This window comes from Sander lucioperca, chromosome 11 (genome assembly GCF_008315115.2).
Source record: "Sander lucioperca isolate FBNREF2018 chromosome 11, SLUC_FBN_1.2, whole genome shotgun sequence".
Classification (NCBI taxonomy): Eukaryota; Metazoa; Chordata; class Actinopteri; order Perciformes; family Percidae; genus Sander; species Sander lucioperca.
The window spans coordinates 16,515,497-16,587,585 of NC_050183.1; the positions used below are offsets into that span (position 1 = coordinate 16,515,497).

Genomic DNA, 72,089 nt, shown 5'->3' on the forward strand with positions numbered 1-72,089 from the left:
CTTTTTGGGTGGACTAACTTTTCAGTTTTACCTCCAGATAAAGTGGTACCATCAAACTTCCTTTTAGTGATATCACAGTGTTCTGACATCTCTGTAGTCATTACATATAACATATATCACATATCATTGTAAAAAAATTGGACAAAAACTCGAAACTCAATGTTAACTTAGTGGCTTTTTTTTCTTGAGTTTACAGCCTCATGTCACCGTGTTCATCAGCACATGGAGTTTACTAAGCTGTCATCTTAGGTCTCGCTTAGACCATATGATGACAACTAAGCCATCTCCATGACAACAGAGGCAAGTCTGTCCATTGATGAAGACCGTAAGATGTGGCTTAAAGCTCTGGAAAGTGCTAGAAGACCTTTTTTGGTTCAAAGATAGTAATGATGGCCAAAACTACAAAAACACGATCAAAGTTGAATTACTATTCAACTGTTTAGTCTAGCACACGTAAGAAAAGAGAAGAAATTAATTGATTAACAAAAACAAAACCATTTTATGTCAGTTGACTCGTCGATTGACCAACTAAGAATTTCAACCGTCCAACTGTTACACTGAGGGTGAAAAACACCAAAAGAAGATCCACTTTAAAACACACTGTAGACCAACTGTAGCTCACTGTGGTAAACTTGAAAGTCGTCCAACTGACAAAACACTAAATAACATGGCTGTCAAGTCAACGTGATGCATGGTGCGTAGCATGTAAAATGCCATTTTTTTGTATGAAGGGATATATGCAGGTCAAAACGTGGTCAGCGAGCGAGGCGCGTGCTGAAGGCATAGCTCACATATGAATACAGCATCGGCTGACAGCAAGTCAAATTTGCTGCTCGAATCACTTGTGGAGGAAGGAAACAAATAAATCTGTCCAGATCCTTTCGATCCCACAAAACCTCAAATTATAAAGTGCATTGTGCCAGTGTTACTGAGGACCGTCATCGACTTTGGGTTTCCAATTAATGATTTACGGCCTGAAATGTGCTGCATTGTGGGAATGCAACGCAAAGGAATGTTCACTGGGAGAGAGACGCTGTAATGAAGCAGAGATTAATAACTAGAGAATATCAGTTTCTTTGACGGGGTGGGTGAAAGATAAAAAGTACATACGCAAAAGTGCATACGCAAGATGAAGACAAGATCGTTGAGTATGACAAATAGTATCTCTTATTGCAGTTCGCTGAGACTGACGGGTTGAACATGTGCCAGCAGTTGTCTGCTTTCATTTTATGTTTTTATTATACCTAAACTGTCCTGAGGCAAATTACAACACACTCAGGAGAAGGTGAATGTTATGTTATGTTATTGGTTGGCTTTTACCACATGATATCTCTTCTGCATTGCATGTTATCTGATCAAGCAAAAATATCATAAAACTTGAGAATGTCATATCTATTTAGGCTGTTTATATATTGTCTGGAGACCGGTTTAGCAGCTATCTTCAGCCAGGGAAACAATAACAGCACATCAGGATGAACCCTGAAACCTTAACGGTATGACACAATAAACTCTGATCGCACTGGTTTTACACAAAGGGGGCACAGTTTCCCAAAAAGTGTCTTTTTGCTGAATTAGTTTAAACGGTAAGGGCGCTTTAGGTAAATCAAACCCTGGACGGACGGGCAGACAATAAACAAGCCAAAGGTCAGAAGCGGAATATTTCAGACATGAAAAAATGCAGAAAGAGTAAAAAAAAAAGTCAAGTAATAAGAAAACTAATCTTAGCTGGAGACGTTTTCTTGCTATTCCGGGGGTGTTTCCTTACCCTGTGCTTGTTTTTCATAATGCAGTCTCAACACTTTTTCTGCTTCTGTGGTGGAAATCACACAATGGCCGATACTGATTGCTTTATTTTCTCAGTGTGTACCCCCCTCTCGCGTTTGTTATTGCAGAACAGGAGGATATACCGGACAGGGGGGCGATGCTGAGCCTGCAGAATCTGAACATTTTCTGTCTAATAATTTGAAATCCTGTGAGGTCGAGGGGTTGCATACAGGAGGGAAGGTGCAGGGGGTCTGGATGCTTGCCTATGGGACTTGTATCAGGTGTGTGTGTGTGTCTGTGTGTGGGGGGGGGGGGATCTGATGCAAAGTGCCAGATCACCAGGTCTGCTCAGGGTATGTGAAAGGTAAGCACCGCTCCTGAACCTACTTGGGCAAAGGGTCTGGTATGCAGTCTGGCCTGCACGTGCTCGGTAGCTGTGGCTGGTGTTCTGACTGACATGTGCATCGGAACAATGCAGCTTCCACAACACAGAACAGTAAAAGAAAACCTCATCGACTGCAACCACCACTGAGCATGTGGTCACGCACACGAGTTATATGCAAAGAAATTATTGTTTTAGCGGGTTAATATGGAGGCCACCTACACACTTGCCCAGAGGAATGTTTTATCAGTATTGCATGTGGGGGGTACCACCAATGGCATTCACTCACATACCTTTGATGCCAGCAGGGGATGTGGCCAGTGGTGTGGTAACCTCCGCAGGTTTGGGAACAGTCAACACAGAAGAAATCCTCCATGGTGCAGCATATTTCTCTTCTGGTGGAAATCGTATCTGTAGCATAAAAAAATATGAATACTTTTGAAAGTGAAGAGAAATGTTAACCAACACATTCATGCCACATGCCATCCGCAGCTCACTTCACTTGCCTGTCTTTTGACAAGAGGCCACATTTCCAGATGGAACAAAAACACCTTTGCTTTTTTTTTTTTTTTTTGTCAGAACAGGCTGAGCACGAAAGATGAACAATCAGGAGTAAATTATTGTAAGGGATTAAAAGGGTTGAACGTTTGAGCAGCTCTCTCTTCAGACTGGATGTAGCGGTCCCTCATATCGGGGCTCTCCGTTTACATTATTCATACGGAGGAGGGTGTGACTTGTTGGCTCTTTATAAAACGAGAACTTCGCGTAAAAGAAAATACAGATGGAGAAGGCTAGCCGGCTCGCTGTGTCACAGAGAGTCCCCTTAAGCCTACGTGACAACTCACATACTGTCCCTTTGTGACCAGCTTAATCGGCAGAATGCCCGGTCTCTGCGTGCTTTGTCTCGCCGCCGCGCTGGCTGCGTTCACCCGGCTCGCCGGCACCGTTGGGCCGGTGGTCCGATGCGAGCCGTGCGATGCTGGGGCGCTCCTGCAGTGTAAGCCCCTGCCGATGGACTGCGCGGAGCGAGTGAGGGAGCCCGGCTGCGGCTGCTGCATGACGTGCGCCCTCGGTGAGGGACTGGCGTGTGGAGTGTACACGGCGCGCTGTGGCTCCGGCTTGACCTGCCAACATCGGCCGGGGGAGAGCCGACCCCTGCAAGCTCTGCTGGAGGGACGGGGAGTGTGCTCCAGCGCCGCGGCCAAAAAACTCAACAGCATTCTCATACCGGCGCAAAAACAAGGTAAGATGCGGTGTTTTTATTTGCGCTTATAATGGCTTGTAGATGATCGTGTTGCTTTTTTTGTGCGTGTGTTGTTATATAGGGGCTTACAGGCGCTCTCCCCGTGAGGTGTTGCGCTGTGCTGACCAGGTCCGGGGAGTTCTCTGCTCATTGGGGAAAAAACGATTAAGTGCGTAGTCTATCTATAATGGATGCGATAAATATGCTTAGACTGATCAACTGGAGATATAAGGCACAAACGAACACACGCATGTAATGTATTCTGTGGGATGTTTTGCAACCTGTCACAATGTAAAACACCATTTTAGTCGTGAGGTTTTGGAAGGCAGGCTTGACATTGCACAGTGATGTGTTATGCCCAAATCCAATAGTAGAAAGTTTGAGTGGATAACAACAGCTATGGGTTGGAGTTTTACGCAGCAATTAATCGTTGCTTTCCCACCAGACTGCCACTTGTTTTTTTTTGTTTTTTTTTCACGTGCGCACTTATAGCTTTGGACCATCATGCGTAAAATGCAAAATGAAATTTACGGAATTAAAAGATTGTCGTTTGGGGGTTGCAGATCGTTTCTTTTAAGAAGATGACAACACTGCTCCTTCTCTCCTTCTCCTTAACGCACGCACACGCGCACACACACACACACACACACACACACACACACACACACACACACAGCCTGGCTCCCTCAAACCAATAGTTAAGGAATGCCACATACATACTGTAAGTATACAGTATTTAGCTGAGGCTGAGCGCAGACCATGTCCTTGTCATCTGTAATGTCCTTATTTTCCTTCAAGTAAAGCTCATGGATTTTTGTACACAGCATGAAAATATGTGCTGGTGCTTTCCTGGTCCAGGATATGGGACAAAACATCTCGGGTGTGTGGCAAAGGAGGGGGGGGGCATTTCTCTGCATTTCTCTGAGTTCCCTATAAGCAACCAACACACAGTCAAACACACCCTCACACATCATTATCAATGAGCCCAAACTGCATATTTCCTCATTGCATGCTAGTGTCTCTGCTAATATTGAGATACCTTATATCTGCATGGTGTTTTGTGTGAATGGATGCATGCTGCTCACACTGGTGACACGGCACACATGTCACCTACATGTGAATACACACTGTTGTGTGTTTAGGCACTGCTGACGTCAGGCCTCCAGGAGCCTCTGTGTGTGTTTTCATCTTCCTGGTTATTTGGTTTGGCCACAGTAATGTGTGGTGTGCAAGCACTTTGTCACACACACACACACACACACACACACACACACACACACACACACACACACACACACACACACACACACACACACACCCACCAGCGTGCACACACATGCCTGTATATTTCTCTCTTTACTTCTCATTCTCTCATCCTGTATCATTTTGCATGTGCTTGTCACTAATTGCTGCTTTTGATTTAGGACAAAACTAACAATATTTCCAATGTTGGAGCAAAAAGATCCATCTTATCGCACTTCACTGCAGGCTTGTAAAGCAGAACCCAATAAGCAGCATTAGTGTGATAGGTATCAATGCATGTTTTTTTCCCCAACAACTCCACTACTGGATATGGGAAAGAAAATGTGGGAAATGATCCCAAGCGCCCCTGTTGGACAGAGTGTGTAAATGCAGCCCAGTGGTTTCCACCACCACCCTCAGTCCCCAGCTCCAGAGCAGCCTCTCCTCCCAGACATTAACAAGCTCTCCTCACCGCAGTTTGTGCTGTTTACCCCTGTGCCATTATACAAACAAATTGCGTAATGTGTTTATCTAAAACGCCCCAGACTTCCTAGAAAGGCTATATAAAAGTTTATATTTACAATAAGAATTAATGCTTGCAGGAATCTTAAAAAGGACTCCATTTTTCTGTCCATGGTTATGGACATTAATGGACGTTCTTTTGCAGAGTTCCGAAAAACCGTGTGGAGGCTGTATCAGGTTAAAGATCGATCAAGATCTGTCGGTTTGTGACGCTGTCGTGTTCCGGTTGATGCTGTTGTTGACATCCATGTTGTTGTTCCAAGTTCTGGAGAGCCTGGGAGACTGTGGAGCCCCACCACGTCACTAATTGATCAGGTGGTCACGGAGAAAGGGTGGGCTGCCAGCCTGCCTGCCCACATGAGCTACACCCCTACATGCCCGTCCGCCGCCCTCACCGCAGCTCTCGAACACAAAATCTGCTTTGAGTTAACGGTTTAAAACTGTGTTTGGGTGTGTGTGAGGCTACTGCATGTGTGTTCCCATCGTCCCTCTGCCTCTTCGGGACGTCTCCAAGCTCAGTTAGCTCCTCGTAGTAGTTTGGTCTCTCTCCTATATTAGGGAGGAGTGTTTGGAGCCCCCTCCTCTTTTCCTCTCGGTCAGATGGTCCCCACTCTGTCTTTAAAGATTTGACAGGAATCTTTGCCAGCACCACAGACTATTAATATATCTGCTCCCTCATCTCCTACTTCACCTCGTACTGCCCTAACCTCCTCCTCTTTTAGCCCCAATCCCCTATTCCCCCACCCTACACATACACAACATTTTCTTCTTTACCGCGTCCTTAAAAAGTCTTGTTTACACTCCGTTCCTCTTTGTGACTATCTCTTGGTCTGCATGCTGTGGAAATTTGTGGATTTGAAATCGTCATGTTTCTGTTAATTACTTGGCTTCAGCTCTGGCTCCAAACAGCCCACAAGGCAATGAGCTAACTTTATTTTGTCTCTTTTAAGAAGGCCTCTCTGAGGCAAGAGTTCTCAGTTGGATTAAGAAAAGCAGGCACTGCTGGCATCAAAATGTTCAAAATAGTAAACTAAAACAACTCTACAACGTTGAAGTCGGCTTCTGATTCATAGCTTCCGATTCTGAGGTTAAGAAGTAAGTTACAGGAAAATAAATGATATTTTTTTTATTTTATTTTTTTTTATTTAACCTTTATTTAACCAGGTAGGCTGTTGAGAACAGGTTCTCATTTGCAACGGCGACCTGGCCAAGACAAGCGTAGGCGTGCAAGACAACAAATAGTTTCACATTCAATACAGTACAAGAACACAGAATACAATATGCTACATAAAGTGCAGAATAAGTGGGCAATTACAATTATAATATTTAGGAGCTGATTCCCAGTGTTTGCACCACATGCAGTTGTGAAAAAGTATTATCTTAAGATATCGTAAAAAAAATCCATAAGGCTGTTTAAAACCTATTTTAGGATTTGTGAAACCTTCATTTTGTTTAAAAAAGATGGCGGTTTTACAGTTTCTTCTGCATCAATAAAGATCATGTCTAACTTAAAAACCACTAGGCTATACTTAGGGCTGGGCGATATGATGATAAATATCGTAAAAATTATATAAAAATGTCTATGAGGTATATGTTTTCTATATCGTTTCTATCCTGTTATCGAATAACCAGCGGCCGAACTACGTTACTGCAATATTTAACATCATTTGTACGACGCTTTACGTTGTGATTCTTTAACAATTTCTTCATTGTTTTTTTTGCACTCACAGGTAGATACTGAGTATGTTTCATTTGTCAAGTATTTAATTCACAGAGTGTACAAAAATAGGCTTTATCATGTGGTTATTTCATATAGACTATTTATTTATCTATTTATAGTATTACCAGAAAAACATGTTACACCGTGATCGTTATCGAGATATCAAATGACCTATATCGGGATAGAAGATTTTAGCCATGTCGCCCAGCCCTTCTTACACTTGTCAAACCTGGACTAGATTAGACATTTTTTGTGAAAAAAGGGGGATCCCACTGCTTTTCCTGTATCCAGATGATGTAAAACAGAACCAAAAAGGAGTTTATTGCCACAGTAGGTAGCCAACGTGGAATTTGTCTTGGTGATTGGTGCATACAAACAAACATATTAAACATGAATAAGAATATACAGTAAATACAAAAACATAGACAAATATATACAAAATATCTGTTTAAGTAGTTTAAGCACTGTGTGCAATGGGCAGATGTATAGTCCAGATAAAAACAAACATATAATATAGTATATAAGCAGTCTCTGGACTCTAATCTAGTCCAGATTTGACAAGTTAAGTGGTTTTTGATCTAGACCTGGTCTTATTTTATCTTGTCAATGCAGAAAAAGTGACAAAACTGCCCTTTTTGCCTTGAGGCTTTTAGTAAGATATAAAGCACGTTTTCCACTGCTAAAACAGAGAATCAGCCACCAAATGTCCACATTTATCTTAATCTATGAATATATACTAACTTCGACTTCGTTAAATAAGTATGGAGCATTTTAAAACGGATGACTTACCTTTACATCTTCAGATAACGCTGGAAATCTTATAGAAGAAGACTGTGCCAACGTTACCGCGACGATGACAGTGTTGCCTGGACTGGCGACCGTGAACGGTGGGCACAGTCGGGGGTCGATGGACACCAGACCTCCGCTGCACAACAAGTTGATCCAGAAAGATCAGAACAGGAAGACTCAGGGCTACAAGGTGGAACCGGTGTCAGGAGGAGCCAATATGGACATGCACAACTTCTCCCTGGAGACCAAGAGGGAGACCGAGTATGTAAGTCACACCCTGAGGCATTGATATTTCTGTTAAACAGTGAAAAACAGTAACTGGCAGAGGTGCATAAAGACAGATGTTGACTGTGAAAGAAAAAAAAGGACCTGATTTCTATTAAAAAAAAATGTGTGTGTGCTGCCAACCACGTCTTATGAATGTCACTCATAAACAAAACAAACGGAACAAGATTTGGGACAGCTTGCTAGTTTTTTTGTTAGCTAGTAGCTATACTTCCGGTTACTTCTCAAGCTATTTGCATTTTGTTCACAATATTTATCATTGGACAAATTTATATTTAAGATTGATAATGCTGGCCTTTTGAAAACATAAATAATTAGCATTATAAATGTTACACACAAAAGAGAAAATAAGAGTCATTGAGCAGTTAATTATCGTTAGCTTGCTAGGTTGTTTTCTAGCTGAAAGCAGACTTTTTTTTTGCTAGCTAGTTAGCTCTTTAGCTAACAATACCAGGTATTTTGGACGCAATAATTATCTTTTGACAAATTCGCAACCAATAGTGTTTCGAAAATGTAGCTAGCTATATTATGAACCAAACATAACCGGTGAAAAAAAGTTTCACAATGAGTGACTGAAAACTGCAGGGCAGCTAATAAGCTGCTTGCCCAGTTGCTAGCTAGCTAGTTTGCTCACTTGTATACTACAATGAGCGTATTTACCTTTTTTTTCATATCTTTATTTAAACAACATTTTTACAACTGTTACCTGTTCGGAGTGACGTGTACCCAGTGCAGCCTCATGTGTTTGTGTCCTGTCAGGCTACTTTAACAGAGACACCACTTAATTGACAACAAAAATAATAATAACCCATGCACTGCACTGTGTGACAGTAATTTGTTAACCAGTTAAGTCTTTATGAACCTCTGCTATTGAAGTTAAAAATGTTATTATATTCAAACACCTACTTAAAGGTACCTTAATTGTAAAGACACTTTAATACATTCAGCACCACAGCCTCGTGTTTCAAGGCTGTGCTAGAACAAATGTCAGGCACCCATATGAAATAAAACAAGCATATTGAGTACATTTTCTATCTCATAACACATTTCCAAAGCTTGTTCGCCATCGGCTCGGTCAATGTTTTTATTACTGCCTACTTTGTTATGTCGTTTTTTTCTTTTCTTGAATTACCATCCAACCTCTGTCGATAGGCAACATCAGCTTATGCCATGGAGAGACAGCAGTCTGCAACTTTTACATTCAATGCCCGTGGTAGAAAGCTGATACAAGAGAAATGACAAGAAGTCAGGGAATAGCGAGATAGGGAATGACATGCAGCAAAGATCCCTGGCTGTTGTTTTTTATTTCAACCAAAGACTCCACCCACTGATCAGCAGGACTGGCTAAAGGGGGATACCTCATCACTTAAATCAACTGCTGAGGCAATTTATTGGAATCAAACCCTACACATTGCTGGCTCTTCATGACATATGGCTGCAGTTAGCAAGAATATCACTGTCAACCTGTGGTAGGTGGTGTGCGTGCAGCCTCGTGCATGTGCAGAAAAAAACACAAGATACAAACAGTATAGGAAATCTCTCAACAAAACACTGCTCTGCAGAGCATTTTGTGGTCAAACACTCCACAGGGTACCATTAAGTTATCTGCTGTACTATCATTTAAACAACATCATTTTGGTTGTTTGCTATCAAACATTTTGTAAAAGAAGGTACTACTTTTTCCAGAAAGTTTACGTCTCATTTTTGGACATAACCTCTTCAACCTGGACCTACTGCAACAGTGGGATCATCACTTCAACTCAATGCTGTTCAGACAAGCAGTGTTCGCACTTACAGAAAAACCTTTACATTTTCCAAAAATTCTGGAGACTTTTACATAGAAAATGTTTAAGACGTTAACATTTTACATTTTTAATTTTGATGTGATGATGCAGCCATGAAAATGATGGCCATTTTTAGTTGTAGTATATATTTGAATATAAGCATCATATAGCTCAAAGCATGTGTTGAACAAGGAGATACCAAAAATATGTTATCATACAGTGTGGGGAAATTATTTTTCTTCTTAACTTTAACTAAAGGGGAAAGTTAACAGGACATTCAGGGTTCAGGAAGTTAACTTGAACTCAGATTTTCACCATGAACTTCTATAATTGCATGAACGCTCCTCATGTTCTCCATGTTTGTGATTGTGTAAGGATGAGTGTGTAACACTGGCGTCGCCCGGGTGTGTTTGCCGTGTTGCTAGGGGCCGTGTCGGCGGGAGATGGAGAGCATCCTGAGCAGTCTTAAAATCAGCAACGTGCTCAACCCAAGAGGCTTCCGCATACCCAACTGTGACAGAAAGGGCTTCTACAAGAAAAAACAGGTGAATGGCTCTCCCTGCTGTTTCATCTCTCTGTTTCTCTCACACCCTGTCTTACACACTTAAACACACACACACACACACACACACACCTGCGGACATGCAAATAGACCCACTGCATACCTGAACACCGATTCATCCCACCCACCCACACATGCACAATGCCCCCTTTTTTTTGCTGCTCGGGTTGCCTTGACAGCCACATCAACACCATATTATCAGAATGGCTAATAACCATGTTTTACTCCAGTAAATGCACTGCAGCCGTCTGACTCATGCCTCACAGGAAATGAAGTCGGTCAGGTGTGTTTGTGGTGTGGGAGAGTGTGGGGGGTATGGATGTAAGAATGTGGTCTGGGAGTGTGTGTGGCACGGTAGATGTGGCGGCAGGGGAGTGTATGTATGGAGCTTGTTTGATGGCGGTAGTTTTGGTGAGGGTGTGTAGGTGTGGGGTGCTGTTGGTGAGGTAAAAAAAACAAACAGGCTGTCACTGGTTTAGTTTTTCTTGTCCGTGGTGCAGCAGGCTCGGGCCACCCATGACCTGCTCATTTGTAAGACGGGGAAGAAACGAGGAAGCTAAAATTAATTTGAAGTTGTTTGGTGGATGATGTGCTGAACTTGAAAGCCTGGGAGAGGAGTCCGTGAAGGATGGATGGGGGGTGTGGTGGGGCATTGCTGAGACATACAGCATGTCAAATAAATACCACCATCCCATTTCCTAAGGTTGGGAACCTTATCGGAGGGATTTCACTGAGCTAGAGACTGTTCTGAGAAACACATGAGTCACCAAACCCCCCCCCCCCACAAGCACCATGAGTCAGAGACCAACTCGAGCCATAACAGACACACACACACACACACACAGAATAAAATCATCCTCTCAGATTCTTACCTCACTCTTTCTCCAAAGTCTCCAAAGTGCGGTTTCGTTACTTTTATTAAAATCAGACTCTTCTTTGTTCTTTTCCTGGATTTTATCAACAAATACCTACCAGGAAAGTGTGTGTGTGTGTGTGTGTGTGTGTGTGTGTGTGTGTGTGTGTGTAGCAGTGTGCCAGCCCTTGTCACCCTTTTCTCAGAGGTGGGGGGTGTTGTGTTAAATCCATCTGAAGGGATGTGCCTTCACGGTGTGTTGCAGAGATTTATGACCGGAAACACAGCGAAGAGGAGACCGTGTGAACCGTCTAGGGTGACAATACTGTGAAAAGAAGGGAGCAAGGGGGGGAGGAGGGGTGAGGGGTTGGATGGGTGAAGGACTGAGCAGAGGGAAAAAGGGGGCATAACCATAAACGTGATACACAAGCTGTGTTAATATCTTAAAGTGATCCTTCACCTGCAATCTTTTAATAACAAATACTCACGGACTGTTGATATGTAGTGTCATCTTTCATATGAACCTTTTGCACCAAATAGTAATTAGGAATTAAACTGGAAACTAACACGGCTTTTCAACCAAGTAGTTCCAGGAAGGAAGGAGGAAGTAAAATGAGAACTATACGTAAGTCCCTTTTGTGCATTCCTGATAACAGATTAGATAACGGTAACGGTTTTCACACACAAAGAAACAATAACATTGAGTCATTGTGTAAGAAATCTTTTGCTTGTTTTTAGGCTATACCATGAATATATCAGGAATTCAGCTACATTACTTCCGTTTTAATCCCATCCCTACTCCACATGGTGATATTAGCAACAGCCACTTCTTGCTTTTACTTTGGATAAATACAGATATTGAAGCAGTTTTGAGGCTTGTGTTTGATCAGGGAGACCAGAACGTGATCATACGGCAGTACTGCAGACTCTGCACAGATAGTTGTAAAGCCACCAGAAGGACTAACTCAAGAGAGGAGTTAACACTGGAAACAGGTTCATCTGGTGGAAATACAGAAGAAGTTCCAGAGTTCCTAAAAGATTGCTGGGTTCCTGGAAAAGAAAAGCAACTGTGGTGAGATTACACTCATGTCGGTTACAATGGATTCCAGTGGTGATAGGTTTTCACAGCAGAAAGAAAGAAAGGGATCAAAATGATTATAGAAACTTGTGAAACCACTCCGGCAGCACAATTTGCATACTATGCTGCTCAGTATGTTGCAAACATATTGTGTTGTGCCAAAATATGGCTGTACACACACTGCTGTTATTTGTAGCTCTTCACATTTGGCACTTGAGACTATGTTGGCTTAGTGAGTCGTAAAGCTGCTAACCGTGCTCGCTTTTATTCTGCCATGTTTTGGGAGACAATGGCGGTTTGAATATACTGAGCAAACTGATAAATTGTGGAGGAGTAGGTGAAGGCTAGTGCTGGGTAGGTTAAAATCACTTAACTGGAAGTCGCTTTGGATAAAAGCGTCAGCTGAATGACATGTAATGTAGTGTAATGATTGAAAGCATCTCGGCCTGCTTAACTGCTATCTCCGTCAAATACTCCACGCTCAAGCTTCACCACATCACAGACTGTATGGGTTGTAGCTGCTGCAGTAGTGCGTCGATCCAACACATTCTCACTCCCAGCGCGTCAAGAAGCGATGCTTGGTCAGGGGCCTTTGGCGTTTGGTACTGATGCAAAAAGTCTCTTTTAACGTCTCAGTCAGATGCAGTGGGGCTTCCTTTTTGGCGTCATTTTACGGCGTGCTTGGTCGGGACTCTTGGCGTCACTTTTTGATGCTCTGGGTCAGGACCGATTTGGCGTCATTTAAAAAATGTACGTTTCAGTGACACACGGGACAAGAACGGGACACGGACCCCCGTCTCCTTGGTGAAAGTCCTGTGTTGTTTGAACCATCCACCACCCCAACCAACCTCCTTAAGCGGATTTTCGGTCTTTCATACTACTCGTTACCGTTGTCACTCTTAATACTACGTCATCTTACAGCGGTCAAGCTACTGCTATGCCTGGTGCATATCATACGCTAAACACACACACACACACACCCACCTGCAGACATGCAAATAGACCCACTACATAGCTGAACACCGACTCATCCCACCCATCCACACATGCACAATGCCCCCATTTTTTGCAGCTTGGGTTGCCTTGAAAGCGACATCAACACTATATTATCAGAATGGCTAATAACCACGACGTTAAAGGGTGATTTTTGCGTCGCTATCTGACACTGAGAGACACTGACTAAGTGTCAGTAATTGAGGAGTTGGGAATGAGAACCGGTTGGTCCGTCGCATCAAATCAAAGAGGCTTGCGGTGATTGGCTGCAAGCGAAAACCATACAAATAGTCTTTTTTTTCACGTAGGTACGTGGAGACATGGACCTACACGCAGCCTGACATGCACCTCCCGAAAAAGTTAACTACACGTCGCTCGGCCGTGGCTTGGTAGCGTTGCATTTCCCCCGACTCATTTCCTGGTTCTCCAAAAAATTTAATTTTACATAATTTTGACCATTATTATTACCTCATTACTTTACGACTTGATTACCATATCTGTGTCTAAAAGGTTGGAAGAGCTAGAGGAGATAATAAATAAATAACACTCAAAAAGCTTAAAGACGAAAAACGTCCACAAGAAGCCCACTGGGGACAAACTACAATCATCTGAGAAGTCTTTTATGGCGCTTTTCCATTACATGGTACCAGCTCGACTCGCCTCGACTCTACTCGCCTTTTTACCTACCTGGTACCTGCTAACAGGTACTTTTTTTAGTACCACCTCAGTCGAGGTTCCAAGCGAGCTGAGGTGAGCCGAAAAGGTGACGTGAAAGCGACAGACGGGGGTGTCCTGAACAAACCCGCTATTTTAAAACAGTTTAGCCAGCTGGTTTTTTTTGCTGCCTCCAGCTTAATTTGAAACAAAATGTGTCTTCTGGCAACACACACCTTCGACGTTCTGTGTGTGTGTCGCGTTAGGTCACAGTAGTTTACTGCGGCGCCGCTTGTTTACAGTTCTGCGGAGGCTCCAGCAGAGCTTTCGCCGTAGCCTAACTACACACACACATGGCCGGCTCCACGCACACACCAGCGCGCAAGTATAAACATCAGGCCACTTTTACATAGGCTACACAGGCTACGGAGAAAGCTCTGCGTGGAGCCTCCACAGAACTGTAAAACAAACTCAAGTAGCCTGATGTTTATACTTGTGCGCTGGTGTGTGCATCGATACGGCATAACGACCAGCCACGCTGAGGCGGTACTAAAATCTGCAATGGAAAACGGACGCACAGTGTGTCGAGTCGAGGCGAGTCGAGCATGTACCATGTAATGGAAAAACGCCATTAGTTAGTTTTGATGCTCACATTGAGTTTACATTCATTCGACTTATGCCTACTATACACTAGAAGACTCTGAAAAGACTCAAGTCTGACACCATCTCACATCTAAAGACAACCATCTTACATCTTAAGACAATCTGTCATAATGTCACTGAGTTTTTAGTTACAGACTATAAGATTTTGCTACCAAGACTTAAAACTTACGATAATATCAAACACGTTTGATTTTGTCGGAACGAGAATGAGACCGCTCGGATTGAGTTGTATGACCACCTTACACCATACGATTGAGACAGCGTGAGTGCGCCCCAACTCTAGCAAGACTCTCAGGATTTCATGCCGATTTTGGAAATTTGTCTGCAACAGCGGAATCGCCTGAAAAGTGTGTGAAATTTGAACAACCACTTTTTCAAGTCTACAGTGATTTGTGATGTTGTTTTAAGGGTCAACTATCACAGGGGAAAAGTCACAAGCATGTATGTGTGTGGTTTCCAGTGTATATGTTGTTGGTAATATGAATGCCCCAGCACTGTAGGAGAAGGTCGGGCAGCGTTAGCCCTAACTCGGCTACAGAGAAACCTATTTTTAGCAGCAGTTATATGAATTGGCCCAGTATCCCAGTTCAGGCCATGCATGCCTAACACTGACCCACTCATTACACCCCTCAAAGTCTCACACTCACTCTCACTTTTCCTTTCTCTCACTGTCACTCCTCGGCTCTCTCTCTTATTAATCGTTTCGCCCACCCATCATTACCCCCATTGTGCCCTGCCTACAGTCATCCACCCGTCTTTTGTTCTGCCTGCCCGCTCCATCATTCTGTTCATCCTGCCCTTCCGCCCACCTGGCTTTTCCTTCCTTGTTTGGCCAGGAATCACCCCGCAGAGGGTTGTGAATGGGACGACAGTGTCTGCGTCTCTCTGTGTACTCTTTCAGAGTTTAGTGTGTGTGTTGAGAGGAAGAGGAGGAGGAGGAGGGGGAAGAGGCATTGGGTTAAGGATGTGAGCCAGGTGCCCGCGTACCCTTATCCCTCCTCCCTCACTGGGTCCTGACAGTGCCAGGCCCATAAGGACTGACTTATTGAGCGTGACTCAGAAGGATCTGTGGAAATGTACACACCGACCACAATGGCTTTATAATAACTGGCCAACCTTCGGGGACCCAGACAGCTATTTTCACTCTGTCTCTCTCCCTCGTTCTGTTCCCTCCCTGGATTTCTAATCCACCTCACCTTCCTTCTCACTTGTAGCCTGGTCCTACCAGACTCTCGTACATTTCATTTGTACAGAGAGTCTGGCCACTCTCCATTGACAAGTGTTAACTTCCTTGAAGGGTACTCTGTTGAATTTTAAAACTATTGGATCTGCCCAGAGCCACTCTGGATCTGCCAAAACCAATCGCTAACGTTTGGTTGTGACATCGGCTTAGCATCGCTAGCGTTCGCCTTAGCCAACTCCTTCACCGCTAACGGAACGAGCTGGAAAATCTAACTGTTCCCGAACCCCGTGGGGAGGAGGGCCACAACATCATGGCCACCAACACAACTCAGCAAAGATTGTTCTTGCTCGGGGTTTAACATCTGGATATTCGGCAGCGTTGCCACAACGGACCGAATGGCTTCACTCGCATCTTTCTCCGCCGCCATTACAGAAGTCACCGAAGGTTACCGAACCTCAACGTCATCGTTCTCAGCCACTCCCTCTGTTCACTGATTGGACTGCCAAAGATTTGGCCGGAGAAAACCCAAGAATATACCGCAAACCCAGACGGAATACTGAAGGAAAATGAAAATTGAGCGGAAGTACGTAGGAGGGCGGAGCCAGGCTGTCTCACTTAGGGATATAAACTTTTTTTTTTTTTTTTTGGCCATGGTTGTTGCATAATATGTAGAGTTTTGGTACTGATAACAAAATGATCCTTTGTCAATACCTCAGTTTGAGAATATAAACATGTTTTCTACAAAACCCGTTTTTCTTTCAGCAAATTTCAGTGCATCAGTGTATAATGTGTTAACACAGGCATAAAAGTTATGATTTTAAGATCAGGAAATATCTTATCAAAGAATAAGTTATGGCCATGCATTTAGTTTCAACTTCGAATACTGTTTGATGCATTAGTATTGAGGTTTGCTACCCCCATCATGATACGTTTTAGGTTTGAGCTAATAATCACTTTATTGTCATTTAACATAAATGTCGTAATCTGACAGTGTCCACAGGGTTTCGCACTATACTAGCCAACCGTGTGAACATGTTTGTGTATGCAGGCACCCTGTGTAGTCGAAACAATATATATTTGAGGCCATATAGTCTCATAAGTAATGTCCATCACATATTAGCAGATCCCAAATTAACAACTTCAAAATCTTATTTGTCCTCAGTTGAAAAACCCTAATTCATCTAATTTAACATAATATGAAATTGAGCAAAGTAGAGAAGTTTTCATATGCAAATAAATGGAAGTTTGTAGTTTTAGTTGTTTATGAATTAGGTGGTAATCAGATATTTCCATTGATGAATTTTCTATAAAAAGATAATTGACCAAATATGTCCCAATTAAAAAGTGTCCTCTTCTTCGCCTAATGTCGTACAATCTTTCTTTTCAAAGAATGTCCCCACGTCCACTCGTTACTTATATTGATTCTTTAGGCTCCTATTTTAAAAGTTTGTGTGGCTCCATTCTTCTAAAACAAACACAAATTATCCCGATGTTGAATTCACTGGGACGCTCATTAAACTATTTCTTTTTTTTTCTTTTCTTTTTTTTTAGAAAAAGCAATTTCCTGCAGCTACTCCCAATGCACTTACAAACACACACACACACACACACACACACACACAGATGCACCCTCTTTTACACAAATACATCAAATACATATATGTGCGCCCCTACGCACGCACACACACACACACACACACACACACACACACACACACACACACACACTGCATTTTATGAGCTTGTGTTTATCCTGTGGTCAGACCAGGCTCTTTTTAATGTCCGTGAAGCCCAGCGGCGCTGCTATTAGCTATAAAGACCGGCATCACAAGAGTACGCATTCATACGCACAACACACATGCATACACACCCCATAAAGGTAGCATTATGAATGTGCGGGTGGATGAAATGTGCTTTTTTAGTGACAGCCATGTGGACCACGCAGGGCTGAGAATATGGGGCACAAGGTCTTAGCTGACCCCTGAGCTGAGCTTCAGACTCTGTGGTTCAGGGTGTTGGGATTAGTGTGCTAATTCCAGTGAGCAATTCCTTAAAGGAATACCCCTCCATGAAACTATGATGATAAACTATGTTTTGAGTATCAACTACTCACTGTGTTTGAAAGGTGTACAGTAAAGCTTGCTTCTTCATGGAGGACACCAACTGTAGTCAGCTTGGATTCAAGATGGATGCAGCAGATTCCAAAATCAAATGTAAAAAATAAAATAAATCTCAAACTCTCATTTTCAAACTCTTCAATGGGTCGGACTTCCAAACATTTAAATTCTCACCAAAATAAGCCTGACACAGCTTCTATTTGTTGCTAACACAATTAGCTGTTTATATCGTCATTTGTGACTATGTTTGCTTAAACTGGTCATGAATAACAAACATGAACAGCTAACCATGCTAGCAACAAATTCAGTTGTGTATTTTACCCATATATTAGAATGTTCACCAAAATATGCTAAAGTATGGTTAAATACACAGCTTCTGTAACTAGCACTGTTAGCTGGTTAGTGTAGTTTCAAGAGCTAGCTGCTAGCAACAATGGACGCTGGATATTTAGCCATGTTTTGGCAAAAATATGATTGTTTGGGACACAGCGAATAACCAAATAGATAAAGGAGAAGTGGAGTATGCGGCATGAATGGTTTGACATGCAAAAAAACGTCTTTTATGCCGTTTTTTTACTGTGAAATTGGATCACTGTTGGAATCCAACGTAGCTGTCATAAATCAAAACAAGCTACAAACTTATCAGAGCCACCTTCCGAGCCCACATGTGGTGAGTGCAGATAGATTGTTGCCTGATTATTCCTTTAAGGTGCCAGGATTAGTTTGCATTTTAAAAGGAAGTCAATGCAAAAAGGAAGTTTGCAACAAAACACTGAAAACCTTCAATCTGTGTTAAGTAGTCGTTAAGTGACATCCAGTCCTCAGCGGACGCTTGGCTGTCTTTGGCATTCTCCTACAGTGAGAGTGTGTGTGTGTGTGTGTGTGTGTGTGTGTGTGTGTGTGTGTGTGTGTGTGTGTGCGTGTGCGTGTTTAGATTGAAGCAGTAAAGAGAGGATTGCTTGAGATGACTGCTAATAGTTCACAGATGAAAGAGACTGAGTGGAAATTCAAAGGTAGCCAAGCAACAGGGGAATGCACACATGCACATTTTGCTCTTCCTCTCCCTTCCGCCTCCTCCTTTGCGCGCACACACACACACACACACACCAGGCACATACAGGACTCCATCATCATTAATCAGAGCAGAGGAACACAATGTCAAGCTCCTCTTCGAAGTCTCGTCCACTGGGTCAGGGCTAAAATAGAAGCTGGCCGCAGACTCAGACGATCGCAACGTGAGAGGGAATCGAGGGAGGAGAGGAGAGAGAGTGAGAGAGAGAGAGAGAGAGAGAACAGAGTAAGACAGAGGAGGAGGAGGAAAGAGAGGTAGGAGGAAAACGGAAAAGAATTCCTCGATGTTAGTTTGTGAGAATAGGGTTGGGCTGCGTACCACCCCCCAGACTACTGCAGTAGTTGTTGGTGAGGTATTTTAATAGGCCTCTGTCTCTATAAAGCTGCCTTTGATCATGCACTCAGGCTGCACGTGGATGTTGACTACGCCGGAAACAGACACCTGGTCACACTCTAAAGCCTGTCTGTCTATCTGCCTCTGAGTCGCTGCACAGCCGCCTGCAATGCAGTCCGTAAGTATTAGGAGAGTTTTGTTTTGGCTCTGCACTCCTGGGTGTTGGAATTTAGATGAAAAAAAATGACTGAGATTAAAGTGCTGATTTTCAGATTCAATTTTAGGGGGTTTACATCCACATCTGATAAGCTGTGTAGAAAGTATATGCCCTTTTATGCATCTTAGGTACACTGATTACCTAAGATGTACAGGCCCTTATTCCTCAACAGTATCATATATTTGATGCCACATGCCTGTTCCCATCATATTGCTTGGTTAACGTTTGGGAAATTGTGGTCATGGTTAAACAATACTACGGTACATTTTGGGAAATATATCCCTAGGGAGTTTGAGGGACTAGCATAGTGAATGATTTCTTAACATACAACACTGCCCAGCACTTCTGTGCAGTGGATAAACTGCACAGAAGTGCAGTCACTCTGGCGACAACACTCTAAAAAGTCACTGCTCTGTTGTTCGCCACGGAACTAGCGAGCAGCACGTAACTCCCCGTAAAACCACAAATTGTTCTTTTTACATTTAAGCAAACAAGTTTATTGAGCTTAAGAGTTGTAGTTAAGCCGCCTACACATGATCCGCGGTAAAACTGTGAGGGAGGGCGCAGAGCAGAGAGGCAAAGCGCAGCGCAGGTATACGTCATCATTGCTTCTGGAATTGATGGCGCCTTGAGAGGTCAGCGGCAACGAGGGCAAAGTTGAAATAATTTTAAGTTTTGAACTTGGTGGCAATTCCGAGCGGTGCGTGAGACACCAATGGTAGGGAAATCAATGGAACTGCCAGCACAGAGCGGTTTTACCGTGGCTCATGTGCTGGCAGCTTTAAGAGTGTTTTTAAACTTTGGAAATAGTCAGGGTAGCTGTTTCCCCTTGCCTCCAGTCTTTATGCTAAGCTGGGAAAGTAGTCTCCAGGCTACAGCTCCACACATTCTGGGGGACATGAGGGTGGTATCGATCTTGTGTAACTCTTGGAAAGAATGTGAAAAAACTATAGAAACTGATGTTAACTGTTGGTAGAAGAGATGACACATTGCAGTCTCAGGGGTTGAAGTCATCAATGTTATCAATGTAAGCCAACACATACATACACAAGTCTTGACACATCACCGCAAGTTGCCGCATGTCAGTATAAACCACTGTCCTACTTCCCAGCTCTTCAGAAAAGCAGCTATTTCGTCACATTTCTCCTCAGCTCATCATATCTTGGCTATCGAGTGTGTGCTTTGTATGTCACATCACGCAACGCTGCCTGTTTTGCACTTACTGCAAATATTGTCGTGCTACTTCCAATCTGGTTGGTGGTTTAGTTCCCAGCTCCTCCTGCCCACAGGGGGGAGTTTCCTTGAGCATGACACTGAACCACATTGCTCCCCAATGTGCGTAAATGAGAGAGAAATACATAGTCACTGTTGGAAAAAAGCATCTTCCAAATCAATGTAATGTAATGAGTGTCATTATTCGCACAACCACAAGGGGCTGCCTGTCAGGAAAATGTGAATATAAGTTGTTTTAAGCTTTTAACAAAGGTTTGTTAACAATATGGATATGGATGTAAACTCCCCCAAATACTCTTAAATGTGACCATACATACCAGTGTGTTTACAGGCTTTAGAACTTTACTTTGCTTATTTTTCCTACCCTCCCTGGCAACCAGTGGTTTCTTTTCATTTCTGTAGGATATGAAATGAAGGGGGCTCGTGAAACTTGCTTGAACTGATCCATCACGTTGAACATCAAGTCCGCATGAGTTCTTGTCAGTTTTAGATTGTCATTGCGTGGTAATGTTGAAAAGTCTGCACTGCATTAACTCACAACAGTAATGTAGCCTAGACAAACATGAATGTAGATGGTGAATGTTCAGTTTTGTGGATTGTAGAAGTCAAGCAAGCTTTAAGAGTCCGCTGCTAATTCATTTCCATATTGTACAGGAATGAATGATGACCAATGGCTGCCTGGTATTGCTCAAAGTTACAGTAAACCTCAGAGCAATTGTTTCATTGAAAGTGTGCTGGTGTACAGAGCCATATATATATATATATATATATATATATATATATATATATATATATATATATATATATACACACTGTGTATATACTTATGGACTGCATATAGTGTATACTGTCCACTACTTTTGGACTGCACCGCTAAAGACAGGCAGCGAGACAGACAGGCGTGTCTCGTTCCTGGCTGGTCACCTCACAGCTCTGTCACCACTCCCCCCGGGGGAAGACGATGGGTAAGAGGAGAAGTATTCTGAGCCAGAGTTTAGCCTGGCCCGACTCATTGGGTTGTTTCATGTGCACCCCGAATGGAACTCATAAAGTTGCCACTCTACAAAGCTCGGCCCCCTGTGGGACATGTGATAGTACTGCATGTGTGTGTGTGTGTGTGTGTGTGTGTGTGTGTGTGTGTGTGTGTGTGTGTGTGTGTGTGTGTGTGTGTGTGTGTGTGTGTAAGCAGGTGGGGGGTATGTATACATACAGTAGACACAACTCTTGTTTGTGCGCGCCTACATGTTTGCTGATGTGTGTTCATGTGCGCACACGCACGTGCGCTCGTGCACGCGCAGGCCATAATCAGCTCCAGATGATTTTGAGTGTCTGCCAGTTTCCCAGAATAGCAGCATTGGTTTCCTTGCAGCCCTCCAACTGGCCTTGGCAAATATTTTAGCAACTCCATGTTTACCTTCACACTCCTTCACTCTCACTCACTCAGTGCGTTCCTCATTCCCTGCCCCTCTTTATCGAAAATAATCTGCTTTTTCATCGTTTACCCCCACTGGTCAGGAGCACGTAAGCCTGATTAATAAACAGCTCATAGAAGGGACAAACACAACGGCATGCTGGTGGCACGTGGATGCCTGAGCGAGGCTCTCCCGCTCTGATCTTGATACATTTATTATCATCCTTCATGAGACGAGCAGCTGCATCATCTGCAGTGTTTATCTCTGATAGTTTCTGCACATAAAAGCTAGGAGGCGTCTCCAGACATCAGGGCATTCCACTCCGTGATCGAGAGTTCTGCTGAGGCATGACTTGGCCTCCTGACAAGCATCCAAAACCTAAAAGCCAACAGAGAAAGGTTGAGTGGTATTATAATAATACACAGATGTTGATAAAGTTGATAAAGCTGTGGCAGGGTAATTCCTCACCTTGAAAACGCTAATCTGTTTTCACAATATGTCTCAAAGTGACAAGTCCTCTGCTAAACATGTTAATCGTTGCATAGTGTGTAGTAACAGCAGCAAAACAGCAGTATACTAAATATTTTTCTCGCCCTCTGTTTGCAGTGCCGTCCATCCAAAGGCAGGAGGCGGGGCTTCTGCTGGTGCGTGGACAAATACGGGCAGGCTCTGCCTGGCTACGACGGCAAGGAGCAGGCCGAGAAGAAGTGCTACCACGTGGAGAGCGAATGAGAAGACGGAGGGACGCAAGTGGACGGAGAGAGGAAGACAGAGGATAAGCGGGGGTGGGGGGGTATGGGAGGGAGACGGAGAGATAAAGAGCCAATTTTGTTCTCGCATGTAGTTTTATGTAAACATTCGGAGGGGCTCTGGACCTTTGATTTCGGGTCCCATTTCTGTCGAAGAGTTAGGGGGAGAATAAGTGTGGGGGGGGGGGGGGGGGCCCCCCCCCGGCAACTGGTCAAAGACTCCTGTCCATCACAGCTATCTGTCCTGTGCTTACAGAACCTTTAACCTTCCTTAAAAAGAAAACAACAATTAAGCTGAGAGAGAAGGGGAAGAAAGAGAGAATCCTACCATCTGCACTATTCTTTTAGAGAGAGAGGAAGGACGGACTTTTCCACTCACTTTAAAGAGGACATGTTTGTGACTGTGACCCAAAAACAACACACCACCACCGTTTCTATTGTGTGTGTGTGTGTGTGTGTCTGTCTGTGAGTGTGTAACCGCGAGTCTGTGTGTGTGTGTGTGTGTGTGTGTGTGTGTGTGTGTGTGTGTGTGTCTTTAAGTGTGAGCACCTGCATAACATACGTGTGCACAGCTGCATGTCTGTGCAAGATGGCGTGTGAGTGTGCGCTTTCCCAAAAGTGTTTATTTGTGTAAATATTGTATGTTACTAAGCTCAGAGACGTCAGACTGCCCATCCCCAGCCCATGCTCTATTAAACAATGCAGAAAGAAAGAAAAAATGCTCTCTGGCTCAGAGTCCAATTTGAAGTGAAGGATTAAGGGATGGCAGGGCTTTGGCTTCTTATTCAGCACCAAGGGCCCTCCTTGCTGCCTCTGGCTTGTCCCTTGCCCTGCTGTCGGGAAGGGAATAGAGGCAAACCATGCAGTTTCAGTGCCTTAAAAACAAACCTTCCCATGCCTCCCCTCCTCTTCACCCTCTGTAGTCCTTGTTTGAAAGAATACTTCACTAAAAATCTACCTTGAAATGTGGCTCTAACATTTGTAGCACCTGTGTGGAGGACAGCGGCTGTAGTTAGATTGGATTCACAACAGCTACAATAGATTTGAAGGGTGATCCTGCAAAAACAGCATGACAACGTGCAGAGAAACTTCTGAATCCACTCCTCCAGCGAGTACACTACTCCTGGCAGACATTCTGAGCTATAAGGCTGCGACAGTGTGAAGTGGAAGTTGTGTGTTTAGCTACGTTCTGGAGAAACTATGTTGGAACATACTGAAGGAACAGATGAACAGCGGAGAAGTGGATTAAGATGCAAAATGTGCCAAAATATTAGCCTGGTTCCAGACCTCTATTTTTCATTCATGGTTGGGATTACAATCTGAAAAAAAAGACATCTGCTACCACAGCTTCCATTTGAACAAAGTGAAAGACGCTGGCGGATACATCAGTTGCTACTAATTCGCAAATAGTCTAACCTCAAATAACAGCTAACATCAGACTGAACACTGAAGTGAACATGAAGTTGCATTTCAGTCTAACTCAGAGCACATCAGACCACCAGAATATGGCGAAAGACAGCTTTCATTGTCGCTAGCACAGTTAGCTGTTTGTTTAGTTACGATTGACAAACAGCTGAAGAGCTAACTGCGCTAGAAACAGAGAGAAGTTGTTTATTCGGCCATATTTTGGCAACAGAAGGAATGTATGGATCGTGCTGCTGCAGTGGTTTAAGAAGTTTCCATGGACATTTTGATATTTTTTGTGTGACTCTGGGTTGCCAATGTAATCCACTGTAACTGCTGTGAATCACGAGTATTTCAAACTCAAAGGATAGATTGTTGGTAGAGTATTATTATGAGGTGCTCACATGTCGCCCTGCACACTGACATTAGTCTGTCTTCTGTCTTTTTCCCACCACCTACTATTCCTGTCCACATCCATGTCACTGTCCCACTGTCGCTCTAACCTGCTCCCCTCTCCTTGTCCCGTGTCCGTCATGCAGCTCCGGTGCCGAGGTCCCCCAATCCGACATGTCTTTATTCCCTGTCTAAAACTGTGTCCTTGTCTTTTGTACCTGATCCCGCCTCTAACCCACTAACCCGAGCTGTTAGTCCCCACTCCAGCACCCCCTGCCCCACCTCCAGTCCTCTTCCTGTCAGTGGTGCAACCTGGTGTAGGCTTGTTTGAACGGGGCGAGGCCCGGTGTGACCGGCCCGCCCTGCCGCAGGTGCCAGCTGCCCCTATGCTTCAAGCACAAGCACTTAAAGCACTTTAGCTGCGCCGCTATACTCGTCAATGCATGCAGTTAAAGACAATTGGACCTATCTGCATCTGCATACCTTTCCTTAGAGGTAATGTCAGATGAAACAGTGTGATACTGTAAGAAAACAATAATAACCCAGGGAGGAGGAGAAGAAAAAGAAAGAGAGAATGAAAAAATTTTTTTTTTAAAATAAACGAAGCTACACCAGGACTTCTGACAGCAATTCTTAGCAAACACCCCTCAGAAAGTTCCCATTCAATGCAACTACTTTCTTTTTGTTGTTGTTGTTGTTGTTGTTGTTGTTGTTGTTGTTGTTGTTGTTGTTGTTGTTTTTTCTTTTGAGAAATGCTTGTATGATCGTATGCCAACAAATCTCCACAAGGTGGACACAGCACCAAATATGCATTCACACAAGTGGTAGGGGGTCTGAGGCAGGAGGCAGGGTCCTCCCCGAGGAGCTTCCTGCCCGATGCTCTCCCACATCCTGTGTAAAGACTTGAAAAGTGGAGAGAGTGCCGACAAAGAATGCTTGCCCAGTAGCTTGGTAGCATGAAATCGGCTGTACACTTCCTTTAATAGAGAGCAGCAACTTAGAACCAACCTGTTGGTGCTATATCCCATCTATTCAAAGACTTGATGTACGGGGGAGGAACATACATACAAATATGTTTAAGCTATTCCCTCCCTAATATTTGTAAGTGTGTCTTTTTTATATATATATATATATATATATATATATATATATATATATATATATATATATATATATATATTATTATTATTATTATTATTATTATTATTATTATTATTATTATTATTATTTCCTGGCCAGCTATGTGTCTGACTAGACATCATGTACAGTACTTAAAAATAAAAATTATTTATCTAAGAAAGAATTATAAGCTGATCCAAACTAGGTTTTCTTATGAACAATTCAATGGCTCACCGATTGCACAGTAAAGTCTATTTGATTCAGTGTATTTTGGGGAATATAATCACTAATGAATGTTTTACTTTTTAATGAACCTTTTCCTTCTGTTCCTCAGCAGGGTCATTTGTAAGCTCAGTGCCCAGCAGGCGAGTTTCAGCCTCGGGCAAAATCTGTTGTCAGTCAGGCACTCAGGTCTCTGGTCATCTTAGTTCACTGCTTCTTAAGGCCATTGAACCTCTCACCTCTCAGTAAGTCACTTCTCTCCATGCACACCCAGCCATCCCGCCTCAGTCAGTTAGTGCAGAGCCAGGCTCACACTTCTGTAATGTCACTTTTTATTTGATTTTGTATCATTATTTTTCCCTGCTGGTCACGTTAAGAATATTCTCTGTTCACGGGTAAATGTATTTTGTTTTTTCATTTCAAGTTTATCCTTTAAAGAGTTTTTTTTTTTGATTCAAGCTTTTCATGATACTAAAGTAGAAATCACACAGCTATTGTTTTCTCTGAGAAAGGAATTGATTCAAAATATAATTTGTATTTAATGTCTTTTTTAAATAAAAAGTGAACACATTTTAAGACGCTGTCTGTGATGTTTTGTTTTTGTCTCTTCCCTGACTTTTTTTTTTTTATATGACTGGGAAGGAACAGTGTTGTCATCAGCAGCTAATAAGCCGATTATTTACTGCAGGCTTCGTTTCTGCAGGCAATCAGGACACAAATTTTGCTCGTGTTGAAGTCCTTGAATGCAATCAGGCTCCCCTCAGTCTTGGAATGTGTCAATAAGGATAAAGCAAAGGTTCAATTTGTAAAGAATAAAAATAAATCTGGTGGTGCCAGGCAGGCTGGCAGTGGGCACGAGAGGCTGAAGCAAATTCCTGTGCCCGACCAAGGCAAACAGAGAGCGGGTCAAAAGGCAGCGTGGCGCTGCATGTCCCCGCGAACTGCCTAAAGTTAGACGAGGACCTCCACTTTAGATCACCGTGATAACACTGCGCACACACACACACAGAATATAGAAAATGTGTTGCAGGAATGCATATACACAGACTTTCATAATCATGTCCTGATAAAGCTGTTATGATTCTTATGTTTTGCCACCTATGGATGTTTGTGCACAAAGTAAACCTGTCTGAGGTGAAAGAGAGAGGCCAGGAGCGCATAGCTGAGGTTAATGTTTTTATTAAATATATCACCTTTTTATTCTTTTTACATTACATCTCAATTACAAAAGTGTACAGTACATACACACGTGTGAGCAGTTAGTCACTTTGGAATAGACTCACATCAACAATAATTCTCTCTCCATCAGCAGCATGTATAGACAGAGCAGAGGCGTCACACGTTCACGGTGGGACTCGCTCTTTGTGGTCATGTCTTCTTGGTAAGAGAACAGCGACATGTAAAGTAAAATAGCAAGTCTTTTCTTTTTTGACAGACACATCAACATAACTTGACAGCAGACACATAAATATTGGAGGTAGGTAAATGTAGAAATACCCGTCTGGGAGGCACCACCTGTCATGCTAACTGCAACCCCATGGAACCATGGGAAATGTTTTCTGAGTACTGTTTAAAGATTCCCGACTGAGAGTTTTGCATTCACTGACAAAAGGTGATCATGTGTCACAAGAAAAGACAACAACAAAAAGACAAATAACAATGGCAACAATGTGAAAATGAATCATAAAAACAACATTTAGAAATACTTCTAAATGACATTTGGTCACTCAGTGCTTTTGTTCTTGCTTGGTTTGTCACAAACCAAACCTCCAGACAACTCCTTAAGGGTAGAGCGAGCTCAACTCAGCAGTGGAGTTACTCAGGGCCAAGATACATATATACACTTTATACACCCATACAAATAATAATATAACAACAATAAGGCAAAATATTATATAAATACTCATACAATAATTACAAATAACAAAATCAAATAATGTTGAAATAAATAAGGCTGAAGAGTAAATGCATCAATATTAAAATCTTTTTCAGAAAAACAAAAATAGATTTTCTTTTTCTCTTTGGGACGGGTGTTTGAAGAGGAGGGAGGGAGGGAGGGGTTCAGAGTGGCCTGGACCCAAAGTCCAGCAATGACAGTGTACCTGAATTAAACACCACCATGGACAAGATCAATAAATAAACATTTATCCAAAAGGAAAAATCAGTGGCTTGCTGCTGCTTCTTCTTCTTCTTCTTCTTCTTCGAGATCTGCATCAGTGGTTGATCTCTTTAAGGGCACTCGGCTTCTACAGACAGGTCGGTCCAACCTAACATCTGCTTGCCGTTCCAGGAGTTCACACACCAGCATCGACCCCTCTGTCCGTCCAAGGAGGATTCACACTGCAAGGGACACAAACAGAAAATCCTTTTTATTTGAACTGCTTTCATTGTCATTCCATATGTCACACACACACACACACACACACACACACACACACACACACACACACACACACACACACACGTACAGTCATGCAGCACTTAAACAAAAAACACACTCTGGAGGTGCAAACGGTGCTGAACAAATCCCTGCCTGTAACACACACACACGTTTGTGGCACTATCTTTGTGGGGACCCGTCATTGACATAATGCATTCCCTAGCCCCTTACCCTAACCTTAACCATCACAACTAAATGCCTAACCTTAACCCTTACCCTCACCCTAACCATAACCTAATTCTAACCCTAATCCTAAAACCAAGTCTTAACCCTCAAACAGTCCTTTAACCTTGTGGGGTCCAGCATTTTGGCCCCACAATGCTGTTGGGACCCCACAAGTATACTGGACTCCTGGTTTTTGGACCCCACAAATATAGTTAAACAAGCCCCCCACACACACACACATTTTAAAGCTGTGGTTTACATAATCTTAGCACGCACACACACACACACACACACACACACACACACACACACACACACACACACACACACACACACACACACACACACACACACACACACACACACACACGATTATTTCAAGCTGAATGGAGTTATGAATCCAACACACACACACTCGGAGCACATTTTGCTGGAGACACCAACCTGTTTGGGTTTGTAAAGCCCGTGCTTGTCACAGTTGGGGAGGTAGAATCTGGTTAATTTGTCTCCTAATTTCTGCTGGGATTTGGCAATCTTTTCCAAGGCTCTATGCAGCTCAACATGACATGGCCCCTGGTAGAGAGGAAACAGGTGAGAGAAGGGTTAACTGTGCTCTGTACCTGCACGGTGCCAACACACAGAAATAACAAGGAGCACCGCTTTATTATCAGCAAACACGTGGGCTGACAGCAACATAAAAGTTGTAATAACAAGCATCCCCAGTCTCTCTCTGTCTCCATCATCTCCCTTCAAACAGCACACGAGCTCCCCCTTGTGGTGCACGAGCCCTCTTCCCCTAAACCTCCTCCCAAAAACTTTTAGTAACATATTACACACAGAGGATTTCACACAATGATGCCGGGGCAGCGTTTGGGTCTCACCTGTTCGACCATTTTCTTGCGGTTGGCGAGGAGTTTGGCTTTCATGCTCTCCTGAGCGTCGGCAGCAGCCCTCGGGTCGTAGGGTTTACTGTGGCCGGGGAGGTAGTGGCTGGAGCCGGGGTCCGGGACGATGGCTGCGTTCTCCATCTCAGCCTCTGGCTCTCCCTGATCTGGAGAAGGAAATTGAATGAATGTGAATCGGGACTGACTGAATGTAACTGTAATTAGACCAGCCAAGTGTTTTTTTGGGGGGGAATTGTAGCCTAAGAAGGAGGATTTGCTGGATTTGCTGAACACCGATGTAGCCTGTAAATGTGGAGGATATATAGGCCTACCTTGTGTCTGGGGCTCGGGGGTCGGCTCGGGCTCCGTGCTTTCCGTGCACACGGCTTGCCCCCGGGTGAGGGAGTGCAGCGGCCGGGGGTCGCCGGGTCTCGGGGTGCACTTCAGTCCGGAGCCGCACGGCGCCGTGTAGATCCCGCACAGCTCCTCAGCCTTCAGGGCGCAGGCGAGGCAGCATCCACAGCCGGGTTCCCGCAGCACCTCGGTGCATCCGGGGGCCACCTCTGGACACTGGCTCAGCTTCTCCGGAGAACACGGGGCGCATCGGATCGGCTCTGGCCCCACCACCGGGGACCCCAGCGTCCCTGTGGCCAGCACGGAGCACACCGCTGCCACCACGACGTGCTTCAAATGTAATCCACCCATGGACAACATAGTGAGCTGGATACTAAATATAGTCTAGAATATAAAATGTAGAGCAAGGTAAAGAGTTTATCAAAAGGTAGAAACCGGATTCCCACGGTTCCCTGCTCAGTTGTGACTTTCGTTTGATTTTGGGAAAATGTCTAACTGTGCGTTGCGCGCAGCCGTATTTATAGCCCGGGTCCTCTGTGAGTGTTTGACGCATCGGCGTTATGAATGATTTCTGAAAAGAAGGTGTGATGATACGATGGGCTCTGATTGGCCCGCATATGTCCGGCCAGGCAGCTCATTTTAATACAACATTCACGTCAATATTGCTTTTGGAACAGGCAATGCTTGCACGTATCGCCGACGAGTGACGACACCAGTGTTTGATGTTGCAATCAAGGACCCCCCCCCCCTTCCCCCCCTTTTTTTTTCTCACCCGGGTGCTACACTAAAACCACTTTGCCCCACACTGCCAGCGTACAGTACCAACAGAGGCGGAGTGTTTCTTTTCTGTTTGTCTTCACACAGCGTACTGAGCTCATTTAATCCATTTAAGAGGCGAAACAGTCCCTTGTTTTCTGCGCGGACACAGACGAGCTCCTCTCTGCAGGAACAACGTTGCCTATTCATGACGCTGTCTCCATTAATTGTCCTACCCGAACTTCTTACACAACTTTTGGGAAAAACTAACTTAATGAGCGCAAATTACGCACGCCCACGCTGCGCGCACAGAGCGACCCAGCGGCTCTAATTGTGCATGAGAACTCATCCGTGCATTTCAGAGGGATAATAAAACCAACTTTTTTCATTTTTAGAAATAGCTGCGCAAATGACGGTCACCATTTACGCCAGTGAGTCAAGCGCTCTGGGCTCTGTGGTATGCGATCCCTCCGTGTCCCCTCGCGCGCGCACTGAACCCGGCTTTGGGCTCAAAACAGGAGATGTGTCCCATTGTAAATAGCCGTTTCCTGGGATAATAATATACCAATTGCTTTGAATGGGGGCTGCGCTGACATGATCACAGACACGTCCCCCCCATGACTCGCCGCTCTCCGGGGATTTTGATGATCCCACGCTGAACGACGTGAACGTTGTCACGGCTTGTTACAAGTTATTTGGCGTCCTGTCCCTGCTGACCCCGGGACGGGCACGTGATAAATTCCCTTCATTTGCACACACAAAAAGACTCAAAACAGACAGAAAACTGATATCAGTGCAAACTCCCGCTTTACATGTCTCATTTTCACCCCCCCCCCACAACGTATCTATTCTTACGTTTTACTGAATGACCTCGACGTTTATTTCTGATTCAATGGACTGCACTGTGTGATCGGCTACCATGCAACTGCTTTATAGTATTGCGTCATCTGTCAGTCACTCTCACGTGAAGCCCAGATTTGTATTAAGCCCCTGGCTAAATAAAGCTTATAGTGTAATCTGATGTGGCGTGAGAGCGATTTCTAGACCCACTGCCCCGCATGCTGACATCTTCATCTGTGTGTGAAGGTGTATTCAGTCCAATTACACACCAACAGGGCAGCCTGTGCAAGTTACTAACAGTGCTGGAGAGTAATGAAGTACATTTACTCAGGTACTGTGTTTAAGTAGGCCTACAGTTAAAGTGACTATGTGTAACTTTTAAATGTTTCTGAAACTGTGTAATGTTCCAGCTGATAATCATAAATGACCTGTAACAGCAAACGTGACTAACAGTTTTTATATACTTTTTTATTAATGCCTCTGCGCGGGTCCGATTTTTCCCGTGAAGTCACAAAATGATTCACCGGAAAAGCCTGTGTTATTGTATCCAGCCAGGGAAAAGGTAGCAGGTGAATTCTTTATATGGGCATAATTGTATTTAATGTTGTTTTAGAAGTTATCTGCTGTAGGGTATACGTGCAGTTTAGTGTCCCAAATTATTTTCCAAAAGGGTTAAGGTTAGTGGGTTAGGGTTAGGGTTAGGGTTAAAATAATTTGGGAAGTTGGCCTACTATTTTCTTTTCCCTTGTCCCCCTGTACTTGTATAAAGCATCCTTGGGTTTCATGAAATGCGCAATATTAATCTAAGTTATTATGTTGGTTGCTACAACAATCTCTTAATGCTTTGGCTCGTGACACAGTGACAGTGATACCCGGTTTAGCTCATGGTACATCCAAGTTAAGTTACCATATGCAACACTTGAAATGCAACGATGTATCTGTAACTTAGTCTCTTATTGTAAATTAATGATTTTCTGTCTGAGCAAAACATTCATCGCGACTATACGACCTCCCCGTAACGCTAACTCAGTAATCTGCGGTGGGCAATAAAGCACCGTAAAGAAAAGAGCTTTACGACAGCAGGCGTGGTAAAAACACTACCACTTTTGTCCAAAGCGGCCGCTAGAATCAACACAAACTGAAAGTTACATATGGCTACTTTGATGCTGTGTTCCAGGCAACCCGCCGTAACCCATGTTTTCACAACCTTCTACCCGTGAAAGTGCCCTGGAACGACAGTCAAACCCGTAACTTACTACTCGTGAACTCGTACCAGATCGTTGTGCTCCCAGTTACAGTTTTTGACGTCACACATACATAAACAACAATGGCGACCCCTGTTGATGCTGTACAGACGCTGGTGATTAACAGTGAGAAATAGAAATAAATAGACATAAATAGGCAACGTAAAGTAATTCCGCGCATTGTAATCAAAACAATACACATACGATTGTGTACTATTACAGGTTATGTATCAGCTAGCGCTAGCTAGCGCTAGCTAACGTCAACGTTAAGTAGCCGCTAGCTAACGCCAGCTAGAAGGGTTTGTGGTGACTTTGCCTGGAACGCTACCAAGTCATGAGTCGTGACTTGAAGTCGTAACTTACGGGCTAAAAATTGTGTCCGGAACACAGCATCAGTATTTGAGTATTCCCATTTTCTACCACTTTTTACTTCTATTTCACTACAATTCAGAGGGGAATCACTTTTATCTGACACTTAGCCTACTTTTATAAACTTTGTGATTTTTAGTAGTAGTAGTTAAAATGTAGTAGTTAAAAGTAGTTAAAATGAGCTCCGTCTGGAAGACAACATTCAAATGTTGCTTAAATGTTAATGGATCAATAATACATATGGTATATTAAGTCATTCTGCATAATGAGTACATTTACCTAGTGGTACAACAGAAGTTCATCAGTCCAGTAGAGTTTAGGAGGTCAAACAAAACTAAAGGAGATCTCCATTAAAGTCAACAGGTATTTTTCACAGCAGACAGTTTGACATTTATTAGCGGAAAAAGCACAGGTGCAATCATTAACATTAATCACGGCTGCAGTTGGCTCACTGCCTCACTGGGACAATAGATTGCACCACTAGTCTTGTAATGAATTACACCTGCGGATTTCCTGCTCTGAACCCCGGCTAATGGACGTCACCTGTCACATCACAGTTAATGTGTGAGAGCGGCACTTTGTGAAATCATTTGAACTGGCCGGGGACATTTTGTGAACAGTATTTTGGGGCTGTGTGTTTAAAATGTTTGTTTGCATCCTGTTAACAGTACTGTTGGAAGTACAAATCAACATATTTGGAAGTCGCCAATATGCCACCATTAGATAAGATAAGAAAAAAGGACACAGAGTGCTGGTTAGTAACGTGTTTGTGCAAAAATAAGAACATATCTTGTAGCCGACTCCTTCCAAGTTTTGTTTAAGTTTTGCTTGTGTTCCTTTTTTCCCTGAGAAAAGTGTACAGAGCATAAATTTCTTAGAAGGGTCCTTAAACCTCATGAACACATCAAAGGGCAGACATCAGAACTGAGCTAGTATCTGCCATGACAAAGGCCTTATACAGCCCACATAAAACCAAAGATGGCACATCAGGATCAGAACCAGAATAAGAAAAGGTTTTATTTCCACAATAAGTACACTTATGTGGAATTTGCCTTGTTGAATGGTGCATACATTAACAAACAAACATATTAAACATTAATATGAAATAAACAATAAATACAGAAAAACAAATATATACATACAAAAAAAGGCCAAATGGGTTGAATGCAAAATTAGCAAAGAATATATAGTATATGCAATGGGCAGATGTAAAGTCCGGTATGAAGGTTAGTGCAAGTGTAGTGACTAGGGATGGGGGGGCTTAAGAGTCAGTGTCAGTGAGGGTCCAGGCCCTTGTTGGTGAGGCAGTTTTTGTGGGTTGAGGTTTTAGTCCTGATGGGCCGCCTTCTGGGGAGGCGTTCAAACAGTTTGTGTCCGGGGTGATCGGCTAATTTAATTAATTTAATTTATACTTTTTATTAATTCCCTGTGGGGGAATTACAAAAGGCTACAATCTACTACACAAGCTACACAAAAATTTAGTTTCAGACCATAGTGCTGCCTAGCCTCGTTTCACTATAGTACCTCCTCCTACTGACTGGAAGCTGTATTACAAGCAAACAAATTCTGAGTTTGTGTTTTCAGCATTCTTCCTTTTACAAACTTTATGAATGGCTGAAGTGGGTGGGTATCCTCTACGTTGTCAGTCGAAGCATCCAACTTTTTATTTGCTGCATCACTGTACACAGAGCAACAGGAGGAGAACAGCTTTGTAAGCTATAAAAGTAGGCTGTCTCAAAAGTACAAGTATCTTACCAGAAAATGACTTTGGTAGAAGTAAAAGTCTCCTTTTAGAATATTACTTGAGTAAAAGTCTTGAAGTATCTGATATTTACTGTACTTAAGTATCAACAGTCATTTTCTGATATTAAATGTACTTAAGTATTAGAAGTAAAAGTAAAAAAAAACTTTGATTAAGAACTTTATGGCCAAAGGTGTGTAACATTATCTTCATCACCACTGTCGTCAGGGTGGTCATCGTCTGTTACCATGGCGACAGAGCCTGCACCAGGTGCTTCCATGACACTATTATTCATTATGCTTCCTCCTCTTCTTCTTTAGTTTTGGCCTATGGTTTTTGTTTTTTTGGCGCTTGGCAACAAACAGGCATTAGGTCACCAACTGGAATGGAGTGTGCAGTATCTTGGCAATGTGATTGGCCAAACCTGCTTTTTTCCAGTGTAACATATTACTTTATTTTGTAGTAACGAGTAACTAAGATGCTTAGGGGAAATGTAGTGGAGTAAAAGTATACATTCTATTTAGAAACTGTAGTAGAGTAAAAGTAAAAGTTTCCGGAAATATAAATAATGACGTAAAGTACAGATACGTGAAAATTCTACTTAAGTACAGTAGCGATTCTAGCGAAGTATTTGTACTTTGTTACATTACAACACTGATCATACCTAAAACAACATTACAGGTCGATTTTTCCAAAGACTCCCAAAATGAAAACAAAAATACTTCCTCGTTGTTGGTCGTTATGAGCTGCTTGCAAAATAAACCCATATGGTGGTTTTCTGGGTGAGGAAGGGCTGCCTGGACCAGAACTAGACAACCCGGAACCACTAGAACAAAACTAGCCATAATGCTTTTTCTTTTAACAATGTTTTTATTAATTTCCCAAGCCACAACAAAATTTCATTCTCAACCTCTGCCATACTACAACAATCAAAAAAGTAAATGCAAATGATATGTAGGGATCGACCAATACTGGTTTTTCAAGGCCGATACAGATACCGATTATTAGATAATAAAACCAATAATCCATATTTGGATTATCGGACCGATCGCATTTACAGTGAAAAAATCAAAATTAGGTGTTTGGAATGTTACAAAATCCAACAAAAAACGTTTGTTTAAATGCTTTAAGCAATTATTTAATGAATTATTTTGTCATACACCCCCAATTTGCTTCTCAATATATATATATATATATATATATATATATATACATATATGTCAGTCTCTCCATGGACTCACATTGCACCATATTCTTGATCCAAGCACCAATTGTAGGTGCCTCCATTTTCTTCCAGATGAGAGCTATAGTGCTTTTTGCCTGTAGACCTGATGACTATTTTACTATTTATGTTTAAGCACAAGTATGGACCAGTGGCACATCATGTATAGCCTGAACTAGTTCTTTTATATGCATAGACAAAACTAACAACTTATCGAGGCTCACTGGATCATTTATGACAACATGACTGATCTGTCTCTTAAAAACGAGGAAAACATGTCGATCGTCAGTGCCTTCCAAAACACGTTTCTGATCTGCCACCTCTGTGGTTAAGGTCTGCTTAAGTTCAGGACACTTCTCGGTTAAGAGGAACAAATCAGTGACTGAACTCTCAAAGCAACTACGTCTTTTATTTTTTTCAAATCGGACACTGCAGGAGTCAGGAGTGTGAGAAAATGACCTCGGTGGGTTATACATATTTCTATATATTTCTGTGTCTCTCTGCTCAACCACACACCTTTTCACCCCCCAGCAGAGGAACAAACAAATGGGTTTTTTTTTAAAGGAAAAAGAAAGCAAAATCAAACGTGTGGCCTTATCAGTGTGTCTGTTTGTGTGTCGAGCTGAGTGCGAAGGGATGTTTCAAGTCCTGTTGCAGGAAGAACTGACTTCCAAACATTCATCAGTGATGTGAAAATGTGTGTGTGTGTGTGTGTGTGTGTGTCTGTGTCTGTTGCTGGTGTGTGTAAAGAGTAAAGCAGCTGGAAGTACTGTGGCATGCGGAGCATCCTGAGTGACAGGTTGTCATGGCAACACAACAAGACCGTGCCCTGACACGAAACCATCAAGGTTGTGTTTTTCAACGAGTAAATGATAAACCAGTCGACCGTCTGTCCTCCTTCTTCTTCTATTAGCTTTGTGATCCATGCTGATAATGTGCGAACTCTTCAGCAATACTCCACTTTATGTTCCTAACCCGAGAAATGTACAGCCTGTGTGTGTGTGTGTGTGTGTGTGTGTGTGTGTGTGTGTGTGTGTGTATGTGTGTGTTTACCATCTGCTGGACTCTCCGATATGATCAAACACACCCGGCTCAAGAGTGCCAACGTAACCACTCACACACTTAGAGATAAGCCAGCAGAAATGGGCCTTTGTAGTGTTTACAGCTGTGTTGCAGCGTAACAACCGTCTATCAGCAGCCTGTGTCCGCCGCTGCTGCTGCTTAGGGGGAGTTTGGGTCAGTGACGCAGCCGACCTGGACACTCTGCGGGAAAAACGTACGAGAAACATTTCTCGCACATCTTACCCAATGACCCTGTGTGTCATAACATCCCTTACTGTAAACCCTTTTGGATTGGAGCGTGGGAGGCAAAACACAACCCCCATTGCTTAAGAGTGTGTTTGCATGCATATAGCCTAACGTGCATGTTTGTATATCTCTGTTTGTATCCGTGTTTAAGCAAGGGTGTTTTGATGTGCGAGTGACGCCAAATATGAGGTGAACTTTCAGCTCAACATCAAACATGTGTTACGTCTGCAGCACGTACCTGAGAACAAAATTTTTGCCATGAAAATAGAGAACCTCTGTTCTCCTGGATCATTGGTTCCCAAACTCGGGGTCAAGACCCCTGCAAGGTCAATCTGATGGGTCGTCAAGTGATTAACAAGATAGGAAAGAGGAGAAAAACACATTTCTGCCATGTGCCATGTGGTTACGTGGGTTGTGTTCGCTCGGATGAGTTTGAGTTCGTTCAAACTTTTTGACAAAGTGAAAGCTGTAGTCTTTGAGTTTGACTTTAGTAATAAGTCACTTGCTACTGACTCTGTGGCAACGTCCAATCAAAAAGCAACAGCAATGTCAACAGGAAATCAACGTAGCATCATGAGTTGTAACGTAACTGCTAAAATGATTACTTTTAGGTAAATAAATCATATTATACTTAACTGTTTTTTTTTGGCTTTTTTTTGTGAAATCTTGGAGACTTTTAGGGGTTACAAGGCCGAAGTCTGAGGACCCAACCCTGTCTCCTAAAAAAGTTACTTACCGATTGAGGAAAATGTATTTTCCAGCGTCAGGCACGCCTTGTATAAGAGAGGCTGTTTTTTGGGCATTTTAGGCCTTTATTTTATATATGACAGCTGAAGACATGAAGGGGGGAGAGAGGGGAAATGCAGCAAAGGGCCGCAGGGCGGAGTCGAAGCCTGGCCTGCTGTGTCGAGGAGTAAACCTCTCAGCCTGGTCACACAGAATTCCGTGAAATGATCACGAACTGTTAACAGCGCATTATGTGGTGGTGGCACGGAATGTGTGAAAATTCCGTGTGGCCACCACGGAAAACAATGGCAATGTAAAGTCAATGAGAAGATGACGTAGCATTAAGAGCGACTACGGTAGCGAGTGGTATGGAAGCCCGAAAATCCGCATAGGGAGGTTGGTTCGGGTGGTGGATAGGTCAAACAGCACAGGACTTTCACCCAGGATGCCGGGGATCGTGTCCCGCATGTCACGTTTCCTAAACTCAACCGTCGCTTTCTTCTTTTACCAAACCCAACCGTCGCTTTCTTCTTTTACTAAACCCAACCGTCCCGTTGTTGTCTCGCGTGTCATGGAAACGTAAGCCCACCCACGACCTTTTCCTTAACTTCACGGAATTTTCGGCGATACGTGTTCATTTCACGGAATTCTTCCGTGGGCCCATCATGGAATTTTTTGCGACCCGTGAAAGATTTTGAGTTAAGGGGCTGTGTTCATTTCACGGAATTCTTTGAGATCAGGTTGAAACCTCTATATATGGGTGCCTGCTCTACCAGGTGGGCAAGCCAGGCGCCCAGAGTGGCTGTTTTAAACACATGTTTAACGCTGGGAATTAAAACAAAACTACTTTGTTAGGTTTAGAAAAAGATGATAGTACATTTGTCATGTACGTAATTTTACATATGTTACGTAAGTACGTTATGCAAACGAGTCAACGTTGACTTTCGCGTTTCACACAGGACACGGACAGCGGCCTCCTGGGTAAGAGTGCTGTGTTCACCCCGACTTCCTCCGTACGTAGACTTGCTCTACTACGATCAGAAACATAATTGCTGAATCGTCAAAGACAAGTTTTAATCAAACTATCAGGGAATACAAAATACATCCTACACCAGCAGCAGGTTCAGACGTACAGACTATTTGCTCCACTTTTACAGCGTGGAGCACAGTTAAGGGTTAAAGCACATGATTCATCCCAAAAGGACTTTAGATTTGAACGAATCCATATGCAAGGAATAAGCGCTCAAATGCTTTCAGTGTAGGCCTACAGAACTGAAAATGTTCTTCCAAGAAATTTGGTGTCACAACAGCTTCTTCAAAAGTAAGAAACAAAACATTTCCTAGAGGTCTTCAAGAAAAGCCAAAAACACAAACTTCTCTTTTCTGATTAGTCGAGTAAAAACATCCTCCCACAAGATTGTTTCTCATCAAGGATTTCCCCACTGCAAGAGTGTTATTCTCCGTCTTGTACGTTGTGTTTTCCCTGCAAGCACATCAGCACAGATACACACAGGGTCAATGAACTCCAGGTTGTGTAAGAACAGCAGTGACCCTTACTAACCTTGCCTGCTACAGCTCTTGCATGTTTGGTCTCCGTTTAAAACGTCCACACAGATGGAATGTGATGTGCTGAGAGAAAACACCTACAAAGCACCTACAAACATGTGGAAAATGTCATAATAACCTCTGGAAAAGAGCAGCTCGCGGTGACCTGAGGTAAACTGATAAACCCTGTGAAAAACAGATTGGGAGAACAATATATTGACCTACATCTGTAGACAGACACGGGAAGTCCCATCACTAAAATTATATAAATACATATTTTTCCTCTTAGCCCTGCTGTCATCTCGCCACACAGATAGTTTGGGATTTATTTGTCCAGGTTTTTAGCTATCGGCTTCGACCAATACACTGGGGGCGAATGGAATTTTTGGTACTCAAAGTATTGAAAAATGACACGCCATTTAATTTTGACAAAATATAAATGCTCTGAGGAGCACAATCACAATTATTATTCCCCTTCTTCGCTCTTAGATGCACTTCGTAAACTGCACCATGCCTTTTATATTTTGCAGTCTCAGCTCACTGGCCTCAAACTTGTGTTCAATGCAGAGAAAAACAAAGGTGACAAAACTTGTGTTTTTGCTTAAAGCAAAGCAAAGTGAAGCAGAATTTAGTTATGCTTCTCACCTGTGGAACAAACTCTCTGAATACCTGAGATCAACTCAAACTGCTCATTTAAGTCAGGGCTGAAACATTATTGTTTACTGCAGCTTTCTCATGAATGCAATACATCCTTATTCATTCTCAACTATTCATTCTTGTCCTTAAAGGTACTCTTAATTTTAAACTATTCTTTCTCTCATAATTGCCCTGTGTCTCTTGAATGCACTTTTATTGTTTGTGTTCACAATGTTTTTCTATGCCTCTGTAAAACACTTTGACTTGCCTTGTGTATAAATTGTGGTATACAAATAAACTTGCCTTGCCTTAAAGCAACATCATATATGTAAGGAATTGGTATTTTTTCAATTTGGCAACATTACAGTTTTTGAGTGCAATTTACTTTCTTATGATTACAATAGTTATGATCAAAAACTAGCAAGTCGACAACTTTGCTAACAGCCAAACATCAAGCAAGTGCAACAACACAAGACATAGCAAGGCAGCTAATAGCAAGAAGGCCAGCTCATACTCAGTGAACGTAATACAACTTTTTTTCTGCCACATGACATCGTTCTGTCATTGATTACATGCCACTTTGCAACACAGTAATACAACAGAGACCTTATTTATTGATATTGATTGATTTCACTATCGATCGATCTAACACCAAAGCTTCTTTTGTACCTTAAAATAATGTTTCCAAAATCGTTTCAGTGGTTCATCAACTCGTTCGAATGACACATGTCGTAATGGTAACAGTAATGGACAATTCTGCTTCCAGCCTGTAGGGGGGCCGAAGAGGAAAAGTGCTTTGGTGTTGCTTTAAGGTTAGCCTACTATAAAGGTGCTGGTTGACAAGTAGCTAATGCTAATGCTTGGTCTATAACGTTAGCTAATTCTTGGTGGGTAACATAAGATTACGACATTGTTCAACACGCTCAGTTATTTTTAGTATGATTGTTTTGACCACAGTTAACAACTCTGGGCTAACCCACGAATTCCTCAGTAACGTTAACTTTATAGATAGACTAACCTAATGGAAATTTAGCCAGCTAGCACACCCCGGTCTGTCTGCCTTACTCTCCCGGCACTGCAAGGCTTCAGTCGGGATGAGAGCTGACAACAGCCCCCGGGACACATCCACAGTCAGCCCCCAGCCAGCTAGCAGCCAGCCACTATCATTACAACAATCCAAACCTGGTCAGCACTTAACTCCGGTGCTAAGAATGCTAACGGAAGTCAACTGAACCGTCGGGAAACAGACCCAGGCACCCGAGTCAGAACAGCGGCCACTCGTAACGTTACACACCTCCGTTAGTGTTACCGGTGTTCGTGCCGAAAATCTCCTCCCTGCCGAATTCCCCTACCCCCCTCTTCGCTTTTAGCCGTCTTTACAGTCAGCTAAATTGACCCGACAAAAGGGGGATAAGGCACCAAAACTAATGACTAATCTTAATAGTAATTTAAAGATGCGGTAGCATTGGATCTGGACGGGAAGGATAACTCTGGGAGTTGGAAGGGGTGTGTCGCCCAGGCAACATTACAAAGAGTGTAACTCTTCCTCACTGTATGTGATCTTTTAGTCAAATGTTTCCTACAGAGAGTTCGGTGATGTGGATGTTCTGGACAGACTGTTCTATTCTAAATGAGGAAATGATCTTCAGACACATATTTGATGGAAGAAAGGGGAGGAGGGAGAGTAAAGTAAGAGTGAGTTTGGATAGAAAACTCAATTTTCCTGCATGGGGACATAATAATGGCAAATCCTACCAGCACAGCTCCCCTGTCCCATTCATGAGTTTGTTTCCAGTTAACTTTGCCAAGTGCAATCCTCTGGCTTGGACTTCCTCCTACTTCTCATTAGAGCCACGAGAGAGGGAAGCACTGCAGCTAAAAACACACACACACACACACACACACACACACACACACACACACTCAGAGGAGGAAACTAAACACAATAGATGCTGGCGCATGGGAGCCTGGATTTCCTGGGTTTCCCACACACAAGTGTACAATCACAAGCTTGCAAACATACACTCATTCGAAAAAAACACAGAAACAAACACACACACACACACGCGCACACGCACACACACACATGGTGAACCATCATACAACATGCCAAGATGCTGCGGGCTTACATAAAACCCAGTTTTCCCCATTCACCATATCAAAGCAGTGTGACTGTCCTGAGACTCCTCCGCCATGAATGACCCCGGCTCTGTTTCAGTGTTTTTCTCCCAGACCTCAATCTGTGATCTGTGTTGCCTGTTTAATAAGACATGGATTATCCGATTAAGGAAATCTTGTGAGAAGGAGAGGAGAAGAAAAAAAAAAAACTTTGCTGGGGATTAGCGTCACTGTGCCCACTCATATCACATTCCTGGCGGCTGATTCTCTGCCTTGAGAGAGGACACAGGGTAACCAGACGACGTCACGGACGTGTCCTGGGACCAGAGATGACAGTGGTTCACTGACCTCCCATCTGCACCAAAACATCAGCGTCAGTGTTTTAATGTAAATTAGATCTGAAAACGTCACACATTGTGGGCCGGGTTGTGTCCAACCAATCCTTGTTTTCCCTTCCTTTCGAATCCATAAACCTTTCCTTTTAGAAGCTTTTACTCAGTATCAAACCTTATGATGCCAACCTTTGTGCCTCTAACCATGTTTCCATCCACACATTTTTATGCAAATTACGTAATATCGAATGAAAAATGCCTTATGGAAACAGTAAAATTTGATTGAATTTCATGAATATCATCACAAAGTTTGCACGTTCGATCTCATCGGATTTTCTCTTAATTTGTTGACAGTTTAAGGGATAAACGCTGATGGAAACATTATTTGCCGAATAAATAATGAATTGTGATTACTTTTTTGGTCATTTTATGGTTGCAACCCGAAATGAAATGAAGAAGTTTTAGGTCAATTCCACGTTTACTTGCTAACAGTCTTCTTCTCCACTGCCTTTGTTGGTGTATTGCTGCGTTTACTGCCACCAACTGTGAATCAGCGGAATAACATAAAACCAATGGTAAGATGTAAATTGTGCATGTGTTTTCCTGTGTGTGTGACCAACACTTTTAATACTATTGGGCCCAACTCATAAAAAAAGGCATGCATGCATGTACACCGCTTGTAGTCAGTAGTAAAATTCAATTTTGAATGAACATTTTAGCATTTTCCTTCAAGGTGTGTGGCTGAGCATGACTTCTCTGAAGCTGATTCTGTCGGGTCTCGGGGGTCTGATGATCCTGTTGTGTACATGTGTTTTCCGAAAAAAAGTAGGTCTGTCCCTGACCTGAGATAACTCTGTTCTGTCTGACCACTCCGCCTCTCTTCTGGTCTGACTGCACAAAAAACACTAACCTGTCAGCTAACACATGTGGATGTTCCATGTTCCGTACTTTGCATGTTTTTAATCCCTCATGTCTCTCCATCTTTACATCAACTTGCTCATTACACATTCATGCTGTGCTTTACACACTTTACACCAGCAGTCAGTCAGCCATATGAGGGGCCCTATATCACAAGATATCACAGACGGACAGGCTGTACCATAGTTCACATTCCCTCAAAGAACACAGAGAAAGCTTGACCCTGGAACCTGAACCTGAACCTGAAAGCTTGACCCTCGAACCCGAACCTGAACCTGAACCTGAAAGCTTGACCCTGGAACCTGTACCTGAACCTGAACCTGAACCTGAAAGCTTGACCCTGGAACCTGTACCTGAACCTGAACCTGAACCTGAAAGCTTGACCCTCAAACCTGAACCTGAACCTGAAAGCTTGACCATGGAACCTGTACCTGAACCTGAAAGCTTGACCCTGGAACCTGAACCTTAATGGAGAACTCTGGCCAATTTTTACGTTAATCTTGATTGATTACTATAAATATGTGAGTACTGTTGATAGGAAAAAAAACGACCAGAATCGGTCCTAGCAAACTGAGTTGCTGCAGCTAATGCCCAGAGCTCCCAGTTAGCTAAAATGGCAGTTGTAGGGGCATATTCTGAAGAGTGCCTTTGTGCCTCTTAAAAGACACAAAATGCAATTAAAATGTCTGTGCAACATGAACAGGGCCCTTACGTGACAACAAGATGCGTTTTCAACTCAGACATCGTGCCGGTAGCTAGCTCGCCCTGCTATATATATATATATATATATATATATATATATATATATATATATATATATATATATATATATATATATATATAGCTGTCGTCTGGGATGAGTGTGTTCAGCCAGGCTTCGGTGATAATAATCACGCAGCAGTTCCGTGTGTATTTGTAGCTCATCCATTTTGTGTGCTATCGATCTGCTGTTAGTGAGTAGGAGTCTTGGCAGTGGTGATCTGTGTGGTAGTTCCCTTAGCCGGGCTAGCAGGCCCGACCGGGCATCCTTGCTTCTGCTTTCTCCCCGCCTTCGTCGCCTGCTGCGGCCGACAACAATCCACCGAGTGCCCGGTGGTCTGGTGGATGTCTTCCAGAGGACAGGTCATGCCTTTGCGGTGAAAATTTGGACCGTTTACATGTAGTTACATAGTCACTGATATGGTCATAACCACTACAGTGCTCAATTACCTATTTTTGAGGGGGAAATACACTTCAAGTTTTCGTCGCGAAGGCATGACCTGTCCTCTGGCGGACATAGCCAGAACAGCGGGCGCTCGCTGGATTGTTGTCGGCCGCGGCAGGCGACGAAGGCGGGGAAAAAGCAGAAGCAAGGATGCTGGTTGGGCCTGCTACCCCAGCTAAGGGAACTACCACACAGATCGCCACTACCAAGACCCCTACTCACCAACGCCAGATTGATAGCACACAAAATGGATGAGCTACAAATACACACGGAACTGCTGCGTGATGATTATAACCGAAGCCTGGCTGAACACACTCATCCCGGAGGGTAGCTATAGCAGCTAGCAGGACGAGCTAGCTACCGGCAGGAGACAGGGTAGGTGAATTTAAACAATGTCTGATTTGAAAACGCATCTTGTCGTCACATAAGGGTCCTGTTCATGTTGCACAGACAATTTAATTGCATTTTGTGTCTGTTAAGAGGCACAAAGGCACTCTTTAGAACATGTCCCCACAACTGCCGTTTTAGCTAAGTGGGAGCTCTAGACGTCGCTGCAGCAATTCCGTGTTGCTAGCACTGATTCAGCTCGTTTTTTTTTTTATATCAACAGTACTCGCATATTTATAGCGATCAAGATTAACATAATCTCCTTTAAAGCTTGAAGTTCTCCTTTAAAGCTTGACCCTGGAACCTGAACCTGGAAGCTTGACCCTGGAACCTGAACCTGGAAGCTTGACCCTGGAACCTGGACCTGGACCTGAACCTGGAAGCTTGATCCTGGAACCTGTCCCTGAACCTGAAAGCTTGACCCTGGAACCTGAACCTGAACCTGGAAGCTTGACCCTGGAACCTGAACCTGAACCTGAAAGCTTGACCCTGGAACCTGAACCTGCCTGCCTGTAAGCCTCCACGTGATTGTGTTTACTCAGGTGTAATACTAGAAGTTGAAGCTCTCCTTATGAGTGACGGATGTGCACAATACATACGTCAACCTCAGAGAGCCTCTGGGTGTCGGCCTGTGTTGTAGTCATGCAGGTGTGCATTCTTTCTGTGGGTGTCACTTCAAACAAACCCTGTTTTTCTGAGCTCGTCTTTTGTAGATACCCCTCTTTTGACGCCCTCCAAAGGGCAAGGTTTAAATCACCACAAATGGAACCTGGAGGGGGTGTGTGTGTGTGTGTGTGTGTGTGTGTGTGTGTGTGTGTGTGTGTGTGAGCAGCTCCTGAGACAACAAGTCTGTTTTTCCCGGTGCTCCTGTCAAAGGTAAACATTCCAGTCTTGGGACGTTCAATGCCAAGCGCTGTTTGATCTCCATCATGTGACATCTGAAAGAGATGGAAGCCCCACCCCCACACTCCCACACCCCTCTTGCTTATCATCGCTCTCCCAAACACATACCCTGCAGCAGCCAAACAATGGCTTTGTGGTTTTCCTGTCGGGGTCTCGGGGGTCTGATGATCCCGTTGTGTACATATGTTTTCTGAAAAAAGTAGGTCTGTCCCTGACCTGAGATAACTCTGTTCTGTCTGACCACTCCGCCTCTCTTCTGGTCTGACTGCACAAAAAACACTAACCTGTCAGCTACCACATGTGGATGTTCCATGTTCGGTACTGTGCATGTTTTTAATCCCTCATGTCTCTCCGTCTTTACATCAACCTGCTCATTACACATACATGCTGTGCTACATGCTGTCAGTCAGCCATATGAGGGGCCCTATATCATAAGATATCACAGACGGACAGGCTGTACCACAGTCCACATTCCCTCAAAGAACACCCTAAAGTTCATCCTCATCATCCAATCGCAGTTCAACTGAGGACAGACTGAATTAAACTCCCCACAGACTTTGCAACCACTTAATCCATTCATTTATTTTAATTTGTTCGTTCTATTTGTGTGTTTGCCTCATGTGAAGCGCCCTTGGGTCCCTTAGCAAGGCGTTTTGAAAAATCTGAGCTATTATTATTATCATTGTTATTACTAATAAACACACTGTATGTATCAGGAAACTTTTAATGTCAGTCTATCATTTTTAGCAGATAAATTAGCAGTGTTGCACCAGGTATTTTGATTCTTTACTTAAACCTACATTGTGTAATTTTTTGAGTTGACTCTTAACAAAAACCCCTTTGTTCTTTCACAGATATGTGCTCATTCATGTGTAATTGCTTCCACCAACTAATCAAAGTATTCTCGTAAGCGTAGAATCTGACATTCAGAATCATTCAGAATACATACGGGTGAGTCGCTCGAATGATGACCGGCATGGTGCGCCTCCATCTTTAAAATACATTAGCCAAAGAGGGACATACCTCCGCCTTTCGCACTTTTATACTCAGTGGCACCCCGCACCTTGACGTGCAAAGCAACAAGAACAAAGTTAATATTGGAGTGGCTAGAACAGCTGCTTGTAAACGATGGAGATACTAAGAGCTAATTTCGGGTTCGGCCACCGTAGCAGTTAGAACGCGCTCAGAGTGGGAGGGGCTAGAAAGTAATATTCAGTTGGTTGTCATATACAATTCCACCGCTAGATGGGAGAAATTCTTACACAATGTAAGTTTAATGAAAGTAGCTGTACCACAATGAAAAAAAGGCTCCTTTTAAAGTCCTCCATTCAATGTTTTTTACTTATAATAAAAGTGGATAAGTATTAACAGCAATATACACTTCACTATTACGTAGAAGTAAAAGTATGCAGCCCAGCCCCCTACAAAGCACAGTGGTGGAAAGTAAAATCAAGTAGCGAGTTAAAGGTACTTGTACTTTAATTGAGTATTTCAATTTTAACTCTACTTGTAACTCTACATCACAATAGGAAAAATATTACACTTTTAACTCAACTACATTCATCTGACAGCCAGAGTTATTCTCTGATTAAGAGTTTACGTAAAAAATTAATTATATAACAATTAAGCTGCTCAATCATACCATAATGCTATACACATTATTGTATTGGTATTGTATCATCGCTGCTTTTTGCGGATGATGTGGTCCTGATGGCATCATCGGCCTATGACCTCCAACACTCACTGGATCGGTTCGCAGCCGAGTGGCTGGGATGAGGATCAGCACCTCTAAATCTGAGGCCATGGTTCTCAGCAGGAAACCGATGGAGTGCCTTCTCCAGGTAGGGAATGAGTCCTTACCCCAAGTGAAGGAGTTCAAGTACCTTGGGGTCTTGTTCGCGAGTGAGGGGACAGACAGACAGAATCGGCGCAGCGGGTGCGGTATTACATTCAATTTATCACACCGTTGTGACGAAAAGAGAGCTGAGCCAGAAGGCAAAGCTCTCAATCTACCGGTCAGTTTTCGTTCCTACCCTCACCTATAGTCATGAAGGCTGGGTCATGACCGAAAGAACAAGATCCAGGGTACAAGCGGCCGAAATGGGTTTCCTCAGGAGGGTGGCTGGCGTCTCCCTTAGAGATAGGGTGAGAAGCTCAGTCATCCGTGAGGAGCTCGGAGTAGAGCCGCTGCTCCTTCGTATCGAAAGGAGCCAGTTGAGGTGGTTTGGGCATCTGGTAAGGATGCCCCCTGGGCGCCTCCCTAGGGAGGTGTTCCAGGCACGTCCAGCTGGGAGGAGGCCTCGGGGAAGACCGGGGACTAGGTGGAGGGATTATATCTCCAACCTGGCCTGGGAACGCCTCAGGATCCCCCAGTCGGAGCTGGTTAATGTGGCTCGGGAAAGGGAAGTTTGGGGTCCCCTGCTGGAGCTGCTACCCCCGCGACCCGATACCGGATAAGCGGACGAAGATGGATGGATGTATTGGTGATATTTTAATAAGAGCATATCTCACATGCATGTGCACTATTCCGCTACATTACGAGTGCTTTTACTTTGAAATCGTATTTTGCTGATAATACTTCCATACCTTTACTACAGTCTTTGGCCAACTTTAACTTTTATTGCTACTTTTACTCAAGTAATCAAAATATTCACACCAAAATGTAAATAAGTGCAACTGTCCAATACATGCAGTGGAGTAAAAAGTACACTATTCCCATCCTTAAAAGAAATGTAAAAGAGTATTTAAGTGAAATACAAGAACCACTTCCTCTGGCTGTAAACTCGTGTTTTCATGATGAGAATGGGGATGTTGCACTTCCTGTTCAGTGAGAGTGAGAAAAAACAAACATTTGGACATCCTGTAGGGACATGCTGTAGGCTATCGGCTGCACATGTGTACACCTTACTTAAATTACTGACAGAATGGACTAAATAAAACCCTTCATTGCTCATTACAAACTCTGCACGCTATGCAGCCAAACTTTCTTCAAATCAACAGAACTTTATTTTACATTTTAGAAAAGATCGCCAATATGTCAGACTGAATTTTGGTAAAAATGTGTTTAAAATGATGCAGAAAGTATTTCCCTTTAATGGAATGATACAGCCATGAAGACACACCTGATATTACCCTCAAATGGAATGTCAGGTGTCTCAAAACGCATAACACAAGGCAACAGCCTAATCTCCCAAAAGTTAGTAATGTTTCCAACAGAGCTTTTTTTCCCTTTATACCAGAAAAGCTTGATTTGTATTGATCTGTAAATGATAGGGTTAAAACGATACAGACTAGCCCTTTAAAGGTCCAGTGTGTAACGTGTTTAGTTGTTCATTATCAAAATCTGTGTTGCCCGTTCACAAACTTGTCCTTTTTCATAAATATTTACCACCACCACCATCAATTCCAAGTATTCCTTTAGGCTTGAAATTTTATGTTTGCATTCGCATTTATGCAATTATATCCATTTTATATTTTACACTTCAACTGCACTACATTTTGGAGGGACATATTGCATTTTTTTCTGCTGTTTGATTTTACAAAATAAATGTATGATGAGCTTTTAACAAACTTTATGAGAACTGAATACCAGAAATGGAACATTCCAAACATGTGGTATTGGTTTTCTGCACATATGGTACAGAATCTGCTCTCTACACACACAATCTCTGCAGTGTGAATGTTTTTCTGATAGCGGACGTGTTCATAACATCAGCGTGAGGCTCCTTCTGAACAACAGTTTTTTTTGTCTGCAAATAACCTAAACTAAACTAAACTAAACTAAACTAAACTAGGCAAAGCAACTATATTCATATAGCTCAGTTCAGCAACAAGGCAATTCAAAGTGCTTTACATAAAACATAAAAGAGCAGATAAAAACAATTAAAAACATCTCTTGAAGAGAATAAAAAACACGCTGACATTGACCCCAATGTTGCTCCAAACTTCTTACATCAGCTACTCTGTTTTTCTACTGTTATGTAACCTTATAACTGAGCTCAATGGCCTCTCAATATGCACTGTGTGTGTATGTGTGTGTGTGTGTGTGTGTGTGTGTGTGTGTGTGTGTGTGTGTGTGTTGGTAAAAATGAGCACAGGAAGATCGCTTTTAACTCCAGGAGACACGTCCCCGCTGGCTTTATTTTTTATAATCATAATACGTCCAATATCATCGCAGTGCAAACACTTAGTATAAAATATCGTCTTTAACAAAATTTACATTCACATAAAACATCTTGATAAATACATCTTCAACAAAAGAACTTGACAAATATCGGTTCATTCATAATATATCTCTGAAAAAGACTCTGCAATGTACAATAATAGCAAGTAATACCTACATATAACAATTGAAACCCGTATCATACAGTATGAAAATATCCAATTTACAGGAAAAACATTATTGTACATAACTTCTTTTCAATCAATTTCAATCAACTGGTTAAAGCAAGTGTATAAAAATCCTCATTTTTAATCTCTTAGAAACTCAAAGTAAGCATTCAAGCTACTATATAGACTGTATGTATATATTTTAAATATGATGACAAGAAGTACAACATCATCATTTCAGTCAGTTTATCGTGTCCAAATAAATCTTTTCAAAAAAGTCAACACTTGCCATCATTTGATCATTGAGTTACAAAACTGATAAAGAACAGTAAAAATACAGGCATTCGACAAAAGGAAAATCCACAATAACCGTAGCCACGCATTCAGTTGTGCTACCACTCAACACCAACAAGTTTGATATGTTTATGAAAATAGGTTGGCACATTTGAAAACCAGCTACCTGTTGACTACAGCAGGCGCGGGGAGGAGGTGAAACCCCCGTCCTGATGTCAAACTGTCCTAAAAAAATGTCCTCGGAAAAAGAAAGGTTCGCAGACCAAGCTCATGAAGAAGACACGGGTCAAAAAAGCACCTTACATTCAAGAGGACCGCTACCTTTAGCGCATGCATGAGGACTAGATTTAAACAGAGTCAATGTGTGTCCGCTGCTCGGCCTGTATGAATGTTTCATCAAAGCATGCATGTAAGAGCCACAGGCTTGCAGGCAGTGCATGCTAGAACAGATTAGAGGAGAGTTAATGGCTGTGGTAAGCCGTACTGTGAGTAGCATGCTATACCATAAAATAAATCATCTGGATTTGTGTGAGGAAGCCAGACACAGAGGTTTGGGTGTCTCCTCATAAACAGCAGTTTTCTTCACTCGACCAAAGCAGATTTTGAGTTCATGAAAATAGTAGAACAGAATATATTTAAACAATAGAAAATATTTTCTTAATAAACAAGCACGCAGAGAAAAAAAGATTTCTTTTTTTCAAATAGAAATCCACGAGGAAGGAATCACACTCGCACAATACAGAAAATAAGTTTTTCTAAGTCATGCTTTAACTCCACAGAGATACAGACTTGTGTGGCTAGCTATGCACATTCTATTGGCTACATACAATATCAGGTCAAAAATAGGATCCAGCTGGCTACAGCATGCAAGGGGCTGAGATAGGAGACAAACCGCTTTATTGCTACACTTTGACGAGGAAGAATCTGGAGTCGAGCATCACAGGGAAACAGACAGCTCACATAACTGAAATGCAGCAATCATGCACTTAAAGACACTGAGCGGCTCAGGGAAACAATAGTTTACCTCATGTGCCGCTGGAGCGTTAAAGTGAAGGGGCATAAATGTCCAGGAGATGATTTGAAGGCAATGCCCTGTCGTATTTTGGCAAGTTTTATACTACCATTTACAATTATACATTTGGCTTCATCCACTTTAAAAAAACATATACCTCTTGGACAACAATGCCCCTGCAATTCATTAATTCATCTGAAGTGGTGTCCAATAAATCAATAAAGGATCTAAAAGGCAACAAAACAAATGGCAAGGAACTCATTGTGAGGGGTGCTCGCTAAGGCAAAAGCACTGATTTGGCTTCATACTGAGAGAAAAGGGTCAGCTAAAAGTTGTTAAAGGAAATTCCACATGTGGTTGTTGTTGCGAGAGAGGCTTTCATGCTACACCATCAATTGTGCAATTGTTTGTTATTTTGATGCTGATTTAGGTTGTTACAGAAACAGTTGTGGGTGTCGACTCTGAAATCGCGGAGCGTCCCTTAACCTTTGATTGGTTACAGAGCAACGTGGCTGAAAGCATCCTGCATATGGTTCATGGCACCCCAGCGGTGTGAAACAACAAACAGGCCTCGAGTGTGGAGGGAGAGTCCGACCGAGGTTGCCCCAGACTCCAGTCCTAAACGCAGTCCAGGCCCCGAGTCCAGGCCTCCCATTGGACGATTAGCGCCTCAGCTGCCTCCCGCAGCCAGTAGAAGAAGAGTGGAGGTCGGCTCTACTTTTTCCCTGTTTTGAAAAAACTCTCTCTGCTACTGCTATCTTGTTGCCATCCATGCTATTCCCCCACCCTCCCCGCCTCCACTCTCATTTTCTTGTTTACCATGATCACAATGAAGAAAGTATCCGTCACACTGTTGCCATTGGGACAGAGGGCAGGTACCTGGTGGCGCTGGAGGAGGTGGTTGGTTTGGCCGTGTTCGGGCTCGGGGTCCTGGCCGTAGCGTAGGTGGTCACGGTGGGGGAGGGGCTCAGCCTGGTGCACACGCTGCCCTGAGTGAACGCGCTGAACCGCCGCTCGCCGTTGCCAGGCTGCTGCTGGATTTGAGATGGTCTGCTGCCGTTCCCACGCCCTTCCAGGAAGTATGTGAGCATCTGACCTTTTCCCTTCACGCTGACCTGGCCCCGGCACACAAAGTTGTAGTGGTCTGTGAGGAGACGATGAACCTCCTCTGTCACCTGGAGAGGAAACACAGGAGGAGGAGGTTTCTCATGATGTCAGCTCTTCATACTAGGAGACAGTCGAGCAAAAACACTCTCAAATACGCTGCATTGCTTTCACTTAAAACAATTTACAGAAGGAATTAGTCTGGATTGACAAAAGTACATTTCCAGGATAAATCCTGACATGTCCGCTCTCTGTGTGTTGCCGTTCTCAAAATCCCTTCGCTACAGGATACAACAACAAACTTCGAGCCAGCAAGCTACACGCTGAAAATGGCAAGTTTTGAAAAGAAATGGTATCGTGCAACAAGGCAGGCCTGCTTGGTTCTTTAGGTGTATGATTGCAAAGATTTACAAAGAATATGTTTACAGCATTTACTATCTACTTTGTAACTGCGATGTTTCGGGACAGATTTGTGGGATCACTCTGGACGAAGTACCAGGGCCGGCTCTAGCCCTTTGGTTGCCCTAGGCGAGATTGAGTTTTGCCAATGTGCAAATGTTCCACCAAAGCCAGGTTCCTTCCCCAGACAGCCACAAGACGATTGTGATTGTTTTAAAAAATGCAAACCACCCGGAGCGTTTTTTTCTCATATCCCAGAATGTATGTGTGGTGTAGCCAGACCTATCTTTACAGAACTGTGGAGATGGGTCTGGCAATGGGAGACTAGGTTTCGGATCTCTGTGCAGGCACGGTGGTGGTACCAAACTAACTTAACAAGACTTCAGAAAGCTACACACAGCTACTGTGCCCAGACGCTCTTTGCCAAGAAGTACTTCCAAGTAAACTAAGCTAAAACTAAACTGACGTCTCTCTAAGGCCACAAATTGTTGGCATGGTTTTTCTGTTTGGATGTTTTTTTATGCTGTCCTTTTGACCAGGTCTCTCTTGAAACAATCTCTGTGAGACTTTTACCTGGTAATAACAGGGGAAATAAAGAAGACTAAAGTACTGTACCTGGATCTTTCCTTGTACCCCGGTGCTGTCCATCCTGCTGGCTACGTTCACTGTGTTTCCCCAGATGTCATACTGAGGTCTTCTGGCTCCAATCACTCCTGCCACCACTGGTCCCACATTGATACCTGGACACATGAACACAACGAAGGGGCTGAAACACACACCCAACAACATTCAGGTCTCAAGTTTTAAAACAATGAAAGTGCTCTCACTCAGATCTCACATTCAACTAATATCATTTTCATCTGTTTTTCAATAATATTTCAAAGAAATAATAATCATTGTTTTAGGTTATTTTGTCATTAAAAACAGAACATACTGAGCCATGTGTTTTGTTTGGTGTTCCTTTTAAAGGTCCAGTGTGTAACGTGTTTAGTTGTTCATTATTAAAATCTGTGTTGCCCGTTCACAAACTTGTCCTTTTTCATGAATATTTACCACCACCATCAATTCCAAGTATTCCTATTGGCTTGAAATTTTACATTTGCGTTTGCATGAACTGGGGCAGACGCTCCATATTCATGTGCCATATTGAAATACGTTAGCCGGTGACGGACATACAGGACATACTGCTCCGCCTTTTGCGTTTTGCTGTCACATGATAAACTCACCGGTGCTGCTAATGCTGCTAATGGGTATCTTGGCTTTGTGAAGCGTGAAGGCTACCGTAGCTGTAATACGTACTTTGAACTGCGTGTTGCAAGAGAGTTGATTGCGATATATGATCTCAACGCTAGATGGGAGAAATTCCCACACATTGGACCTTTAAAGCCTTGCATGAGGAGTTTAGCAAATGCAGTTTCCCTTCCTTGATTTGATGCCAAGTAACACCAGGGACAGAATCACCGATACAGATACTCCTTAAAAGCTGCTACTGTTCATGAAGGGATAGCTATGTTTCATGATTTATAAGGTATAAATGATATATTGTTGTGTATTGTATGAGTAATTAGGCGAGTGTATCATTGATAAGCTCCTTCTAATTGCCTTTTCGTTACTATCAAGTGATTTGCTAAATATTTGGCATTTATCTTTCTCTGTTTATTACTAAATCACACGCATGTTAAAACAAAGGACCATTTTTTAAATGATAAATTACAAACGTGCATTGTGTAAAATCTCTGACAAAGTGATCGCCGCACAACCCGAAAAGGATCCAGTGTTAGACTTTTTTCTTTTTGGTATCGATCCTGTGAATGCTAGTATCAATACTCTTAAAACATTGTTACTCTGAACTTAACATTCAAGCGCATTATTAGCTAAAAGAATGGGACGAAGATGACCTAATATGGTTCTATTTTTAGATTTGAAGATCATATAAGCACTCTTTTTAACATTAAGGGATCATTTATTGCATTTGAGCCATGTATCCATCTCATCTAGAACATTGTTCATACGAGATATCAACCTATGTGTATTGGTATTGTCAGCATAAAAAAAGGAGAGCGCTTCTTTTGATATCAAATGCAAATCATTGATGTAGATAAGAAATGAAACCTAGTGTGGAACCTTGTGGAAAACCACAGTGTATGTGACTAGATGATGAAATAGATCCATTCTGAATGACATATTGTTTACTGTTAAACAAGTAGCTTTTAAACCAATTGAGTTCAGTACCAACTGGTAAAACCGTCTGATAAATAAAACAATCTTACTATCTACACCACTGTGACGACACGTCTCTCTGCAAATCACTGGCATTGCTTCATCTTTACAGCCACAGTTCTGCAGGTTTTATAGGCCAAACTTTGTATTTCTGCACTTTCTGAAAAGCCAGCATTATGCAAATTCCTAAAAGTTGCATTTGTGTAAAAGGGGGTTCAACCAAGCACACAAAACACATGCAGCCCCACAGTCTGCAGACAGGATGGCACTGTGTACACCAGGCTACGCTGGGATTAAACAAGGGCTCCTGTTGCAGGCTCTCCACAGGATACCCAACACAATGGAACCCAGAACTTCAGGTCTCGCTGTGACTAGCTTCTTGGAGTCAACGCTCTTTCTGTGATGCATTTCCTTCCAAACTTACCGGCACTGAGCAGCGGTGGTGTCCAGTGCAATAGGTCAGAAGAAGCTCCAACGCCAACGTTTATATTGACAAGTGTGTGTTTGTGTGTGCATGTGTGTGTCTTTTCACTCACCTACTCTCAGGACAAAGTCATTGTAAGACTGGTAGTTGATGGCATCCAGGACGTCAAACATATCAATGGCAAAATCTGACACTGTGCATAAATGTGAGGTGGTGGACTTCTTCGCCTGTGAATCAGAGAAACACACAAATGTCAGCAGGCCCAAACGGAATCTGCAGGTTTTTTTTTTGTTTTTGTTTTTGTTTTTACAGTTAATTGAGTTTAATTCTATTTATTTTTAAATCTGTGGAAAATTCTGGCCCTGAATATCAGGAAAACACACATTTATGCACAAACAAGCATGCTTACGTCCAAGTTAGAAAGTGATTTTACCCTCTAGTTCTGTTTCCCCTATGTAATCATATACATTATTATCTAGGAGCGCCACAAAAGCACGCACCAGGGTTTTCCCCAAAGTCAAACCACTTTTGTGACTGACTGTTAAGTTTGCGTAAAGTTTTGCAGAAGTTGCAGAAAGGGCCCTATTGTTTGTCAGCTTTGCAGGATTTAAAGAAACTTTATGAATGCAGTATATGCTGACACCACAGAGGCTGGTAATCCCTCACAGAGGATTTGTGGAGTGAAAGGTGACAAATATCAACATAATAGCTGCAATACCCTGCAAACACAAAACTCATACGGGATCTAAATATAGCTTCTGCATGTGTACCTTGGAGGCAGTTGTAGGAACCAGCCCTACTGCAGCCATGTATGTACTGCCAATAGTCTTGATTTTCTCAATATCCCTGTAGCACTCTTTGTCCATCAGCTGGAAGGGGGAAACAGGAGGAAAGCATTACTACTATTGCAAATTTAAAATCAAATTGTCGTAAATTGTCCATCTAAGTTCATACAGTATATATTATTGGTTCATATATATTATAGGTTGTGTTTGCAAACAAATCCAAATGCAAATTAAAATGCACTATTTTAGCGTGTTTGAGTAAATGAATGCTTCATGTTGTTGATTATAGATTCAAGCAGGCCAAAAGTCATCTGTAAGTCATTCCTTATTCTAAAAACTTTCCCAACCGCAACCATTGCTTATTATATTGCATCAATAAACATAGTATTTTTTAAACCCTCAGTCATGGCCACAATGTCATCTTTTTTAAATGAGATTATGGCGGTCATGTTGCCCCAGATTCTCCAAAGGCAGAGCAGGCAGACATGAAAACTGCCGGGGGAATATACAGTATATATATAAAAACTGCAGATTTACGATGCAACAAAATTGACTCACCTCATCAAAGTCGGCGATGATCTCATTGAGCAGCCTGAGACACTCGACGCCCATGTTGTTCCCGTCCAACTCAATGTAAAAGTCGTTGAAGTTGGCGATGGAGGCGAACAACACTCCAACCTGAGCGTAGGACTGGTAGTACAGGTCCTGGGGGGGAGAAAAGTGAAGTCAAAACTGGTATGAACCATATCTGTTGGAAAGCTTAATCACAAGGCATTAAAGGGTCTGTTTTAGTTTTGGTTTTATTTGCTCAGCATCCGAGATATCCGCCTTCACCCCAGTAAAACAGAGATGAAGTGTCCCTGTTAATCCACAGACTGCACTGTGAACAGTTTTCATTTGAACGACTTTCCTCTCTGAGGAAATAGTGCCTTTTAAAAACTAAAAACAGTGCGTTCTGTGGATTATCCAGACTAACAGGGAAACTGTTTTTTTATGTCATTTTTCAAGACAATTCTATTCACTTTCGTTGTATCGGGGGGTTGGGGCAGCACAGTGGATCAGTGGTTAGCACTGTCGCCTCACAACAAGACGGTTCCGGCTTTGAATCTGCTTCTCCTTCCTGTTTGGAGTTTTCATGTTCTCCCTGTGTTAGCGTGGGTTTTCTCCTGGTTCTCCATTTCTTCTGTATTTGTGAATGATTGTATCTACGTCAGCCCTGTGAAAGTCTGGTGACATGTCCAGGGTATACCCCCGCCTCTCGCCCCATGTCAGCTGGGGACCAATTAATAATGTTATGTATTTTCCATTAGTCTTGTTGAAGCTTATTTGCGAAATGATACTTGTGTCCAAAAGAAAGCTTGTATTATTTAGCCATATATTGTACACCAAAGTTCCAACTGTGATGAAAATGTACTGTATTTCATTTTTTCTCTTCTTCCTTGCACACTTGTGGATTTACATGTATTTTTGATACACAAATAGATTTCCCATGGGATGTACAATAGTTAAATAATGTTATTGAAACATAAAAGCCAGCTGCATTGTAGCTTATGGTTCAGATTCAAGAATCAGGAGAGCTTCACTGTCATGATGTCTTTAACAGCAATATTGCAGGTGTATTACCAATCAGGTTCAAGAAATATAACATATGCAAGATGACTTTTTTGGGTCGCAATTTCTGTACTGACTAAGGTCACTGCACACATCTTAGGAACATATTTGGTTAGACTTTACTTGAAGGTATCTACATAAGAGTGACACTGTCATGAACGTGTCATAAACATTATAAACAAGTCATAAACATTTATGACATAACGCTTCTTTTAGTAAGTGTCATTCGGTTTTTGTCATGACAAGTTATGGTTAGGGTTAGAGTTAGGATTCATGTGTCATGACTGTGTCATCACAGTGTCATGTGTTCATGACATTGTCTTGTCACTCTTATGTAGATACCTTCAAGTTAAGTGTTACCACATATTTATACTGTATATATAAGTGTATAAAGGGCAAACAAATCCAGTATGCTTGCATGTGGCCACTGTAGAAAAAAAAACATTTTTTCAAGCATAATGTTGGAGCAGATAAACTTTGAATTCCAGGCAGCAGAGTCCCACTGTGCTGTGTTATGAATACAGCGTATGGGTGAACTTTAGCCCAAAGGAAAGAGAGGACGCCTTTCTATACACTGTAGCTGCGAGGGGTCACCGATGTGCCGCAAACATACTTCCTGACTTCCTGCCCCCAGTGTTTACTAGTCTCGGCCTACTGTGGCTCTGCAGAAGCATTGTCAGTTGTGAGAAGAAAACAAAAACCTCTGGATGATGTCACTGTGATGTCATCAGGGTTATTTCATTTCGGGATTAAAGACTTCAACAGAAGTTACAAACTGGGGGTATGGAGTTTGTAAGAAATGGACATTTACCAGGCAGAAAAGGTGTAATGAAAAGAAACTGTCCAGGTGTATTATGGGAAATGTAGGTTCCTGCATTTTTGGAGCTTGACCCATATCAGGGACTGGATTTTAACCACTCTTCTTTGGATCCCTTCCAACTCCCAAAATGTTATTAAAGTGCAATATTAAATCGCTGGCTTAAGCTTGTTCTTTAAGTCTGTAAGTAATAATTTCGCATGTCAGTCAAAGACCCCCCTTGTGGTCAATGTTTTTGTAGTCCTTGAGCTCATTATGCTACAATTTAGCTCTGATTTGTATATGCTAAAAAGGCTAAATTCTGGCTTGCAACATCAAAGCTGTGTCCTAATTGTAGTTGTCTTCTTTAACACAAAACAGGCACTGAATACTTTGTACTATACAAAGTATTGCAATTACACAATCACCAGGCAAATGCATGTAACCCTTCATGATAACATTTCCTGCTTCTGTATCTATTTTGCAAAGTTAAAAGGCAGATTTTTGAATATATACAATATATACAATAATATGGGAGATAAGGAAGAAATTTAAAGGAAATGGCGGGGGAGGAGTTTGCAACATTGTTTTGCTTATGTGCTGTTTAATGGGAGGATTTGTAAATAAAAGCTTCTATTTCAGTTTTTAACATTAGAATGTGAGTTTGCTTCCACTTTGTTAATTTGAAAATGTCTCCTGACAGGAATTACAGCACAAATGTTACTAGTTATGAGCCATCAGATCCAGATCATATATAATGTTTCCATCCATGCATATTCATACTCATAACTTTTAAAGTTGGATACTAACATCACACCTACAAAAATGCCCTAAACATTAACAATAAGTATGTAGCCTAGACAATATGGACACAGTGTTAGTGTTTACAAAGTTTGTCCTCTTTCGGGGCTACAAATTTCCTGAAAGGATGTATGTATTCATCACTTCCTGAGAAAGGGAGGAGGGGGCCAAGGAAGGAACAGAGATCAGTGGAGGGGATGTTCATCAAATGGATACAGACACATAGGGCTGTCAGCTCACACTTCCACTTTAACACCACAACATATGGTCAGGTCAAGCGGTGCCATTGTCCTAAACAGCTGGGATATATTTCCTACATTAAGACCAAACACTTGCAGGGCATATTGGACATGAAGCCTGCAACCTGCTCCAGTTTTAATCAGCAAACTATCCACGTATAATTCTCCTGCATTACCTAAATAAAGAACTGAATACCAGCTTGCAGTGTTTTCCCTCAGTTTGTGGAAGACTTGGGTGCACTTATTTTCAGACTTTCCCCCAGACTTTACCTCTCCAGGCTTGTAAAAGTCATTCAAGTGAAACCATCTGAGAAGGGAAAATCACTCTTTGATCGACCTGCTCACAAATCAGACATATTGTCACACAACCTGTGACAAACATGTCCTTGTATTGATGGGTGACAAGCCAAAATAAGGTTGGGAGTCATAGATTTTGACGTCTAAAGAACATTCCCTCTTCAATCAAACTCTGCCAAGTTTTAACCCAGATGTCTCAGTGTCTTTAAAACAACATCCCCAACCAGCCCCTCCCGGGTGTATCAGGAAACACTGGGAAGTCTTTGCTGGTTTCAGAGGCCTTAACTCTCTGGTGATCCATGTTGGGCGAGCCTGGACATGTCTGCTGATGCTCACCATGTTCCTGGGGTTTGACATGAGGAAATGCTGAGCCACATGAGCCGGCAGCAGGTTAAACAGGATCCTCTTGTTGTCCAGCTTCACCTTCTCCATGTCGCATCTGTCCTCCTCCGCCTGGTGCCATCAGCAATTTACACAACACACAAGTGGAGAAGGAGAGGTGAGTCCTTACAGAGTCATAGGGATGTAGATCCAAAGTGAAACTGATGCTCTATTGTCTAAAATTACAATGAAGCGTCATTGCAGCTCAAAGCTCAGAGGTAGATGTAATTGCTTATCCTTATCACTAGAGGGAGATAATGACAAACAAGACAAACGTTCACTGTCATTCTTAAAATAGAAACATGGATGCAAACACACAAACATACAATTCAAACACACACTGTATGCATTTAGGCCTATATTAAGCCATTTCTGCCTAAAACTAAATCCTAAAGTTTTTTGTAATAAAAATCTGTATTGTGGGAATATTTCAACCTGTTTCCATCAGAAATCAACTTGTTTCAAGAAATTAGTGTCTGTAGCTTCTTTCTTTTTTTCTTTTGTGAATTATATTGGCGTAGGCTATATTTTTTTATTTTAATAATTAGCTTACTATAGAGCTAGGGGAATATACAAATCATAAAACAAAATAAACAAATAAATAAAAATGGAGCGAGGAACCAACAAAAATGGCACAATTTCACATTGTCTTAAATATTTAAGATTCTGACCGAGTGAGAAGCATCTGTGAGCAGAGGTAGGGGTTCTAGGGTTCGGGTCTACTACCCGAACCCTAGAACCCGAGACCCATCCCAGTACCCGTACTGTTTCGGTTCCATGGTTTATATGGGTCTGGGTTGGGTCCCGTTCTATTGCCGCGGGTCCCAAGGTCTGTTGAACTGTATACTGTATAATACCGTGTGTGTGTGTGTGCATGCTCAGGGAGCAGCAGACCGAGCTGAGGTCAGGCCACAAGCGATGCTGGCGATGCTAGCAGCTGTAGCCAACGAGCAACCGTTACTTTAATTTAAAAGAGCAAACAGTCAAAGTTATCTTTATTATGCTAGATGCAACAAAACTGCAAATTCTAAACGAGCCACGTTTGTCACGAACCGTCACCGTCACTCACAGCAAGTGGACTTTTAAGATGAAATAACGAGTGGATTAGCTAACCGTGCTGTTTCAAACAGCAAAAACTTTTTTGCCATTTTGCCAACTTTCCTGGCAAGGAGGAGGCTACTATCGTTACTTCAGGTAAGACACAAAGTTTGGTTTTGACAACTTGTAAATTTTACTTGTTAACTTGTCCGGTCGGTTCGTGTCCGACATTTCTCCGTTCTGCACGGGTCTGGGTCGCAAAATTACGAATCCCACTATGTCCACGCCAAGACCCTCCCTACGAAGCAGCTCGATTGGTTGGGGTTAGGCATTTGACCTCGAGAGGTTAAGGTTAGGGTTAGGGGATTGGTCAGGGGATAGAACCTGTACATGTAGGCATGGACGCCTGGCCAATAGTAGTGTGTGAATGCTATTGAAGGGCGGGTCTTGGCGTGGCCATAGTGGGATTCGTAATATCGCGTCCGGGTCCCAGCTTTCAAATAACAGACGGGTCGGGATCACGATATTACAAATCCCACTATGGCCACACCAAGACCCGCCCTTCAATAGCATTTATTGGTCAGGCGTCCATGAGAACGCAAGGTAACGTAACCCCATTTATACAGGTCCTATCCCCTGACCAATCGGCTATCCTAACCTTAACCACAGCCATAGTGGGATTTGTAATTTTGCGTCTGGATCGGTTCTTATAATACATCTGTGGGTTCGGTTCCAGGTAGTACATTTACGTTTTTTTGGGTTCTGGCACAAATTTTTGGACCTCTATCTGTGAGCTGGGCTACATGCTATAGTACACTTAGTCTATTAGATTGATAATCTGCAGACCAACTTTACACTCGCCTACACAAGGTCCAAATAAATGCTGTAATAACACTACAAGGTTTCAACTGTCTATAACATTGATTGATTCATTGAAAGTGCTTACTTTGACTATGTACAAATCACAAATCTGTCTATATGTAAACATCTAGCCGAATAATAATAATAATAATTTATAATGGAGCTCAACCGATAATGATTTGAAGACTGATAGGCCTACCAATATTGATGTTTGAGAAAAATGAGAAAACATTGATATTGACTGACATTGTAATATGCGTGTCCAGAAACAATAAAACAATAAAGCAGTTTGCTGCAGTGGAATAAAGAAAAATGATATGTTTTAGAAAATATTTAAAACCAGTTAATCTGCATTGGAAACAGGTTGAAATATTCTTACTGCACTGACATAAAAACATTAAAATAATTTAGCACATATGTTTGTATATATGTTTTTCACTACATAAACAACATACAATTTTCCCTAAACACAACAGTAGCAATTTGGGGTTCAGTGTCTTGCTCAAGGACACTTACGACACCTACAATACGCAGATTTTTTTTTTTGCAGTGCACAAGAGCACTGGCTGTGCGCACAAAGCCGTATGCATATATGAGCAACAACAGGTGTGCTACAAGTAGGGTTCGGCATCGTTTTGATTTTAACAATTCTGATTCCAATTCTGATTCTTCCTTTCGATTCCGGTACTTATCCATTTTCCAATTTTTTGAGTGGTGGAGTCGAAACGGATCGCATGCTTATTTCACAGATAAGAGGAACATTTTATTTTGATATAATGGTGGTATACTGTTTTACCGAGCTTTTTCAGAGTGCCGCTTACTGTGCTCCACGGCTGCAACGCAACAAGCGCCTGGAAGTACGTTGGCCGCTACGGAAACCAAAACTTAAATTTGGAACCGATGATCGGATTCTAAACCAAATTTTTCCAAACAATTCCAATAAAACAAATGATTCCATTGTTGGAACCGGTTATCGATGCCCAATCCTAGCTACAAGTACAAACAGACGTACCTGAGTAGCCCAGAGATAGTCGAGCCTCATCTTCAGGTCCAGCTGTCTTGAGTGCAGAGCCAGAGCTCCAGAAAACAGCAAGGCAGCCAACACTGGATCATACCCTCCTGTGTGGAGAAACCCTCCTCTGAAAGACAAACACACACAGAGAAACAACATTTGGTCGTTTGCTTCTTTAATAGGCAAGTAAAAAAACGAAATCTAAATTCAAAATGCATACCCATTAACAAAATTGGACCCCAAACACACATTGTTTCCATATCAAACTACACGTCACATGCAGCTCAGGCTTACCCCACAGCTTGGCGATAGCCGCTGGTCTCCATGACGACAGTGTAGGTGACAGAGAGGAGGAGGAGCAGGAGGATCTTGGGGAGCGAGGAGACTCGGAGGTAGGGGACAAGAGTGAGGGTGCCGGCCACACAGGACAGCAAAGCGTACGCCATGTTGGAACAAGCTCTGTCCACCGCGGTGCTGTTGTATGCGTCTGCAGGGCCGTCGTCCGCTGAGAGACTGGAGTTTGTCCCAACTCTCGCCCAAGGAACACATCCCACCTGGAGCAAGGGATGAAAAGGACAGAGGTTACATAAGGAAACAAATATTTCTTTGGGTTTTTGATAGTTTCTGTCACAAAACAAGCTGTTTTAAGACGTCTTCTTTAGGCTGTGCTTCATGTGGTTCATCTGTATATTTTGTAGACTTGTTTCATTAAAAAAATCATACACACGATTAGATTAACCTTAAAATAATCAAAGGCTGTAGAGCTGTCTTCGACCAAAGAAATACTTAGTCGACTAACACTTGTGATTTTGTCGAATCCACTAGTTGCTTTAACTGAAGGTTTTGTGCACTTTAGAGCTACAAAGATTCATCAATTAATCGATAAATTGTCAACTATTAAATTAATCGGCAACTATTTTGATAATCGATTAATCGGTTTGAGTCATTTTATGGAAAAAAAGTAAATGAAATTCTGATTCCACCTTCTTAAATGTGAATATTTTGTAGTTTCTGCGCTCCTCTGTGACTGTACTGTAAACTGAATATCTTTTGAGTTGTGAACTAAACAAGACGTTAGGAAACACTGGCCGACATTTCTCACCATTTTCGGACATTTTATAGACCAACAGCTAATCGTTTAATCAAAAAAGAAAATCAACAGATTAATCGACAATAAAAATAAACGTTATTTGCAGCCCTAGTGGGCTTTGAGTGGTGGTTAAGACTAGAAAAGCGGAGCAATATAAATGCAAACTATTTACCATCTGTAAAAGTTGAGTTTCTCCAAAAAGAATCATGGAGAGCAGCATTTTAAATGTTGTGTTTACCAGACATAGCTCATAACGTTTCTTGGAAATAAATCATTCAGCATAAAAAAGCATAAAAAATGACTAATTGACTAAATAAATCTAACCACTAAAGGTTGATCTATAGTAGCACATAGGCTCTACCAGAGCCTATGTACTACTATAGCTTAGTAAGTGGCCTACGTTGTTGTAAGGATTCATACTTGTACGTTGTTCTAGCGTATCTCTTTAAGAGAAGGCTGCACCTGTGCTTCATTGTATTTTTACACTACTGTACATACTTCAGTAGTCACACACTCGCACAGACACACAGGTTTGTGCCACTATCTTTGTGGGGACCCGCCATTGACATAATGCATTCCCTAGTCTCTTACCCTAACCTTAACCATCACAACTAAATGCCTAACCTTAACCCTTACCCTCACCCTAACCATAACCTAATTCTAACCCTAATCCTAAAACCAAGTCTTAACCCTCAAACAGCCCTTTAAACTTGTGGGGTCCAGCATTTTAGCCCCACAAAGCTATCGGGACCCCACAAGTATACAGGACTCCTGGTTTTTGGACCCCACGAATATAGTTAAACAAGCACACACACACACACACACACACACACACACACACACACACACACACGCACACAAACATCAGAGCCTGACCGAGTTCTGGGGCCCATGCTGACACCAACCAATTTGCGTTTTAAAATATTTTAATGGGTGTTTTACACTTGAACAATAAATGTTTCATTCTTCTGAGACTGTGCGGCGCACCATCTGCTCAGCTGTGACTCAGCCAACCCGTGTACTGCAGAGACTTGAAATGATGATGAAATGATGACACGGTTTCTAACTCATATGCTTTGTTCTCCATTGTTTTATTATTACTATTTTCATACAGGCCTTTAAGCCACTGTTTGATGATATCAATATTTGTAACCCCCTGTATTTAGCATTTATAAGCAATAAACACATTATTTGTAAGATATTTACATGCACACTGATATCCAGTGTTATTCTGGTTTGGATAATATTGAGGATATAATGTTTACATGAAACATAGAGAAACCTGGTTATTTATACATGATTCTAATAGGTTTCTGATCATCTAAAATGGTGCCGACATGCCTTTGATTGAGATTGATCTAGGTAGTTAAATGCTTTATAATACACTATAACTAATCAACACATTCTCACTCCCAACTTGTCAAATATGGCAGCTAGGTCAGGACGTGTAGGGCAGGATTAGGTTTAGGCAACAACATTACCTGGTTTGGTGTAAGAAAAGATTGTGGTTTGGGTTAAATATATAAGTACTTTCGTCACGTAACTTACTTATGTGACGCTAGTTAAGTACGTTACGTAAGTAAGAAGTAAGTGGACCTCTGCGTCGAGGCATAAACCGCTATGTTTATGTGCGCCTGCTCTACCCACTGAACCAACCCGGCCACATTCCCGGTTTAGTTTGACCCAAAAAAAAGTCTTGACTTAAGGTCCACTTAGTTGCATTTTCTGGAGCTTTCAACTGCATCTCATGGTCTTCCTCAGAGAATGGGGTTCGACATCATTCTACTGAAGGCACATATTGACAACTGAGCAAATGCCATGCCTGGTGGTGTTGCTGAATAAATAGAAACAACATTGATTTACACATCACACACTTATTTATGAGGGTGTCCAAACACAACTGTGTGACCACTAGCACAACTGTGGTTTAGTGCACATCATTTTTGAAAATAAATAAAAAACAACATTGATTTACACATCACACAACTATTTAGCAACAGTTAGTAACAGTTGAAAACAGGGGCAAGGTTGCGTGACTTTGGCTACATTGAATGTGTAATGTATGCGTTCCGTTAGCGGAGCGTATGTGCCGTGGAATGTATGTTTGAACTGGCTACACCAGCTGGCTGGTGTAGGATTGTGTGAGTCACAGGCGAGACGGAGAGCTTTTGCTTTGGGATTGTTGTTGTTTCTTCAGTTTTTTGGAGCCGGCATGGCGCTGTGAAACTTCAATCTACTGTCAGCTGTTATCAGAGGACGCAGGCGAGGGAAACAAGAAATAAAAACAGAAACTAATACGCCAATACGCTCATTCACAGTCATTAAGTCATTTCCTGTACATCGGTAGTTTAATATAAAAGAAATAATGACGTACGGTGGCCGACAGGGACAAACGCACTGCAACTTAATGAAACACACACAAGCAAATTAAGAAAAAAATCTTCATTAATTTGACAACACATGCGCAGCATTTAGCAAACGCGCTGCATTTTTGGGTTGTGTGCTTTTCTTTTTGCATCATTTGTGTATTTGCAGCGCGTTTCTGTATTTGGTTGTGTTGTGTGTATTTGCACCGCGTTTGCTAAATGTTGCGCATGTGTTGCCAAATTTATGAAGATGTTTTCTTAATTTGCTTGTGTTTTGTCTATTTGCGTGTGTTTCATTAAGTTGCAGTGCGTTTGCCCCTGTCGGCCACCGTAAGCCCGTAAGTTAAAATGAATTGAACTTTTAAGGCGAGGAACGAGAAGCGAAATGCATGTATGTGTAAAAACAGCTTTATCTCGCGCATCCGTTTTATTTAAAAATTTTATATATAGCATAATTATATAATTAAAGTCATTCTTTCAGGGGGGGGCGAACAATGGCAGGGGGAACACTGAGATTTTTCTGTCAAACCACGGCTATCAAGGTCGGTAATGAACTTTCACATTAAACTATATTGTTTATTAGTTTCAACCTTTTTAATAATTTCAATTTTTTATTGAAAAGGATTTTGAATTGATTTTGTTTTATACTGTGCTTAACAAATTATTTTTAACTTGAACTTAATATATGATAAAACTACACACTTACCACACAGGCCTGAGTAACAGAGTAGGTGAGCAGGACGAGGAAGACACACAGCACGGTTCGGATCTGGATGGTGAGGCAGCCTGGTTGGCACTAAAACCAAAGAAGAAGAAAAGGGGAGGTTGGAAAATAGAACGAGCAAATGAAGCACCTGTTTATCTACTTCAACAGCATTTTGGACACCTCATTAGCCCGGAGTGGAGATGAAATGAGTGCATTTTGTGGTGTGGCTCATTACGTGCAGGCCTATTAGAGGAGACGCTTAAAGGATATGATGACAGCTCAATGTAGCATGATACCACAGTGTCATATGGAGGGTAGCGCGGCCACTCCAATCTGACTGGCAATTATGCAGTGGTGGAAGAAGTATACAGGCAATACAATAGCAAATAGTAAAAGTAGCAATACACAGTGTGGAAGTACTCGTAAATGTCCAACATTCAAAATGTTACTTAAATTTAATTGCAAGATAGGGTACTTAAATTATATATATAATTTAAGTACCCTATCTTGCAATTTTGAGTTTAAATGTAGAAAGTGTTTAGTGTCATTGAACTTAAAAAAGTTTAGTACAGATAAAGTGAACAATTTCTTACAGAGAATGTGATTTTTTTATGTTAAATGTAATACAAATATTTAAGGTGTATTTGTACGATGAAAACAAAGTGCCTAGTAAAATGTACTTGATCAGGAAAGTTTGTTTTACTTACAAAATTAAGTTAGTGTCACATAAATCAACCTAGTAAGAGCTACTTCATTTAGAACGTTTGTTTAACTTACAAATTTGAGAAAGCAAAACTTAAAATTTACAATATAAAATATAATGTAATATATTTATATTAACTTATCGGGCTTTACAGTGTGTACTTATTTACATATAAAAAGAAAAAGTACTCATTGTGCACATCGTATATTATACAACCCAGTTAATAATTATTGATGCATGTACAGCACTTAATGCTGCAGCTGGTAAAGGTGGAGCTGATATTTAGGGCCCGAGTGCTGACAGCGGCGAAGGCCCTATTGGAACTGAAGGAATTATTATTTTCTGCAAATGAATCGCCTTTTTGACCGGCTTAACATATTCAAAAAGTCACCAAAATTGGCGGTCGCATCAAGTCTGGTGAAAATGTACGTATTTTAAGGGTTTCGGGGATAGCGCACAAAAAATGGCTCGCGCCCCCTACAAAGTTCAAAAAATTGAGCCCCTGCAGTGCGTTTAGCGTAGACTCACGAAACTTGGTACACATATCATGTCAAGACGTACAACAAACGTCATTGGAGCCATACCCTAAACCCAACAGGAATTTTGATTTCAAAGTTCGAAATTTGTGCGATTTTGGCCATTTCCACGTCGTACTTTAACGAACTCCTCCTAGAGATTTCATCCGATCAACTTCAAATTCGGTCTGTGCCATCTTAAGACCTTAAAGATGAAAAGTTGTTAAAAGAAAAAGTTTTCGTCATAGGGCGTGGCCGTGGCAGGGCGGCCATTTTGTGCGTTTCGCCATCAAAACAGGAAGTGGGTGTAACTTGAGTGGACATTGTCCAATTGGCTCGAAACTTTTCAGGATTCATAAGACTCCAACCCTGAGGACAAATAAAGGCCGATATTTACTTAAAGTCATAGCGCCCCCTAGTGGCAACAGGAAGTAGGCCTAAAAGTCAAGGTGCTATACTTTAACGAACTCCTCCTAGAGATTTCATTCAATGGACTTCAAATTTGGTGTGTACCATCTCAACACCTTAAAGATGAAAAGTTATTAAAAGAAAAACTTTTTGTCAAACGGTGTGGGTGTGGTATGGTGGCCATTTTGAGTGTTTAGCGATGAACAAAGAAATTGTTGTAACTTGAGTGTACGTTGTCGTATCTGCCCAAAATTTCTCAGGATTGACAAGGGTCCAGGTCTGAGGACATCTACAGGCCAATATTTACTTTTGGTCATAGCGCCCCCCTCTGGCAACAGGAAATGCGCCTTATATGACAAACATCATCCGATTTAAATTAAACTTATAATGTGTGGTCGACATGTGATACTGAGCCGCCCCCTATACTTTAACCATGCCCACTTACTCAGGCCACGTCCCCTTTCTTAACATTTGAACCGTTTAAGGTAGAGTCTTGTGCGTGGTATCATTGAACTCAACAGAGAGTTCCTTTTTTATTGGTAAATGTTTGGCCCGCCCCCTATGCTTTGACCACGCCCCCTTTCACAGCTAATGCACTGTATGACGTAGAGTCTTGTGTGAGGTATCATTGAACTCAGCAGGGAGTTCCCTTCTCATTGGTGACGATTTGCGGTGTCTGAGTGCAGCGCAAATGCACAGTCGCAAGGAGTGGCGTCTGCCAGTAACCCCGACACGGGACGATGGGCCCGTCCATCGCTGCTTGCAGCTTTAATATTTTATTGCTACTTTACATACTGCTGGGTAGGTTATCTATAATAACAATCATCATTGATTTTATAAAAGTATTTCATATTTAATAATCTTAATCTGCAAAGTAACATATTGTTTAGTAAATATTTTGCGCATTCCATCCTCTTCGTTTTAAACACTTTACGGCTCTTTTCATTTTAAACAGATATAATTTACATGTTTTTTATTGTATCATATTTTTATTTTATACTTATGAGTCTTGACATTTGCACTACTTTTTCTTTTCTCTTACTATATATTAAATGTGACCATTATGCACCAAAATACAAAGGCAAATTGTTTGTATGTGAAAACCTACGTGGCAATAAACTTTCCCGCGATAGTACGAGATCACGCAATAGTCGCGGGATCACATATCATGCAGTGAACTGAACCAATCAGCGTCCGGTAAAGAGTTACTGGCAGCTCCGGGCATGGCTTAGGTGTGTGTGACGGCCACGACTGTTCGCTCAAAACAACAATGGCGGACGTGATGGACAGATGCTTCATCTAACCACCTGCCAGGTATTTTTTTGAGTGCCTACCCTTTTCCAAACAGTTATCAAAGATGACTTCTCAGACAGTTCTGTGTTTACAAACCATCTGGCGCGTCAGGTTAGTAATGTAGTTCCAAGACTGTTATATAATTGATCAGTCGGGTTACAGAAAACTAATCGGCCACAATTATGATAATCGACTAATTGTTTAGGTCAGTTATCAAGTAAAAAAAAGCCAGATACTCAAACATGAGGATTTGTTGCTTTTAATCCGTCGGATAAATTGTAGACATATTAAGCGATAATGAAAATGAATGTTAGTTGCAGCCCTAGTGTAATGTTATGTTCTTATCTTCTTGTTGGAGCAACAATACTCATTTATGTGTGAGAAAACCAAATTTTTGGCAACATTTCAACGTCCATTACTGATGGCATCTTTGTTTGTTTTCTTTCCAGTATCACAGCTCTGTTTTGACACTCAGCTGTGTCAAAAAAGATGGTATCATGTGAAAAAGTGGCATCCTTGCAAACCAGGAGTCAGGTTTCGGAGCAGCATCCAGGAGGAGGATGAGGTCTTGGAGTCTTACCTGAACGCTGGTGAGATGCAGGTACATGACACAGGCGGCATGGAAACACACACACAGCACCAGCAGCAACAGCACCAGCATCCCCCTGAGAGAGGAGAGGAGAGACCAGAGTGAGAATGGGCTGTCCCACTTTTCCACTGACTGCAGTGAAAACACCTTCCTTTTTTTAATTGTCTCACTTCACTCAAAATCGATCCAATTACGCTACACGAATGGATAAATGTGTGTGTGTGTGTGTGTGTGTGTGTGTGTGTGTGTGTGTGTTGTACGTACTGTGGGATCATTAGCAAATAGATAAGGCCAAACAGAGCGGCGAGGATCAGAGAGAGAACCACCGCGCTGATGAAATGGTCGTCAGACACCTGGTGGTACTGAAAAAAGGACAAAACAGAGAGAAAATGTCAACATAAGAAGCATTCATCCATCCATCCTTTCAGATGTTTATCCATGTCAAGGTAGGAGCAGGTCAAATTGTTTTAAGACCATTATTTTCAACGTAGAATGTGGTGTTGTCGGATCATCTCTATGTTTCCAGGGTCCTATATACCCAGGGCATGTGTGTCTCTTGATATAAACAAACATTGTATGTGATTGGTAAGGGCTATCTTTGCAGTTCAAATTGCATGGTAGAAATCCATTTAGCCTCTGTGAAGATATCATTGCCAAAAGTCAAGAAAACTGTCTTGCCTGCACGTTTGAGGGCATATTGAGGAGTAACATTAGTAGGCTATAAGCTGTGGGTGAT

At 42.3% G+C, this 72,089-nt stretch overlaps 3 protein-coding genes across 3 annotated transcripts in view; 1 reads left to right on the forward strand and 2 right to left on the reverse strand.

The window, feature by feature from the left end:
• The first annotated feature begins 2,559 nt into the window (after window positions 1-2,559).
• Window positions 2,560-23,265, forward strand: igfbp3 (insulin-like growth factor binding protein 3). Its single transcript, XM_036007679.1, has 5 exons — window positions 2,560-3,389; window positions 7,677-7,927; window positions 10,157-10,276; window positions 22,708-22,863; window positions 22,899-23,265. Exons 1-4 carry the CDS (start codon window positions 3,026-3,028, stop codon window positions 22,831-22,833), a joined length of 861 nt encoding a protein of 286 aa, XP_035863572.1. The 5' UTR covers window positions 2,560-3,025; the 3' UTR covers window positions 22,834-22,863; window positions 22,899-23,265.
• A 3,886-nt stretch (window positions 23,266-27,151) lies between these two features.
• On the reverse strand, window positions 27,152-30,379 carry igfbp1a (insulin-like growth factor binding protein 1a). Its single transcript, XM_031282465.2, is given in 5 exon segments — window positions 27,152-28,219; window positions 28,221-28,328; window positions 29,038-29,166; window positions 29,475-29,644; window positions 29,810-30,379. Coding segments are annotated over 5 exon segments (807 nt in total). The 5' UTR covers window positions 30,192-30,379; the 3' UTR covers window positions 27,152-28,201.
• Window positions 30,380-50,185: 19,806 nt separating this feature from the next.
• Window positions 50,186-72,089, reverse strand: part of LOC116038182 (adenylate cyclase type 1-like) — a 54,000-nt gene continuing 32,096 nt past the window's right edge. The window contains exons 10-20 of the mRNA XM_031282399.2: window positions 71,618-71,715; window positions 71,345-71,429; window positions 67,846-67,935; window positions 63,978-64,237; window positions 63,684-63,810; window positions 60,728-60,844; window positions 57,206-57,352; window positions 56,633-56,731; window positions 55,975-56,089; window positions 53,834-53,958; window positions 50,186-52,890 (exon numbers count right to left, since the gene is read on the reverse strand). Coding sequence (XP_031138259.1) covers window positions 52,561-52,890; window positions 53,834-53,958; window positions 55,975-56,089; window positions 56,633-56,731; window positions 57,206-57,352; window positions 60,728-60,844; window positions 63,684-63,810; window positions 63,978-64,237; window positions 67,846-67,935; window positions 71,345-71,429; window positions 71,618-71,715 — 1,593 coding nt within the window. The 3' untranslated portion in view covers window positions 50,186-52,560. The remainder of the gene's footprint in view (window positions 52,891-53,833; window positions 53,959-55,974; window positions 56,090-56,632; window positions 56,732-57,205; window positions 57,353-60,727; window positions 60,845-63,683; window positions 63,811-63,977; window positions 64,238-67,845; window positions 67,936-71,344; window positions 71,430-71,617; window positions 71,716-72,089) is intronic.

Excerpts from the sequence above, each read along its gene's own strand:
- igfbp3 (XM_036007679.1), top strand. The coding sequence starts at position 3,026 with ATGCCCGGTCTCTGCGTGCTTTGTCTCGCCGCCGCGCTGGCTGCGTTC. Across the intron at positions 3,390-7,676 it reads CATACCGGCGCAAAAACAAG|ATAACGCTGGAAATCTTATA; the intron begins GTAAGATGCGGT and ends TTACATCTTCAG. Across the intron at positions 10,277-22,707 it reads GCTTCTACAAGAAAAAACAG|TGCCGTCCATCCAAAGGCAG; the intron begins GTGAATGGCTCT and ends CTCTGTTTGCAG.